The sequence below is a fragment of the Silene latifolia genome, chromosome 6 (genome assembly GCF_048544455.1).
Source record: "Silene latifolia isolate original U9 population chromosome 6, ASM4854445v1, whole genome shotgun sequence".
Classification (NCBI taxonomy): Eukaryota; Viridiplantae; Streptophyta; class Magnoliopsida; order Caryophyllales; family Caryophyllaceae; genus Silene; species Silene latifolia.
The window spans coordinates 138,390,090-138,461,924 of NC_133531.1; the positions used below are offsets into that span (position 1 = coordinate 138,390,090).

The 71,835-nt window shown below is 41.5% G+C and overlaps 5 protein-coding genes across 5 annotated transcripts; 1 reads left to right on the forward strand and 4 right to left on the reverse strand.

The window, feature by feature from the left end:
* Positions 1-16,300: 16,300 nt before the first annotated feature.
* LOC141587396 (endoglucanase 6-like) lies at positions 16,301-22,886 on the forward strand. The gene is made up of 9 exons (XM_074408880.1): positions 16,301-16,814; positions 16,941-17,153; positions 18,000-18,200; positions 20,545-20,634; positions 20,778-20,942; positions 21,064-21,348; positions 21,431-21,776; positions 21,867-21,989; positions 22,144-22,886. Exons 1-9 carry the CDS (start codon positions 16,596-16,598, stop codon positions 22,440-22,442), a joined length of 1,941 nt encoding a protein of 646 aa, XP_074264981.1. The 5' UTR covers positions 16,301-16,595; the 3' UTR covers positions 22,443-22,886.
* Positions 22,887-22,974: 88 nt separating this feature from the next.
* On the reverse strand, positions 22,975-25,062 carry LOC141588799 (protein phosphatase 2C 51-like). Its single transcript, XM_074410224.1, has 4 exons — positions 24,625-25,062; positions 24,203-24,311; positions 23,682-23,981; positions 22,975-22,994 (listed from the first exon to the last, which is right to left on the reverse strand). The coding sequence occupies exons 1-4, from the start codon at positions 25,060-25,062 to the stop codon at positions 22,975-22,977; spliced, it is 867 nt and encodes a 288-aa protein (XP_074266325.1).
* A 26,590-nt stretch (positions 25,063-51,652) lies between these two features.
* On the reverse strand, positions 51,653-53,661 carry LOC141585810 (protein phosphatase 2C 51-like). The gene is made up of 3 exons (XM_074406849.1): positions 53,059-53,661; positions 52,595-52,703; positions 51,653-52,171 (listed from the first exon to the last, which is right to left on the reverse strand). Exons 1-3 carry the CDS (start codon positions 53,611-53,613, stop codon positions 51,864-51,866), a joined length of 972 nt encoding a protein of 323 aa, XP_074262950.1. The 5' UTR covers positions 53,614-53,661; the 3' UTR covers positions 51,653-51,863.
* A 3,615-nt stretch (positions 53,662-57,276) lies between these two features.
* On the reverse strand, positions 57,277-60,567 carry LOC141588800 (uncharacterized). Its single transcript, XM_074410225.1, has 5 exons — positions 59,797-60,567; positions 58,554-58,932; positions 58,062-58,301; positions 57,630-57,908; positions 57,277-57,578 (listed from the first exon to the last, which is right to left on the reverse strand). Exons 1-5 carry the CDS (start codon positions 60,565-60,567, stop codon positions 57,277-57,279), a joined length of 1,971 nt encoding a protein of 656 aa, XP_074266326.1.
* A 44-nt stretch (positions 60,568-60,611) lies between these two features.
* LOC141588801 (uncharacterized) lies at positions 60,612-61,172 on the reverse strand. The gene has a single exon (XM_074410226.1). It carries the CDS (start codon positions 61,170-61,172, stop codon positions 60,612-60,614), a length of 561 nt encoding a protein of 186 aa, XP_074266327.1.
* Between the last annotated feature and the right edge of the window lie 10,663 nt (positions 61,173-71,835).

Consider the following 71,835-nt stretch of genomic DNA (forward strand, 5'->3'; position numbering starts at 1 on the left):
TAGTAGAAACTTCTACAAATATGTCCATTGAAGGAGCATGTAAATGACGAATACTTGCCAATAACGCTTTAAAGGCTCCCTCATTATTAAGGGGAACAATTTTGAAACACCCGACACTTGGAAATTTCATCATTACCTTCAATTGAGTACCCAAACTTTGAACACCGATTCCCTTATATATCTCTTCAACTAATTCAAGATATGTCATCTTTGTACTAGCTAGAATAAAATATTGATTCCCTCCTCTATAAGTTACACATCCATTTTGCTCCAACACTTCTCCATCCCAATAACAAATAAGAGGAAAATCACAAATTTCCATTCTATAAAAAAAATTGAACAAATTTAGTATAAATCAACTACCAATAACCTAATTTCCCTAAAATACATACCTAAACAACAATTAAAAATCATAAATCGTTCATCCTACCTAATTAGGGTTTCGAAAATTTGGAGTTTTTTTTTAAACAACCTTAAATTAACACATATAAGTTGTAGATCTAGGCACAAAACAACATAATTACCAACAATAAAGATAAAATAAGCAAAATCTACATTCAAAAGATGAAATTAAATAAGTTAAAAGAATTAAATTACCTTGCTAATTAGGTAGAATGTATAATTTGAAAAGCAAAAACCCAATATAACGCCGGAGATTCGCCGGAGATGAGTGTGAGGTGAAGAAATAAGAAGGGGAGTGAGGTTTGTTCTATCGCACTTGGTGTTTGTGAGGCGAAGATGGTGAATGATATGTTTTATTTGGTAGAAAGTGACGACGGAAATACAACATTTGTTAAAAAAAAAAAGAAATCTGACTAAACACGCCATACGTATTGGCGTGTTTCTTGGGTAAGACATGCCATACGTAATTGCGTGTTCTATTTCCTTCCAATAACTCAGCTATCTACTGGACTTGGGTTGGAATTTTGGGCTGCTAAAACACGCCATAGCTAATGGCGTGTTTTCATCTTAAGACACGCCATACGTAATGGCGTGTTTCCTTTGTTTCCTTATGTTGCTACTGACTTGGGTTTAAATTTTGGACTGCCTAAACACGCCATATGTAATGGCGTGTTCTTTCAAATAAACACGCCAATACGTATGGCGTGTTTAAACCCATACAGGCTCGTCAAAAACGAGCCTACGTGGACACCATTTCGATAATTATTTTCAAAACCGACCCAAAACGACAATTCTTTTATTTTTGAGCATTATTTCAAAAACGGACTCTATTTTTCCTCACATATTCACATAACGTAATTGACATATTCATATCATATCACATAATTTTTTTCCTTAAATTATTTTGTATTATGCGATTTTGGTATGAAATTAAACGTTCATGATTATTGTTCAATATATTTGAACAAATAAAGTCATATTCACTAAACTATAAATGTCATATTCACTAAAGTGAAAGTGAATATAATAGAACCATCAGATGAATATCACACCTTATAATACATATTCATCAAACTACACTGTCGTATTCACTAAACTGAAAGTGAATATGATAGTGTCCTATTGTGAATATCGCACTTTAAAGCACATATTCATTAAACAATATTGTCATATTCACTAAACTTAAAATAAATATAATAGTGTCATATCGTGAATGTAACACTTAAACTGAATATGACTATCGTAACTTTTCTTAAAAATGGAAGTTAATTTTTGTTTTAAAATTTTAAAAGAAAAAAAAAGTAAAAGAAAAAAAAAAAGAGGAAGTTGAGGATGAGTGGGGAGTGAGGGGGTTGGAGGGAGTATGTAATATCCTACACATGGGTGTAGGATATAAGAATTGATTGTAACACACTAAAGAATGATAACAGACGTGTAAACTTGTGTTTAAAATTTAAAATAATTACTTTCAACTTTTGTGTTTGTGAACTTGTAGCCTTGTTGGTAGAAGTGTAAAGATTACCTGGACATCCGGTGACGGCGCAGCTGCCGTGGACGTTACAAAACAGGAGTTCGCCAGTAATTGCGGAGTTCTGTCCCTTTGACTTGTTTAAGATGTTCCTTCCCTCTTCCATTTTTGTTTTGTTTAAAATTAAGATTATAAATTTTAATGCACTTTTTTTTTTTTTCATTTTTAAAATAGGTAATAGACAAATTATGATGGAAGATATACAATATTCAATTGTATTTTAAGTTGGGACCTTTTTCAAGCCAAACCTTATTAGAGCAAGTCCAATGGTGTAGCTTAGGGACTTGCTTGCAATTTTTTAAAATTGCAAGCTGGTTGCTACACCATTGGAGATGGTCATGTGGAATGGCTTGGTATAAGCAACTAGCTTAATGAAGCTAGTTGTTTGAATGAGTCCACTATCACAAATTAACCAATAGAAAATTAGCTAATTAAAATTTAGGTTTGATTTATTCTTTTTTTTTTTTATTAAAAAAACAAAGCTAGAAACTTAGAGCAACTCCAATGGCAAGCTACGAGGTCTTCTAGCTTGCTTTGACACATCGTTTTTTCAAGCAACACGACTTTTAAGCTACAACGTCCTCCAATGGTAAACTACAACAAATCTAGCTTAAAAGGGCCCACATAACAAATAAATATTATAATTTAATTTAATTTTTTTTTTCTTAAATACTAATTCATTCCAAGCATGTAGCTTGACAAAGCTACACATGCTTATAAGCATGGACGTATTTCGATACTCCAATGGTGAGCATACCGCTTGAATATTTAGAATAATTGCAAGCAAGTCCCTAAATACAACCATTGGAGTTGCTATTATAGCTTACCATTGGAATGATTTAAGGGTAATAGCTTAGAAAATGATGTGAAATTACCAAGCTAGAAAGTTATAGCTCACCATTGGACTTGCTCTTATCTTCACGTTTATCTAAATGAGACCAACATAACTAATACTTTGTCTAATTTTCTTTTTGCCTATAATAAGACCAAGTATACCACTAACAATAGTTAAATTAAGTTTCTTATTTGGAGATAATATCCTCTATAATGAAAATGAGTTGTTTGAAAACAACATTATCATTTTGACTAAAGATAACTAAAAAACTAGGATTATGTGACGCTCTATTTTTTTTTTATTATAGACTATAGACTTCAACAGGCTAATAATTATTTTTTTTATTTGAGGACGAAAATGAGGCTAGTTTCCATGCATTAAGTTGAATAATGTCAATGAATTATGATATGAATAATTTGCACATGCTTTTGTGTAATCAACAATAATTTAATATTTTTTAGGTAATATTTTTTCCACTTCAATCAATTTTGTACTTCCTTCTTTTGTATGATCATCAAACTAAACCACCATATTCATTAAACTAAAAATGAAATATAATAGTGTCATATGATAGCTATCACCTTACATTACACATATTCATCAAATTACACTATCTTATTCACTAAACTCAAAATAAATAAATAGCGTCATTTGTTGAATACCACTGTTCCGGGCGTAATTCCAGAGCAAGTATAGTTACCACCCGTGGCTTGTTGAATGATGTCTTGAGTTGGATTCTCCCTTGGTCTTAATCGTTCCTCTCGGCCTCTCCTGCAACAATGAACGAACTGAGGGCTTGGCTTTGAGCCAAGCGTACCCACTCCGACGCCCAAGTCAGTAAACTTAGATGTATAAGTTGTATGCTAATTGGCTAGGAATATATTGTAGAGAGATAAGGAAGATTATACCAGATGAATAGTGTATTTAGGTTAAGTTGTGTATTTCTGGATTGGATCCTTTCCTCAATGAAGGTTGAGGAGTATTTATAGACTTCACCTTTTGTCACGTAGTGGCCAAGTGGCTAAGCGGTGGAAAGATCGATCTACCCCTCGGCCGAGGGACCTATGGCTGGCCGGCGGGCCCGGGTGACTCACCGCCGAGGGGTCTTGGATATGAGTACGCGGGTATGTGTTCATTTGGCGGGTTGTCATGCCGGGACCCAGTTGGCAGCCGATGGGCCGCATCGGCTAGGTCGTCTAAGTCGTTGACTTTTTGTGGATATCTTTGACCTTGCTCAATGTGTTGACTTGGTCGGCGGTGCAGAATATGCCCCATCAATTTGCCCCAGCCGTAGTCTATGCCGTGGTATGGGCTTCGATGTACGCCGAGCGTATATTCTCGCGCAAGTAGTTTGTAGAAAATTTTCTCAGATCGGCTTCTTCTCACGGCGGCTTCTTTTGCCTCTGCTGGTCTTTCTTAGGCCGTACCATATCCCCCTCCACATGGATGTGTATTGGGCATCCGATGTGGAAAAAAGAAAGGGACGCTCGGTCGAGACCGGCAGGGTTTGAGAGTCGGTAGTTTTTGATTGCCCCCGCCGGTTTTGTCTAGCTTGGTTGATCATGTGGCGGCGGAGAACAGATGCTTGGGAATTTGTTGAGGGAGGTGAATAGGCAAGGAGATATGAACAGGCGTCTTTGAAGACGCTTGGTCTTTGTTGCATTGATTGACACTCAACCGTTGCAACGATTGACATCCCGTGGTTGCATGTTCGACACGTGTCCGCACGCCGATTGGTTGACGCTTCATGGGGTCGTTCGCCGATTGGCCCCGCTTCATGGGCTTTTCCCTATAAATAGGGTAGTTGCTCCGAAAAATTGGCCACCAATTTCATTCTCCAAAATTTTCTTCTCTCTAAACTTCCAAGGGTTTCTTTGTCTTCTAATTTCTAGAGTTTGTTACTCCGGCGAGCGTTTTCTTAAAGGTAAACAAACTTTCCAATTCTTAATTTTGTAAGTTCGTTGTAAACATGTCTTCAACGATGCCGGGCCTAGTAAGCCGGCGCCGGGGACGACCTCGACAAGGCCCGGGGGCCCTAGGTCTCCTTCTCCCGAAGTCGATCCTCGTATTCGGAGGAATGGGAGGATGACTCGATGTCGATGATGAGCCGGGACGATTTTGATGATGATGTTGAAAGGGCTCGTCCTAGTAAGGCGAGGGAGTACGTTATGGATCATGGTGACGCCTGTAAAGTCCGCCTTGATCGTGCTTGGACCCATAAGTTAGCCCATTTGTTCGGTGAGATATTTTTCGAGAAACATTTCTTCTTTGGTGAGGGCTACGAAATTGTTATCCCGGAGGAGGGTCGCCGTGTCTGTTGCCCTCCCCGGGCCACACCGGCGTATACATGCGGCACTTGGAGTACGTGCTCGATTTCCGCCGAACGAGCATGTTATGGCCATTATTAAGGCCATGAACGTTTCTTTGTTGCCCAACCGCACCCATTGGCTATGAGGACCATAGTCGGCTTTATCCGGCTTTGTCTCTTCAAGGGGAGGCCCCAACGGTGAACTTATTTCGCCGACTTCATTACCTCCGGCCGTCATTCTCGCGCGCCGGTGGTACAAAGTGTGCACACGGAGAAGGGTTATGTTTCTCACGTCGACAAACTTTCCTCTTGCAAGGGGCGGGGGTCGGTGGGTGTACGTTAAGGTGCCGGATGACTATCCGCCGCCCGCGACTTTCAAAGACCGAGTTAATTTGCGGTGCGAGACTAAGGCGGAGCATGACGGATGGGTCTCCGGAAGAAGCTTAAAATGGACGTCGCAAGGTCCTTCTTACGGAGGACGAAAGCGCGATGAGGCTTTTGAGTTGGACAAGAGTGGGTGCCGAAAAGATGGATCCCCCGACGAGATCATTCTTCAGGATGAGCCGCTTTGCCATGTCGGCCTCATACCGGCCCTAGCGCGGGGTGAGTGGGGTCGGTGTGAGGCCCATCACCGTTCTCATTGTGTCTTTGAACTTTGATTTATTTCTTCTACTTAATTCTTGCTTCGTTTCCTTCGCAGGCCACTTTGGACCGGACTGCTCGAGGATATCCTCCGGAGAATGGGGTGAACAAAGATAAGACCGTTGCTAACTTACGTCCCAAAGCTCTCCCCAATGACCGCAGGAAGTCGCCGATCGATCTCATAGAGCGGCGGCTGAAAAGCTTGAGTGCGGTGGAGACCCGGTGCGAAGGTCGTTAGTAACGTGCCGCGCCACACGCGAAAAACGAAGTCCTCGGCGGTGGTGGCGTCGACATCGGCTCCGCCTTCCATCCCCCTGTTCGAAGAAGACGGTGGAGATCGTTTGTATCTCCAACGGGGATGACTCCGACGAGGAGGAGGGGTCGCCCCTTGTCCGTAAAAAAGAAAGCGACGGCCTTTACCGCGACCGTTGATTCTCCGCTGGCCGACGAGGAAACGCGTCTTTCGGCCAAGAAGGCCAAGCACGGTATTGTTCTATCTCGTGGTCAGATTTAGCTGGTTCCTTAGGCGCCGCCGTGACAGCTATCCGGCATGTCTGCGTATGTCGATACTTATGCCTACTTTAAATTTTGTAGATCGGCGCGATCGTCCGCCGCTCGTTGGGCGCAAGTGGAGGGGAGTTCTGCGGGCCGGGTGATCAACACGTCACCGTGAACTCTTCATCCGAAGGTTTTCCTCCCCACCTGCAGGCCGGTGATCAAAATGTCACCACCGTCCCTTCATCCCCGAAGGTTTCCTTCTCCCGGCTCATAGATGAGGGCACGGAGCGATCAAGGAGTCGGCGAGGTGGAACAGGTCTTACCGGTGCTCGTATCGTAGAGCGGGAGAAGGCCGTGGCTCAATCCGCTTTTGAGCTTAATGCTACTAAGAAGGTGGCCGCGAAGGCAAAGCAGGATCTTCTCAATGAGCAGAGGCTTAGGGGAGATCCGAGAGGGCGCTCTTGGGCCGAAAGAAAACTTAGGCGGGGACGTTGAAAAGGAGGTCCCTTCTTTGAGAGAGCCAAGGCCGAGGGCTGCGGCGCCGAAGCTGCTAAGCTCTTTGGAGAAGTGTAAACTTGTTCGAGGCACGCCGACCTCTATCTCCAGAGAGGAATGAATCCAGGGACTGTTTAAGGCCCGATCGGAGGTGGTTCGGAGCAAAGAGGCCGTCATTAGGCAAAAGGAGAAGGACATTGAGATGCTTCAAACCGTCATGCTCCCTAACATGTGTGCTTGAATTCAGGGATTTGGCCGAAGGAGCCGCTAGGGAAGTGATTGAAGAGCTCTTCCCTCTTGATGGTTCCTTTCCGTGGGATAGATATGACGAGCTGCTTGATGACAAGCTCGAAGCCAAGGAGAAGGCCGTGGCGGAGAAGGCTAAAGAGGCGGTGAGGGAGAAGGCGGAGAAGGAGGCGGCCGAGAAGGCGACTCTTCCGAGAAGGCTAAAGAGGCCACGGAGGAAGCCAAGCGGGCAAGGGCGGTGCCGAGGCCGCCGAGGCTAAGGCCGAGGTCTTGAAGCCGAGGCCGCTAAGAGAGTCGCCGGGTTACCCGTCGAAGAAGGTGCAGCGCGCGCTGCGATGGTGAACAACAACGGACATAGGGAAATAATATCTGTAACCTTTTGTCTTTTGGCTTATGCTTGTAATTTCTTGTAATTCGTTGAACATTCTTAATAAGAGTTCGTTTCTTTTGCCTCCGGCCCGGCCGAGGTTTTTACCTCACTTCTTTTTCTTGCGCTAGTATTTGTGCGTCTCGATTGTACCTTAGCGTCTATGTCTTCGTCTGGGTTGTCTCCTTACGTTATTAATTGAGTGTCTCTTTTGTTCCCGCCTCGGCTTGGCCGAGGCAGTCTAGAGTGCGTATCTCAATTGTGTTAACGCTTCCAAGGCATTTTGAACGCTCTGCGAGTATCACCTGCGTTGGTCATTGCCATCGAGGTGTCTGCTTCCTAGCGGTGATTGCCGCTCTTGTCAGTGTGTGACAGTGTGAGCCAAACATTTGTTTCTTGTTATCGATCGCCGTGGTGTCTACCACTCGGAGTGGCGACGGCGTCAAACCTCTTGGGGTGATCGCGTGGCGTCTACTACTTGGGGTGACTGCGACGGCGCTGTTTCTTCATAGAGGCGTCGTGGCGTCTACCACTTGGAGTGATCGACGGCGTCAAACCTCTTGGGGGTGATCGCCGTGGCGTCTACTACTTGGGGTGACTGCGACGGCGCCTGTTTCTTCATAGAGACCGCTAGTGGCGTCTACCACTTGGAGTGGCTGCGACGGCGTCAAACCTCTTGGGGTGACCGCCCGACGTCTACTACTTGGGGTGACTGCGACGGCGCTGTTTCTTCATAGTGACTGCCGTGGCGTCTACCACTTGGAGTGATGCGCGACGGCGTCAAACCTCTTGGGGTGATCGCCGTGGCGTCTACTATTTGGGGTGATCGCGACGGCGCTGTTTCTTCATAGAGGCCGTGGCGTCTACCACTTGGAGTGACTGCGACGGCGTCAAACCTCTTGGGGTGATTGCCGTGGCGTCTACTACTTGGGGTGACTGCGACGGCGCTGTTTCTTCATAGACCGCGTGGCGTCTACCACTTGGAGTGGCTGCGACGGCGTCAAACCTCTTGGGGTGATCGCGTGGCGTCTACTACTTGGGGTGACTGCGACGGCGCTGCTTTCTTCGTAGAGCTCGCCGCTCTTGTCGGTATGACGGTGTGAGCCGACATCGCTATCGATAAAGACGCCGCTCTTGTCGGTATGACGAGTGTGAGTCGGCGTCGTCACTTCCTAGCGACTATGGGAAGAGCGAACATTCGATGGAAGACTCGGATGATTTTTCATTTAGGTAAAAACATGCGTCGGGGTGCCCACAGTTGTTTTGGACACCTCCGCCGCTACATAGATTATTCCCGAGATTACAAAGCCCTAATGGCCTAGTCGGCCACTACTTACATCCATGAGGTCGCCCTCCGTTGTAAGGATAGACCTTTCCCTTTTTTTCGATTTCTTTGCCGCTTTGAGGGATTGCATGTTGCATCCTCGGCGGCTATCGGACGTTGACCACCTCGTCATTCTCGTCTTTGGAGACGAGCTTATGCGCTTCCCCCGGTCCGAGACATACATCGGTGTTAGGGGCCGGATGGACATCACTGCGCCGGCCTCGCTCAGGGTGACTCGGCCTATGAGAACGTTGTAGGCGGACGAGCCGTCGATGACCACGAACTCGGCTAGGACATTCTTAGCCGCTTTCTTTTCGCGAACGTTACGGAGTCCGATTGATCCCAGTGGTACCAGGCCGGCCCCAGAGAAGCTGTATAGTGGGTTGGTGCAGGGCTCAAGTCCTTGACTTTTGCCGAGGCCGAGGAAGCACTCCCCGAACATGATGTTCGTGTATGCGCTGTGTCAATCGGGCACCTCTTGACCAGGTGGTTGGATATGTCCAAATTGACTACAAGTGGGTCATTTGTGAGGAGCGATGACTCCTTCGTAGTCCTTCCTTCCGATGGTTATATCGGGGATGTTGGAAGCGGGGATCGTTGTGTTGGGCACAAAGTTGATGGCCTGATATAGCTCGTTCGGTGTCGTTTGTGCCCATGAGCGACCCTCCGTCTCGTTGCCCCCGATGACAACATGGATCACTCCTATCCGTTCAAGACGGATTTCTTACCCTGTCTTTGTGGCGTCGGTCTTTTGGCTTTTGGCAACGTACTTGCCGAGGCTCCCCTTCCGGATCAACTCTTCAATGGCATTCTTTAGATGCCATGTGATCGTTGGTTAAATGGCGGTGTGGCCGTGGTACTCAAAGATCTTGGCTCGTGTCACCGTCACTTTTTGGCTTGGGGGTTTCTCCCACTTCGGCCCTCGCTTTTGCTCGGGCAAAGACCTCGGCGGCGATACGACGAGAGGGGTTTTATCACTATACCGCCTACGGTGGTACGTTCCCGAACTCCACCCGGCCCGCCGAGTCCCGTCTCCTGGCGGGTTTGTCGACCGTGACCTATTGTTCTCACGGCGTCTTTCATCGGACCGTGACTCGTTGTTGTCACGGCGCCTCTCATCCAGGTTGTCCTCCCGGCGCTCTTCTTTTCGAGTGCTCGGCCTCGTTGGGGCCTAACCACGTCTTGTGATAGTCTTCTACTTTGATGGCCTGGTCGGCCATTTTCCTGGCGGCGTCCAAGCCCAGGCCTCCGCACTTGATGAGCTCATTTTTCAAATCTCCCCTTAGGAGGCCCTTCATCAACGCGAAGGCCGCCAGTTCGGGATTAATCTCTCGAATCTGTTGGACCTTTCCGTCGAACCTCTTCATGTAGCTTCGTAGAGACTCGCCCCTCTCCTGTTTGATAGTTAGGAGGTCCGATGTCTCCACGGCCCTTCTCTTGTTGCAAGAGTCTTGGGCTAAAAGGCGTCCCTTAGGTCGGCGTAGTAGTACACCGAGCCGTCGGGAAGCCCCTTGTACCAACTTTGAGCCATCCCATGCAACGTTGTTGGGAAAACTCGGCACCACACTTCATCGGGCGGCTCCCATACCGACATGTGAGACTCGAAAGCCTCGGCGTGGTGGCCGGATCACCTTCCCCTTTGTATGATATGGGCGGCAACTTGAGCTTAGTTGGCACCTGGACTTCTAGGACGTAGGCGCCGAGGGGGCCGATCCGATCACATGCCGGATGACACGTGGCGATCGGCTCCTCGCATTCCTAACCCGGCTCCTCTCCTCGTAGCGGGAGGGGCTCCTTCTTCGACTTGGACTTCTTCTCCAACTCGCCGAGTCGGACTCCTCGGCTCCTTTGGGGTGTGCCTCGTTCGTGTTGCGGGGACGCTGTCCTCCCACAAGTACGGGAAGGACTTAGGTCTACCACGCCCACTTTGGGCTCCCCGCGACTTTGGCTGGTCGCTTCTCCTAGTGCTCCGTTCAAATTTCTCGAGTCACATTTTGGGCCCCGGTCTCTGGACGTTTCCGCCGCTCTTGTCGGCGTGACGGTGTGAGCGGACGATTACTAATTCGGTCCAGACCATTTTCGCTTTGCTATGTCAACCACATGCCCCATGATGGTGACTGGTTGGGGCGGCGGCGTGTCTCGGTATTATCGGCATCCCGAACTCCGGTTGGATTACCCCGCCGGTGGAGGGCTGCACGACTGCATTGTTGAAGGTATCATCTTGGTGCGGTTTCGTCGGTCACGACTGCGTCTTGTTGTTTCGACATCTTCTTAGCTTTTTGGGTGGGTTTTTGTGTGTTTTTTTTTTGTTTTGGGAATGAATGTGACTAGCTTCTAGTGTCTCTTCCCACAGACGGCGCCAATTGTTCCTAGTAATTCGAGCAAGTATAGTTACCACCGTGGCTTGTTGAATGATGTCTTAAGTTGATTCTCCTTGGTCTTAATCGTTCCTCTCGGCCTCCCGCAACAATGAACAACCGAGGGCTTGGCTTTGAGCCAAGCGTACCCACTCCGACGCCCAAGTCGCAAACTTAGATGTATAAGTTGTATGCTAATTGGCTAGGAATATATTGTAGAGAGATAAGGAAGATTATACCAGATGAATAGTGTATTTAGGTTAAGTTGTGTATTTCTGGATTGGATCCTTTCCTCAATGAAGGTTGAGGAGTATTTATAGACTTCACCTTTTGTCACGTAGTGGCCAAGTGGCCAAGTGGCTAGCAGGTGGAAAGACTGATCTACCCCTCGGCCGAGGGACCTATGGCGGCCGGGGCGGGCCCCGGTGACTCACCGCCGAGGGGTCTTGGATATGAGTACGCGGTATGTGTTCCATTTTGGCAGGTTGTCATGCCGGACCCAGGTAGGTTGACCGATGGGCCGCATCGGCTAGGTCGTCTAAGTCGTTGACTTGCTGTGGATATCTTTGACCTTGCTCAATATGTTGACTTGGTCAGCGGTGCAGAATATGCCCCATCAACCACAAATCCACAATACATAATACATATTCGTCAAATTGCACTATCGTTTCACTAAACTCAAAGTGAATATAATAGTGACATATGATGGATATCATACTAGATAACACATATTCATCAAACTAATTATCATATTCACTAAATTGAAAATGAATATAATAGTTCAATATGATGAATATCACACCCGAAATCACAAACTTAACTATGAATAATTAGAGATAAAATATAAAAATCAATTCAATTGACGCTCTTATACAACTTTTAGGGTTTAATGAAATTACAACACTTACGTGTTAGGTTTGAAGATAATCAATCCAGACAAGAAAATCACGATTATAAAACTAATACATAAATGGAAATTAAATTAAATTTTATTTATAATTTGATTGTTTGGTAAATATGGAAAATATAGGTTTGGAATAAGAAAAAGAAGTAAGATTTGTGGAAAGTGATAACTGTTTAATTTTGGGTTTTTATCTTTTAATTTTTATTTTTCTAATAATGAGAGTACGGAGTACCTTACGCCCAATTGGTAAAAAACAAAATAGTTTATGAAACTAAATCGTTGATTACCAAAATTTTAACTAATTTACTGGTGGTAATATAATAGTCAAACATCCATGTCAATGAAATTTGTTACTCCCTCTATTTTTTTATATATGACTTTCTCACATTTCGAGACACTCCCTTCTCTCTTCAATATCTCTTAAAATATAAGACTAAATATTATGATATGTATACTCATATGAAAGAGTTTTTCGTAAGGAATTTAATGGTACTATTTTTATATTTTTTGAACAAATATATTTTTGTAAATATTAAAGTCAAAGGCTTACCTCGTAAATGCAAAACGTCATATATAAAAAAGTGGAGGGAGTATTTATCAAGTTGTCTTTTAAAACGGTTAAATCCGTCTTAAAATTAAAATCAATCACTTAACTAGATGAGGCAATTTTTTTTCTTCCAGTTTTAAGACATTAAGGGTATGTTTGGTAAAACTAGCTGAAACCTGAAAAAGTAGTTGAAAATAGAAAAGATAACTGATAAGTTAACTGAAAATTAGAAGTTGATAAGATAACTGATTATATAAAATATGTTTGGCAAACTAACAAAACGGTAACTAATTTCGGTGTAATGACGTAAAAAGATATGGTAATTATTTAATAGTATAGATTTAAGCGGCAAAACGGGAAAATCAAATAAAATCAAATCAAGTACCTACAATATTGGTTAAATAAGTTACTTGCCAAACGCTTACAAAAAATAAGGTACCTGGAAATTTGGTCGAATAAGCTACTTTGACCAAATAAGATATTTAAAAGCCTAAAATGCATTGTGAATCAGAGCCTAAGTTTTTATCTCATCTATCCTATTTGACGCATTTTAAGTTTAAAAAAAGGATATGTCCATCTTAAGCAATAGTTTTTTTATCATTTATAATCCGCTCAAATAATTTACTATCGGTGAGTCGGTGACTGCCAAACATGACCAAATTCTAGGAAAAAGGATAAAAAAAATTAGAAAAGGAAAATATTTCCTTTTTCTCAAGGAAATAAGATATTTTTTTTTCGTAATTTTCGAAAAGATGATCGATTTGAAAAATTTTTTTGTCATTTTCTGAACCCCTAAACACGAGTTATGGTCTCTTGAAATTTTCTGGATAAAAAGATCGAAAATTTCTCATTGTATCCCTTAATTTTGTCAAATTTCCAATGGTACCATTGCCTTTAAGAATCTGACTATGGTATCCTTGAGGTTCCATTTTTTTTGCCTATGATCCTAATGTAACGGTCGTTAAATGGAGGCTAAGTTTTGATGATATGACAATAAATTAGTAATTAAAAATTACGAAAATTTACAATCACCCTTTATTTTTGTCAGATTTCCTACGATACTCCTACTTTTTATTTTTATTTCATATTTTTTAATATTTTTTAATTACTAATTCACTTGCACGTCATCAAAACTTAACGTCCATTTAAAGGCCGTTACATTAAGTAGTGCCATGGGCACAAAAATAGAACCTCAAGGGTATTATAGACAGATTCTTAAAAGCAGGGGTAACATGAAAAATTTGACAAAATTATGGGGCAATATGCGAAATTTCCGTAAAAAAATTTAATTATTTCGGACAAAATGTCAAATATTGGGAGTACTGCCTGTATTTTCCGTAAAATAAAAAGACAAAGAAAGGAATAAAAAAGAGAGGAAAAAAAAAAGAAAAAGGAGGGAAGGCCGTTGATTGCGGTTAGGAATAAAGCGAGACGAATTCACATTGGGGTTCTCTTCCTTTTGACCACTTCTCAATTTCCGGTGCTTATTGGCGTTTTCTGTTCCGTATTTTGGATAATATTACTATTACTGTATTAGTACCATCTACCATGCATTATTGCATTGTCACCAAACATGGTTAATAAACTATGTAATTCCCTTGCAATTTCTTACGGTTTGTCTTCCGAGCAGTGTCGGTAGTGTGACTAGGTGTACTTATAAATCTTACTTTTTGTTTGTTTTTATTGGTAATTTATTAATTACTTTGTATTTTTCTAGATAATAATATTGCTCGCGGAAAGTGGTGTATAACTGGCAATAATTGAATAGCAAAGGAGATTTAATATTGTGATTTGAATTAGATCAATGACTTAGTTGAATTGAGTCTGGTTTTGTGGAATATGTTGAGATATAAATATGTTGGAATTTAGGAATATGACATCTTATTAGTTTTTCTAATGTCTACCTATCTTAAGGCACAAATTAAGAAGATACTCTCTATATAAGAAAAGATTCTCGAAATTATCACGAGAAATTAAAATACGAACTCCTTGTTGTCATTTTTTACTAAAATAATCTTGATAATCTTTTCGTAAATTAACCAATTGTAAAGTACCCGAACAAAATAAAAAAGATGGAGAGTTTTTTGCGCATGCTTGAGAGGAAGACCCAAGAAACCAAGCAAATAAATGACTTTTGACCATCTTAAATTCTCCCTACAGATGCAGTCCGAAACTAAAAGTCTAAAACCTCAAAAAAAAAAAAAAAACACGAAGGGCATCTACATTAACTGCAATAATAAATACTGCCCCAACATACAAAGGTGAATAAATGCATAGCTTTGAATTCGCCTCAATTTATAACGTATAAACTCTTGTAAGTTTTGTGTCTCATTTTATATTTCACATGCCAAATATAAGCAATAGTCAATATTCCGCAAAATATCGTTTTTTCTAATGTATCTTCTAAGAATAAGTGTTCAAAGTCACTTAAATGAAAATTTTGATGATTAATATCTTTGGAAAATAAAAAAATTATTTTTAACATTAATTTTCAATTGATTTCTGTTTCATACGTTTCATTTTAAGTACCGTTAGCATGTGTCTGAAACTGATTGTAATTTGATTATAATTTTTTCAATGAGTTCAATTATATATCAAGGATTCATGGGTTGTCGTCTCAATTTTTCATGTTTCGGGTATATTTTGTTAGGATTAAAGTATTAAACTCAATTAACAAATATATTTAATTAATGTGGGATGCATTTAATATAGTCGAAATTTATTACTTTGTGAAACAAACTGCAAACTTATTACCTCCCCTCCCCACAAATAAGTCCACACCGACTCTTCTAAGTAAGGACCAGGGAACCATACTCACATGACTCTGCCTCTTTTCTCAACCGTTTCCAATTTTTTTTTCCCTTTTTCCATGCTTTTCCAAAACAATGTTAAAACCCAAAATCTCATAAAATAACATTTTTATTTAATTACAGTATTATTGTTATTGACAGTAATTCCTATTTAGACCTGACAAACGGGTTAATCGGGCTAGGTTCATATTGGGTTATTTTTGGGTTTAACAAAATTCATATTGGATCGGGTTGGGTTGGATCAACTGGGGTTCTGGTAATTCTCAGGTCGGGTATTATCAAGTTATTTAGGCAATAGTGGTCCGTTTCTAATAATAAACATTTAGGTTCAGGTCCTCTGTCTGAGTTATTCAGGTCAGCTCATCAGCTGAGTTAATTTTGTCCGGTCTACTTTATCGTTACCGTGTTCCATCATTGTATGGTGCGACGGAGGAAAATAATCCGTTTATAATAAACAACAACCATTTTATGTTAAAACGAACCATTATTATTACAGTTAGTCTTGCTATAGACAGATATACTGGTCTATAGTTAAAGACGGGGCAATTAGCTTGAAAGTGGTGACATTTTTTGCCCTCACCAACCACTTGTTGCTTGTCCTATTAGAACGAAATGTGGTATTATATTTAGGAGAAAAAGGATTGTACATCGAATGTATTACATCATATTTAATGATTTTTTGAGTTTTTGTGTATTTTTTTGCGAGTATTATAGAGTTTATAAATTACATTTTAGGTTTATGATGTGAAAAATCAAATTTTTTTGAGCTTATATGTAACTTTTTTGAGTTATAATGTAATTTTTTGAGATTAAAGTTTAAGTAAATAAACTCAAAAACTTCAAAATAAAACTCAAAAATTTTAGATTAAAACTCAAAAACTTTATCGTAATGTTCAAAAACTATACCATCTAATGTACTACATCAGATGTATAATCCACTTACTGTTATATTTAGCCCGTTTTTAGTTATAGACAGATATATGCCGTCTATAATGAGATTTTGTGTTATTATTACTCTATGACCATTTTTTTGCTTTATTGTTGTACAATAAATAATGTCATAAACTGTGCCTGTTTTTCTGCACAATTGGCACCTTCCTTTCCCTCTTCATATATACACCCTTGTGCATTCTTCTAACACCACACTTTCACATCTCTCTCTTTTTCAATCTTCCAATTTCTCTCTACATACATTTCCATTTCTTGGTGGATTTATCAATTTTTAGTGATAAATCACGCCTACATTTGTAACATACTACTTAATTAAACACTAAGTTTTTCCTTTGTTTTTGCTAAAGGAAAAAAACTTAAAAATTTCCCAAGTGTAAAAAAATGGACAAGTTTATGAAGCCAACTATTTCTATTAACATGGTCGCCTTGTTTTTCATGGTGGTTTTGTGGGTCCCATTGACATTTGCTGGTCATGACTATGCTCAAGCTATGAGTAAGGGTATATTGTTTTATGAAGCTCAGAGATCTGGGTATCTTCCTTCTACTCAAAGGGTCACTTGGAGATCGCATTCCGGTTTAACTGATGGTAAACTTCAAGGAGTAAGTCCCTTTTCTCATTCCACATTTTTACATTAGTCGTATTCGAAACATATGTCAACTAGCTTAACTGGTAAACTAACTTGTCGTAATAATTACTAATATTGAAAGAATTTATGGTTTTGACAGGTGGATCTAGTAGGAGGATATTATGATGCAGGGGACAATGTGAAATTTGGACTACCAATGGCATTCACAATAACAACAATGTCATGGAGTGTGATTGAGTATGGTAGACAAATTGCTAATAATGGTGAACTTGCTAATACTCTTGAGGCTATTAAATGGGGTACTGATTATCTTATTAAAGCCCATCCTGAGCCCAATGTTCTCTATGGAGAGGTAATTTTTATGTTAATTTACCATTATTCTTGTATAAAACCGTCTTACACAAAAGCCCTATAAACAGATCTAAAGTAAGTATATAAGGAGTTACGAGTTACGACCGTATCAATGAACAAGTAGTAAAAAAACCGCCTTACACAAATATCTATGTTGGACTAGTTTATGTAAAAATGCGGTTTGTCGGTAGGTTAATTTAGTTTAATTTTTGACATAATTTGAGACAATGAAACAGAGTTAGCTCTGCTTTGTACCTCCAATTTTGAGGAACCAAACAAAACTATATGGAATAATATCTTTATACAAATCATGTCTTTTTAGTCTTTTACTGCTAAAAGTTGATATAAAACTAATTATGAGATTATATTGTTAATTAAAATAAGTAAGATTTTGTGCTTAAATAAATATTCAGTGGAGTTTGAGTGTGACAATTGACAAGTATCCATGTCTGTCTTTTTCATATACTGTATAGTTTATTAATGTTTTATAACCAAAGTTTGGTATCTATTTGTGTCTTTGTCAAATACTTCTGCATAGTTATTGTTGTATTAACTAAAATCTGGTATGATTTCAACAAGTTAGATTAACGAGTTAAATTTGTTTTAGGATAAATCTGTGTAATGTGAACATAGGAAACAATTTTGTGGAATTTTGACCGTATTTAATCAGTATAATTGAAAAACCATATAGTATGTTATTTACTAAAATGGCCTAAAAATAAGTAGTTATGAATATGATTTCATCGGTTCTTTGTGTAAATAGCATGCGGTTTAACATTAAAAAGTGTAAAACGGTGTTACATGAGATTCTCTCGTGCTTAATACTTGCAATCGTTTTTGAGAATAGGTAGGAGATGGGAACACAGATCACTACTGCTGGCAAAGGCCAGAGGACATGACCACTGACAGAACTGCCTACAGGATTGACCCAAGTCGACCTGGGTCAGATCTTGCCGGTGAAACTGCCGCTGCTATGGCTGCTGCCTCCATTGTCTTCCATCGCAATAACCCTTCATATTCCAACGAGCTCCTCACCCATGCCCGTCAGGTACATTTGTTATTTGCATTTGTTACAAATTACTTTATGCAACCCAAATAATAATTGCGTAAAACTGTCTTATCATATTTGACGATTCTTTTCATATAAATATACTCATTTGTCAACAATGTTTAACCGGTAACAATACCCGGCTAGAATTGTAAGACGTCTCATTCTATAATTTGTGACGTGGTAATGTACTAAACAGAGATGATAATTAAGGTTAAAAGGGGAAAAAAATCTGGATTTATATTCTAGGGGACCTGCAGTAAAAGGGAAAAATCACTGTATTTGAGTAAAAGAGTGAGAATGAGAGGGAGTGGTCCACGGCATAAATACTGGGGTCAGTATCACCTTTTAGGTATTCATTCAATAGGGGCGCATGATAGCTTAAAGTAGGCAGTTAAAGACGGTTACCGAAGCTGTACACCTTTGTATTCAGTGTCAGTGTTTACCGCTCTTACTTCTGTTACGCCTCATTCATTGCCTAACCGTATTCGTTCAAAAGCCCAACTAATTCTCAACCAAAACTCTTCTTAATAAAAACCGTCTTTCAATGTGAGTCAATCTTAGTAGTATTCAAAATATTTGAGATGTGCTTTACTCAAAACGTATTTAAAAAATGGATAAAGAAATTATTGAGTAAATAAAATTTAAGACGGTCTTTGGCTATTAAAACGTAGTAAAATATAATAGACTCGGTAGCAAGACGGTGTTTGGCTTTTAAATGGAGTAGAAAAAAGTATACTAGTATATTCGATAGAAAGAGTAATTGTGAAGCTTTTTATTTTACTTTTTGAGCTTTGACTGCAATGTGTACTGCGCTTTGTAATTGACTATTAGGTTTTATTTCTAATTGGGTGGAGTGTTTAGGTCCATAATGGAACCATTACTGTATTAGAATATAATTTTAATGATGCACATGTCCTTTAGGGGCCAAACAACCAGATTGGTAAAAAAAGTAGGAGATCAATGACAAATTGGTAAAAAAACTCTCATATGCGACAGATTGGTAAAAAAAACTCAAAGTAGGCGACATATACACCAAAAAAAATCAAGATCAAGCTTTCTAATAAGCGCGTGCATTTCATACTCATGCTAGCCATTTATTTACTCAAATTTATTCACTTTGAAAGGATGTTAGACTCTTGTTTATCAACCTCTTTCCCTCCATTTCCTGAGCTATGTACTGAGACCAAAAAAATGACAAAACTCGACAAATGAAAATTAAACTACAACTACTGAAGGCTTGTGACTACTCTGACTAGCATATTGGTAGAATGGTAGGTGAAAGTGAATGTAAGCATCAAAATTTTCATTCTAATCAAACATTAATCATAATTCATAATCCTAATTGTATTTGACCCATTACTCATAAATCCTAATAATATTTTACCAATTAATCATACAATTAAGCATATTTTATCGAATTAAATTATCCGAGCTAAGATATTTAATCACATCATCATCAAATCTAACACAAAATTTATATTATTTACCCTTCTTGATATATTCTACAAGTATATGTATAAAATAATCAAAGTATTTAATCACATCATCAAATCAAACACAAATTTCAAAATTTACCTTTCTTGATATTTCTGCAAATATATGTATAAATAGTCAAATTTCAGTTTTCATCAAATAGTAGAAGAGAAGTAACTTAACTTACAGTACAGTAAATTATACTAATAATATCATGCAAGAAATTTGCTCAATCATTTTTTGTACTTCGTAAGAAACATGGAGAAGAGATTGAATAGGAGTTATGTTGGAGAGATGAAGGTAGAAGAAGTTATTGGGTTTCCTAGGAAAAGAATGGGTGTAGTAAAAGTAAGAGTGAGATATGCATACAATAAGTGTTTGATTCACGCGCTGTGTTTTTTGGTGGATGTGTCGTTGGCTTCAAATTTTTTTTACCAATCTGTCGCTTGCAAGAGTTTTTTTACCAATTTGTCATTCATCTCCTACTTTATTTACCAATTTGGTTGTTTGGCCGTCCTTTAGGCTATGGTGCTCATTTTTCTATGACGCAAACTCTTACATGTGAGTTACCGATTTAAATAATGTTAAAAGGAAAGGGTGAGACGTTAGAGGCTTGTAACCGTCACAATCAAGACTTGCGATTTATTCCTCCACGAGAAATAGACTCTTCACTTGAACTTTCATTTGAAAATGTAACCCTTATGACTCACATTACATCAATCGAAATATGTTCCGTAAGAGCCATAGAGTGTAGATCGAGTTTGGGATCATATAAGACTCAAATCGTTAGTTTGGTTCATTTCTCGCTTCCCAGAGATACTTTTAGCTTTAGTTTGACTGAATTGCTTTGGTTTTACTACTTTTGCAGCTATTTGAATTTGCGGACAAGTACAGGGGTAAATATGACAGCAGCATTACTATCGCACAGAAGTATTACCGCTCTGTCAGTGGCTATGCGGTATGTTCTTCTCGAGTCATGATCCTCTGCATTACTTATCAACAGCAGCAGCTTTTATTTCTGAACTTGTAAAGTTGTTAATTTGAATGGTATTTTCCTAGCCAATTGTCATTACTATAGTGTAATTTTTGTGAAATATGTAGGATGAGCTCTTATGGGCAGCTGCATGGCTCTACAAGGCAACTGATGACGAATATTACTTGAACTACCTTGGCAAAAATGGCGATTCTCTTGGAGGAACCGGTTGGGGAATGACTGAATTTGGTTGGGATGTCAAGTATGCTGGTGTTCAGGTCCTTGTTTCTAAGGTACGGAGTACTTCATTATATTGTTACCAGGAACACGGAATCTCAGGACACTGAAAATTGTTTTGTATGATTTACTTTACCCTTGCTGGGTCTGCTACTAATGTTATATATGCATATCCAGTTCTTAATGCAAGGGAAAGGAGGGGTGTACAGATCAGTATTTCAGAAGTACCAACAAAAGGCAGAGTACTTCATGTGCTCATGCCTCGGAAAAGGAAGCAGAAACGTTCAGAAGACGCCCGGTGGTCTTATCTACCGCCAGAGGTGGAACAACATGCAGTTTGTTACCAGTGCTTCTTTTCTTCTCACTGTTTATTCAGACTACCTCTCATCGTCTCATTCGAGCATGCAGTGCTCCGGCATGAATGTCCTTCCTTCCGAGCTCTTTTCCACTGCTAAATCTCAGGTACAAACAGTCGCCTCTCGTTTGCACAGTATTGCTTTTTGCATTGCCTTTTTCTCATACACTCAACTTGTAAATGTATTAGGTTGACTACATTCTAGGAGACAACCCAAGAGCAACAAGTTACATGGTTGGATATGGAAACAACTATCCACAACAAGTCCACCACCGAGCTTCTTCGATCGTGTCCTACAAGGCAAACCCCACATTTGTGGCTTGCAGGCAGGGATATGCCACTTGGTACGGAAGGAAAGCGAGTGATCCAAACGTTCTGACTGGAGCTACTGTTGGTGGTCCTGATGCCTATGACAACTTTGCTGATGAAAGAGACAATTATGAGCAAACCGAACCTGCTACCTACAACAATGCCCCTCTAATTGGTGTTTTGGCCAGGTTGACCGGTCACAGCGGTTATAGCCAGCTTCTTCCAGGTAATAATTCCCTTTTAATTTCAGAGAGACTGGTTTATAAAACTTCGTATTGTCTTTGGCAATGTATAATGGTGTTCGGATTTCTTGCAGTGGAAATACCAGATGTTAAGCCTGTATCTCCCAAGCCAACTCCGGCTCCCCAAGCTAAACCTACTCCAAAACCAAAAGCTAAATTTACTCCGGCGCCACAGGCCAAACCAACTCATGCTCCAGGTACGGAGTTGCTTCCTCTTGTATCTTCCCTTAATAGTTTTTCATCCTGGTACACGATGTGCCATTTGCAGTAACCGTTGAAGTACTGTGGTAATGTTGTTATTACTGTTGGTATTATTATATTTGTATTGATGAAATGGTTTCTTCATGGCAGCTTCATCGTCTGCTCCAGTTGCCATAAAGCAACAGAAGACCTCGTCATGGGTTTTCCGTGGAAGAACATATTACAGATACTCGGCGTCTGTGACTAACAAGTCCGCAAAACCTATCAAGCACATGCAGATCTCTATCAAAGGGCTACATGGCCCTATTTATGGCCTAACAAAATACGGAAATTCTTATATTTTCCCAGCGTGGGTGAATTCTCTACCTGCTGGAAAAAGCCTCGAGTTTGTCTACATCCATGCCTCTACTCCTGCATCTGTTTCAGTTTCCACCTACACTTTTGCGTGAAAAGCCGACTGAAGCAAGGAAACAGGTTTATTTTTCATGAACCTTGACTCATGGATGTAAGAACTGTGCAGTTAAAACTAGGTCCTGTCGAAAAAACATCTTTTTACTGTTTTTCTTAGTTACAACTCTACCTATTTTACCGGATCATAGGGCTGTAATAGAACAAAAAAATTAGGGTAAATAAGTTTGAAGATAGGAGGACGAAAGGAGCGAAGGGACGATCAAAGATGAGTGCTCATCCTCTTTCTCCTCTATTTCTCTGCTTATATATATAGAAGGTTTGCAGAAGACAGTTTAAAAGTGGCGCTTCTCAAGTGAAACTTGTTTGGGAGTCTTTCGAGTCATTTTCTTGCAGTAAAATAGGTCTGTGTTTGTAAGTGATTTTCTCTACCGACTAATTTTGTGTTGTGATGTAATTTATGAACTCTGCAACCTTACTTTGTTTCTCTGGTATTAATATACCCTCTACTATATCTGAACCATAATTTTTTCGGTTCATAGGCAAATTTACGAAGTTCAGCCTAAATCCAAATCAATCTGAATTAACAGGGTCTGCAGTTAACCGGAAAGTATCAAAATTCAGTGAATCAAAATGTTCATATGTTTTTGGTAAAAAGAATTGTCATAGATGATCTGATATCTGCTCGAGTACTCGACTCTAGAACATTGTTCAAGACAGGCCAGTAAATTACCATTAAGGGCTTGCTTGGATTGAGGGTAAAAGGGGAGAATGAATATGAGAGTAATAGTTAAGGTGCATTTTCCATGTTTGGCGTGAGAATAATTATTCACCTCCTAAATCTATTACCCTCGTGAAATGGTAATACATTACCCACCCTCCCCCCTGAATAATGATTAAGGGAGTAAAACATCTACTCAGTAATTATTACTCTTATGCCAAATCTATCATCAATGAACTCATTACCCCAAGTAATCAACTTCCCCAGTAATTATCATCCAGTTAAATTTTACCCTCGAATTATTCCAGGGGATTCCAGGCAAGCCCTAACTAATTATGATACCAACATCAACTTAGTATATATCCACGGTTATAGCCTTATACATCCGAGTACTAAAATATTTGAAAATTCTTAAAATAGTGCTAAAAAGTAAAAACCGAGGGAAAAGGGTGTATATCTTCTACTACAAACTGCCATACAACCGGTAACAAGTATCTTCAAATCGACTGTAACAGAAAGTGTGCAACACGATATGCAACTGAGGTAGCTTATTAAGTACAAGCCTCAAAACTCTGGAGCTGAACAACGATCACGCTAATGTTATCATTACTTCCTCGAGCGATAGCCAACTCGGCCAACATGGTGGCGGCCGCTGCAGAACAATTCCCATGGACTTCCTGCAACACTTTCTTACTGACCTGACCGTAGAAGCATTTCCTGACTAGGTCACACGCAGTCTCGTTTGCCAAGACGTCCCATAGCCCGTCTGTCGCTATCACCATGAATTCATCTGTTGGCCCTCGTTTGCATATTTGAACCTCGGGCTCCGATGTCATGTATGGCTTAAGATTGTAGTCCCCTGCAATTGTACAGGTCAATAACTAACTGTTTTCGACAAAAGCAAAATAAATGTGTGTGTATAGGATTTGGTATCAGTAGTTCCTAAAGATAAATGAAAACACAAGCTGATAAAATTAAAGATTCAGGATCAAACCTCATATCGACCATTAAATACTACCGAGCATAAGAAAATCAAAGATTTCAATTACGAAGTTTTAATTATTTTGATGATATATATACCTATGGATCTTGATGTTGAAAGAACTCCCAAAACACGACTGCATTCCGAATCTTCAACCACATTACCTCCTGCCGCCTCTACCCTTTCTTTTTCGTCAGGCCTCTCAGGCTACATATTATTGGAAAGATTTTTATTGAGAAATTGCATGAATAAATAATAAGATACGGAGTACAAGATTAATTGAGCCCGCCAGATTATAAGGTTTGCCACAGACTATCATTCTCAGTTCTCACATTGTTTATTCCTACTCAAAAGATTTTGTAATTCGTATCTACGTAACAATAACCATTGTTATTGCCCTAATACTCTGTCTTGATACCAAAAACAATGAACCACAACAAAACAAAAACAAAACATAGCATGAATGCACAAAATGTTAGACGTAGCAAAATTAAAAAAACGGGTGTTACCACCGTAATACCTTATGATCACGTGACAAGGGAAAAGGGGCACCGTCACGAAACAAAACCGCTCTACAATCACCGCAATTGGCCACCACAATCTTCTCCTTTCCTATAACCACCACCAATGCGGTGGACCCAACCGTCCTCGTAATGCTACGATTATTCCCATGCGCCACAACCACCCCTGCCTCCGCCTCCACTACCTCAACGTCCATCCTAGAAAAGCTAGTAGACATAACACTATCCCAATCCACATCCCTCCATCCTCCACGCGCTGCCACCTCTTCCGCAACGAGATAGTGCAACCTCTCCCTACACTTGTTGGACACCTTATGGCCACCGTGTCCGTCAAATACGGCGAAGAAATCGTAAGCTATCTCTTCATTGTCGGCCGCTTGTTTATCATCGCATGTGAGTTGCACGAGGTTTGGGAATACCGTAAAGCTGTCCTCCATTGATCTTTGACGTCCGATTAGCGAGATTAGACCGTGTCCGAAGGTTGCTGTGTTGCTCATTTTTTCATCCGCTACTAGTTAGTACTCCGAACAGGATTTGTTCTGCATATATGTCACACATTTGATATTTTTAAGCTTCGTAAGACGGTCTCGTGTCTAAGGCAGGTTCATTTCACGTATTTAAGGCGGATTCATCCCCCTTTAAATCCTTTTATTATATTATTATTATTTGTTTCCTAAATATCTTGTCATATATACATATATTAATATATACGTATGAAATTTGTGTTCAATATATATGGTACTCTATGCATAGCTACGTGAAAGATTATAAAGCGCACATATATTCTTATTAACATAGGTCGAGTCGTGTCGGGTTCATGTTCGTGTCACATGTAAAGATTATGAAGCGCACATAGTTACTTCATTCCGGTCAATAGTTTACATTTTTTTCTAAGGATTTTAGTCAATAGTTTAAGTTTTTTTTTTTGAGTATATTTTAGTCTCTATTTTACTTTTTAATAATATTAAAAGTAATCCCCTTTTCTTTGTCCTTGATCTTTTTGTGTATAAAGTATATGTAAACTTTTATTGGAGGTTGAAACTGTAAGAGCGGAGTATTTTACATAATACGATAAAAATAATAGAGTACCTTGGAAAAAGGGCGGTGGAACTCTGATGAAGAATTGAAGGTGTTGTTGATGAAATAGACGGTCGTACCTTAGACCTCGGATTTTTGGCTTATGACAAGTTTCTTTTTTTTTGTTTGATTATTACATCAGTGTGATCATCCACGATACACATATTATCATCGTAATCACGATTATTAAAATATTTTTTATTCAGATGACTAGGATTATGTTTTACCCTTTCCACCTGAAACTTGATGTTTTCTTCAGTGTACTTGTGCATAACTCCACATTTTTTTGTACGAGTATGAGAGACAAATTAAATGAATCAACTCTCTAAATTAATATTGGACCGTTTATATATATACAAGGTACTTAAATATGAAAAAAATAGGAAATAGAAGCTTACTAATAGTTCTAAATGTGACACGTGTATACAAACTTGGTTCGGTTGAATATGACTTAGTTTCTATTTCTGACACTTCAACATTCTTTGCTAATGATGATAAAAAACAAATCTATCCTATAAAAGATACGTACCATTCTTTCCACGGAAAATGCATGCGGTGCCCTTGAACTGTGATGTTTTGCCCGAAATATCCAATTTTTTTATCCGGAAAACTTTGAGAGGCTATAACTCGTGTTTACGAGCTCAAAAAGTGACGATTTTTTTTTTCAAATTGATTATCTTTTCGAGAACTACGACTTGAAAAAAAAAATTGTCGCGTTTGGAATTCGTGACAAAGAGAGATGGTCACTCAAAGTTTGTTCGGTAAATAAAACTTTGACGTACAAAAACTTCTAGCTACAGGATCCAAATACGACAATTTTTTTTTTTCAAATCGTAGTTCTCGGAAAGATAATCGATTTGAAAAAAAAAAATTATCACTTCATGAACTCGTAGACACGGGTTATAGCCTCTTTAAGTTTTCCGGAACAAAAAATTGGGTATTTCGGGCAAAAATCGAAAGTTCAAGGGCACCGCGTGCATTTTCCCATTCTTTCTAACTTGCCAATGGTGGTGATATGAGTGTGTAGTTGAATGACATGGCATTTTATTATCATCATTGCAGCATTTTTTTTGGGTACTCGTCACAGCATTTTTATGGACGAGTTTTACTTAACGGATTTTCTAACATGTGCCCTTAGGGCACATGATAATAAGCTAATTAGGGAAGGTTTGTTGCGAATATATCATGACAAAATTAGAGATAAAACTCATATTTACCATAACGGTTTTTCTAAAATGTGTCTTAAGGGCACATGTTAATAATCTTAATATCGTAAGATTAACAATATATTCTCACTAATTATGGTAACAATGAGTTTATAGTTAAATATCTCATGAGAATATGTTGTCACTCTTACCATATTAAGGTTATTAACATGTGCCCTTAGCCCTTAGGGCACATTTTAGAAAAACTCTTACCCTAATTAGTGATATAATGTTGAAAATCTTTCCATACTTAACTTATTATCATATGTCCTTAGGGCACATGTTAGAAAAACCCTTTACCTAATTATGGACTTTTTGCCATAATATTTCCACAAATAACCCTTATTCTAAAAACAAAGAAACAAATTCTCTCTTTTACTCGTTCTCTCAAAATTAATCAAATCTCAACAAATTACTTAACCAAGGATTTTAGTTTCATATTAACAAAAATTCTAACATCATTAGTTTTGTAGTAATTATTTTGTATCAAATTAAGTTGAATAAATGAATTTAGGGTTAATAAAATTTCGTTATGAAAAATAGGGTTTATAGGGTAGGCGGGGGTGGTAGAGATGGGGAGTTGATGGTGGCGGAGGGGCAAGGGTGGGGACGGTGCATGGGGGTCGGGTTTTAGGTGGTCGCGCTAGGGTTTGGCGGTTGGGATATGGGCGAATTAGGGAGGGGAATTCGAGTCTGGGTAGGTTTGGATGGATGAGGGAGGGAAGGGTCTGGGTGGGTAGCAGAGTGCGTGGTTGTCGTCGTTGGGTCTAGGTAGGTGGGGAGCGGGGACGAGTCTAGCCTGAGGTAAGTGGGGGAGGGGAGGGCGGACTTTGGGATGTAGGGGCATGGGTCGTCTTATCGGTGGTTGCGCCGGGAGGGACGGTGAGGGCTGGGGGGTGGTCTGAGCGGGGTGGTGGTTGAGAGGGGATATGTAGAAATTAAAGGGGTGAAGTGATCAATTATGTACATGACTGAGTAAATTATGTCCATAAAAAAGCACAACCCTTTATTATATTATGAGTTAATTTTATGTAAGACGGTTTTAAATTAATATAATTGTAAAACGGATCAAACACAATTCTAATAGTCGGTAAAAGTGATTACTAAATGAGTCCGCTCTATGATGAATTTGTATAAAATTGTCTTACACAAGTATTTGTATTATTTTTTTTAAAACATATGCAAACATGATGTTATCACGAAGTAGTAGTAAGAATGAAAAACAAAGATAAGAAACATAACCAGATTCGTAGTGACGTGGTAAGAAAGCCACTACCTTGAAAACTATTTCGGTACGACCGCGATGGCGATCAACAATTACCGACAATTCCCCAAGGATTTACACTACAACACTCATGTACACCCACTCAAGCTTGAGAGCTTTTGGAACGAGAACAAAACTTTACCAAAAAAAAGTATAAGAGAGGAAGGAGAAAAGATAGAAAGGAGAGTGTGTTGTGTGTTCTGAAGTGCAGCAAAAATGACAACCTGGACACAACAACTCGGAACGGGCCCAAAAAGATAGGCACAGCCCACCGCAGGCGATTGTCAAATCCCGAATACGGGCCGAGCCGGGCTCGGGTACGGCGCACGCGTGTGCAAGTTGAATTAAGCACCTCGCAGACCTCTACAAAAGGCTCCGGCCACAACCCACTAGTGATAAGGTAAGGAGTGAAGGGTAATATAAACCCATAAAATTCACATTATTCTACCAATGTGGGACAATTGGAAAAACAAGACAATGTAAAATGAGCCCATATTTCCACATGTGACACACATGTTGTTCCGGGTGTAATTCCAGAGCAGTTATTTGTTACCACCCGTGCTTTTAGAATGACGTCTTTGATTGAATCTCCCTTGCGGTCTCCTGAAACAATGAACAAATTGAGGGCTCGGCTTTGCACCGAGCGAACTCACTCCGACGCTCAAGTCAGTAAACTTAAAAGGATTAAGTTATGTTACTTGGCGAAGTATATATTGTAGAGAGATAAGGAAGATATTACCAGATTATGAGGTGTTTAGGTTATTTTTCGGATCCTTTCCTCAATGAGGGTTGAGGAGTATTTATAGACTTTCACCTTTTGTCACGTAGTGGCCAAGTGGCTAGCAGGTGGAAAGACTGATCTACCCTCGGCCGAGGGAACCATGGCAGGCCGGCGGGCCCTACTGACTCGCCGCCGAGGGGTCTTGGATATGAGTTCGCGGATATGTGCCCCGGCTGGCTAGTTGTACCAGCCGAGACCCAAGAGACAGCCGACAGTCGTCGGCTTAAGGTTATTTGTCTAAGTCGTTGACTTCTTTGTGGATATCTTTGACCTTGCTCAATATGTTGACTCGGTCAGCGGGTGCAGAATATGCCCCATCAATTTGCCCCCAGCGTAGTCTATGCCGTGGTATGGACCTTCGATGAGTGTTGAGCGTATTCTGCGCAAGTAAAAATTTTTCTGCCCCGGCTTTTGTCTACCTCGGCTTGGTTCTGCTTAGGCCGTACCATATCCCCCCTCCACATGGATGTGTAATGGACATCAGATGTGGACAAGAAAGTGGCGCTGGCCGAGACCGAGGTTGTGAGTGCCGTGTGCTTTTGATTGCCCCCAGCCGGTGCTGCCAAGCTTGGTTGAATCAGCGGGCCGCTTGGCAAGTAGATACCAAGGGGTGTGTTGAAGAAGATACGTCGATTGGCATTCTGTCAAGGAGCGTGTTGAAGAAGCTTTGTAACTGTTCGTCGATTGCATGCTTGACATGTGTCTCGTTGCTGATTGGTTGACGGTTCATGGGCTTTGCCCTGATTGGTCGGATTGAGTGGGCTTTGCCCTATAAATAGGAGAGTTAGCCCCCTGAATTTGGCCTTCCAAATTCATTTTCTCAAAAAATTTCTTCTTTCTAGCCCTCTTTGACGAAAACCTCTCTCCAGCTTTCAGAATCGTTACTCCGGCGTAGCACTTTTCTTCAAGGTAAACAAACAAATTTTTAACTTTTTCATTGTTAAGTTTTCGTTGTGAATCATGTCTTTTGCTGATGCCAGTCCTAGTAACCGTGCGCCGGGGGGTTCCCCGTCGCGTCTTGATGAGGAGGAGATACTAGACGCCATCCCGATAAGGTCTGGGGGCCCTAGGTCTCCTTCGCCCGAAGTTGATCCTAAAGCTCTGGAGGATTGGGAGGATGATGATGATGATGTTGATGATGACGGTGATGATGACGGTGATGATGTTGGAAGGACTCGTCCTAATGAGGGGAGGCAGTACATCATGGATCACGGCGACGCCTGTAAGGTCTGCCCTGACCGTGCTTGGACCCATAAGTTCGCCAGTTGTTCCGGCGAAACACTTTTCGAGAGCCATTTCTACTTCGGCAGGGGATACAAAATTGTTATCCCTGAGGAGGGTCAGGCCGTCTGTTGCCCTCCACCGGGTTGCACCGGCGTATACATCCGGCACCTGGAGTACGGGCTCCGGTTTCCGCTGAACGAATACGTTATGGCCATCATTAGAGCCATGAACGTCGCCGTGGCCCAACTGCACCCGTTGGCTATTAGGACCATAGTCGGCTTTGTCTGGCTCTGTCTCTTCAAGGGGAAGGTCCCAACGGTTAATTTATTCCGTCGGCTTCACCACCTTCGACCGTCGTTTCCTGGTCGCGTCGGATGGTACAGCGTGCAAACGGAGCCGGGTTACGTCTCCGTTGATAAGCTTTCTTCCTGCAAGGACTGGAAAGATCGGTGGGTGTACGTTGAGGTTCCGGATGACTATCCACCGCCCGGTCCTTCCAAAGACCAAGTCAATTTGCGGTGCGAGAGTAAGGCGGAGCATGACAAATGGGTCACCCGGAGTAAGCTTAATATGGGACTTGAAAAGGTCCCTCTTAATGAGGATGAGAAGTCTGGCGATGAGGCTCTTTGAGGCGGAGAAGAGTGGGGTGCCGAAGAGATGGATTCCCGACGCGAGATCATTCTTGAGGATGAGTTTCGCCATGTCGGCCTCATACCGGCCCTAGAACAGGGTGAGTGGGGTCGGTGTGAGGCCCATCTCTGCTCTCAAAGTTTCTGTTTTTGAATTTTGATTTATTTCTTTCACTTAACTCTTGCTTCGTTTCCTTTGCAGACCACTTTGGACCGGACCTGTCTGAGGATATCCTCCGGAGAATGGGGCTTGCCAAGGACAAGACCGTTGCTGATTTGCATCCTAAGGCTCTAGCCCGTGATCGCAGAACGTCGCCGAATGTATCTCATGGATCAGCAGCTGAAGGGCTTAAATGTGGCGGCGGCCCAGGCAAAGGTTGCTGGTAACATGCCGCGCCGAACGCGGAAAACAAAGTCTTCGGCGGCGACGGCGTCGACATCAGTTCCACCTCCCATCCCTTCAGTCCAGAAAGAGACGATGGAGGTCGTTGATATTACCGCCGAGGAGGTGGTCACCTTGGCAGTGGAAACCCCTCTCTTCCGTAAGAGGAAAAAGCCTGTCGCGCCGCCGCGCCGATGCTTCGCTTCTACTGCTCTATCGCTTCTCTGCTGCAAGAAGGAAATGCGTCCTCCGCAAAGAAGGCCAAGCATGGTACAGATCTATCCTGTGGCTCGGACTTAGCCGGTTCATTAGGCGTCCCCGATGACAGCTCTCGGCATGTCCATGTATGTTGACACGGATGCTTTAATTGAATTTTTGTAGATCAACCGCCGTAAATCGTCGCCAAGACGGCACGCTGTTGAACGGCGTCTCGAGAAGAAAAGCTGCGCAGCAAGTGGTCAAGATACCACCGTTGTCACCTCCTTCCCTCAGCCTACCCCCATCCAGATTAGGTCGGAGGGCCTAAGTTTGGCCAGGATCTTTGTCGAAGTGGGCCGATACGGCCGGTGCTCTTATTGTGGAGCAAGAGAAGACCATTCTTTGAAGCCGCTCCACAGCCTAGAGCGGCTCGAGCTTGAACTCGATGCTGCAAACAAGGAAGCCGAGAGGGCCAAGGCCGAGGCCGAAGAGGCGTCCGTCTTTGAGAGGAAACTTAGGGAGGACGCCGAAAGCGATCCTTGCCGAGAGAGCCAAGGCCGAGGCCGCAGGGCCGAAGCCGCTAAGCCGCGGGACGCCGAACGATCCTTCTCGAGAGAGCAAGGCCGAGGTCATTGGTGAAGCCGCTAAGCTGCGGGAGGAGCGTGACCACCTTCAGAAAGTCGCCGACTTTAATGCTAAGCAGAGGGAAGAATGGAGGTCCAGGTTTCAGGCTCAGGGGAAGGTGGTCCGGAATAAGGATGCTATTATCGCCCAGAGGGAGGAGGACATTGAGACGCTCCAACGCGAGATTCTCCCTAACATGTGCGTCCAATACCGGGACCTGGCCGAAGAGGCTGCCAGGGAAGTGATTGGGGAGCTCTTTCCTCTTGATGGCTCCTTTCCGTGGGACAAATTTGACGAGCTGTTTGATGACAAGCTCGAAGCTAAGGAGAAGGCCGCGGAGGAGAAGGCCAAGGAGGAGGCAAGGGTGAAGAAGGAGGAAGAGGTGGCCGCGGAGAAGGCGGCCCGTGCTGAAATTGCGAAGGCGGCCAAGGAGGAGGCTGAGAGACTGAAGGCAGCTGAGGCTGAAGCTTCCAAGACGGCTTCTGGGTCGCCTACCAAGGATGATGCTGCTAACGTCGCTGATGGCGAGCAACAGCAGCAACAGGCATAGGGAGACGGGCGGTTGTCACCAGGTTCCCCCGGCATCTCGGATAGCTTCAGCTGTTCGGGGGCCAATTATTAAGCCTTTCCTCCCTGCCATCTTTTGGCGCTTAAATGATATGTCTGTAACCTTTTGCTCTTCTTTTCCTTGTTTTTTGTAAAACTTTGGTAGGTTGTGTTTTGGCTTATCCCTATGGGGACGGCCGTCGTATGTATTCTCCTCTCTTGTAATCATTTTTAATAAAACTTGTTATCTTTTTGGGCCCTCGGCTTTGGCCGGGGCTTTGATCACAATCCTTCGCTTGTCTTCTTACGTTATTAATTGAGCGCTTTTTCGTTTTTACCTTCGGCCTGGCCGAGGCAGTTAGAATGCGTATCTCAACTGTGTTTAACGTTCCTAAGGCATGTTGATCGCTTTCGCGAGTATCAACTGCGCTGGTAGTGACTGCCGTGGCGTCTACCTCTTGGGGTGACTGCCGTGGCGTCTACTTCTTGGTAGTGACTGTCGTGGCGTCTACCTCTTGGGGTGACTGCCGTGGCGTCTACTTCTTGGTAGTGACCGCCGTGGCGTCTACCTCTTGGGGTGACTGCCGTGGCGTCTACTTCTTGGTAGTGACTGCCGTGGCGTCTACCTCTTGGGGTGACTGCCGTGGCGTCTACTTCTTGGTATGACTATGGGGGGAAATGAACACTTTGATGGAAAACTTGGACGGTTCTTCATTAGATATAAACATGCGTCGGGGTGCCCACAGTTGTCTTGGACACCTCCGCCGCTATACAAAGTATTTCCTGAGATTGTCAGTGTTCCAATGGCTCATCAAAGGCACACCCTCCATGTCTGTCAGCCGGTATGTACCCGGCCTCATTTCTTCAACCACTTTGTAGGGACCTTCCCAGTTAGCCGTCAGTTTACCATGAATGTTTCCTTTGTTGGTGGCGGCCGACTTCCTTAGGACTAGACCTCCTACTTTCAAATCCCTTTTGTGGACTCTCCGGTTGTAGGCTCTTCTCATTCGGTTTTGGTATACTGCCAAGTTGAGGCGTGCTGTATCTCGGCTTTCTTCGACCAGGTCTAGGGAGGCTCTTAGACCTTCCTCATTTTCAACTGGGTTAAAGGTGGCCGTTCTGAATGTCGGCACCGTTGCTTCAATCGCGTGGATCGCTTCGGACCCGTAGACTAAGTGGAATGGATCGTATCCCGTTGCTTCTTTCTCCGTGGTCCGGAGGGACCACAGACGCCGGTAGTTCATCGGCCCATCTTCCCTTTAGGTCTTCAACGTTCTTCTTCAAACCGTTGAGGATGGTTTTATTGGTCGCCTCACGTCCGTTGCTCGTGGGTGGCAGACGGAGGAGTATGCAAATTTGATACCAAGTTCTTCCAACCAGCTCATTATTGTGTCACTCCAAAACTCTCAGCCGTGGTCAAATACCATGACTTGGGGTAACCCAAAACGAGTTATGACATTTTCCCAGATTACCTTTCTTACGGCCGCCGTGGTCTTCGCTGATCATCGCTACGACTTCAACCCATTTGGTGAAGTAGTCAACGGCGACAATCAAGTACTTTCTTCCTCCGGATGCCGTTGGAAATGGCCCTAGTAGATCCATCCCCCACGGTGCAAAAGGAAGGGGACTAAGTACCTAGGCCGAGTCTCGGGAAGGTGCATGTATCACCGGAACATGCATTTGACAGTTGTTGCACTTTTTGGTTTTGGCTCTGGAATCCGCAAGCATGGTGGGCCAGAAGTAGCCGGCTCGGAGAGCTTTGTGGGCTAGTGTTCTTGCCCCCATGTGATGGCCGCAGATGCCTTCGTGAATTTTCACAAGATATTAGCTCCGCGCCGGCCGGGCCGACACATTTCGGAGTGGCCTTATCACGGACCTCTGTACAATTCCCCTTCAAATACCAAGTACCTTGTGCGATCCTCTTTATCTTCTGCGAGAGACTGCGGTCCTCCGGTAATTCATTTGTCAATTTGTATTTCATTATCGGAGTCATCCACGTCGTCTCGGTCTCTATGTTGCCCACCATGCCGACGGCCTCAGTGATGCTCTTGGCATTCTTGATGTCCACCAAAGACGGTTCGGGCCGACATTCTTGATGGTCGAACGGCAAGCTTTGAGAGAGCGTCGGCTCGGTTGTTCTCGACACTGGGAATGCATTGTATCCGAAAAGATTTCAACTTAGAAGTGTCGCCTTTTACCCTTTCCGGGTATCTTACCATCCCGTCGTCTCGAGTCTCGTACTCTCCTCTGATTTGATTAGCCACTAAAAGTGAATCTGTTTTCAAAATGATGTGCTCCGCCCCGGCAGCCCTAGCTAGCTCGACTCCGGTTATCACCGCCTCGTATTCGGATTCGTTGTTCGAGGCCGAGAAGGTAAATTTCAAGGCGTACTCAAACTCGTCCCCGTTTGGGCCGATGATAAGTATGCGGCTCCGAGTGTTCGTCGTGGAGGACCCGTCGGTGTATACCCCCATACTCCGGGTTTTGCTCTTCTTGATATGTGCACTCGGCCAGAAGTCCGCAAGTGCCTGTCCCTTTATCGAGGGCATTGGCTTGTATTGAATGCCGAAGCCGGATAGCTCTACTGCCCATTTGATGAGCCTGCCGGATTGCTCAAATTTTTCCAATGCTTTCTCCAATGGTTGGTCGGTTAAGACCGTCACGGGATGTGCGTCGAAGTAGGGTTTCAGTTTCCTTGCGGCGACGACGACAAAGAAAGGTCGCTTTTTCAATCGGCGGGTAATTTCTCTCGGCGGGCAACAACGTATGGCCGACAAAGTAGATTGGGTGTTCTTTGTTTGTCTTCTTCTCGACGATCACACGATCGACCGTGGCCGAGGTAATCGCTATGTATAGATATAGCGTCTCCCCCAGCATCGGCCTGGACAGGGTTGGGAGTGTCTGAAGATGAGCTTTCAGTTGCTTGAAAGCTGTGCTCTGTTCCTCCCCCCAGCTGAAGTCTTTATTCCCCTTCAATACTTTGAAGAATGGGGTGCTTTTGTCGGCTGACCGAGAGATAAAACGGGCTAGGGCCGCCATCCTCCCGGTCAACATCATAACCTCTTTTCGATTCTTCGGCTCCGGCAGGTCCAGGATTGCTTGGACTTTCTCTGGATTGGCATCAATTCCCCTGGCGCTGACGAGTACGCCGAGAAACTTACCTGCCCGGACACCGAAGTTGCATTTCATTGGGTTAAGTTTCATCTTGTATTTCCTTAGTGAACAAAATGTCTCGTGTAAATCGGCTAAGTGCTCGCTGTCAGACTTGCTTTTTACAATAGCATTGTCGACGTAAGCCTCAATGTTTCGCCCTTTTTGATTTTGGAACACTTTGTCTACTAGTCTTGTGTAAGTTGCGCCGGCGTTCTTCAAACCAAACGGCATCATTTTATACATGTATGTGCCGTTAGCAGTGATGAATGCGCATTTAGGCATGTCTTCCTCGGCCATGAATACCTGATGATACCCTGAGAAGGCGTCCAGCAGGCTCAGCATAGTGTAGCCTGCCGTCGCGTCGATTAAACTATCTATTCGAGGCAAGGGATAACAATCTTTGGGGCACGCTTTATTAAGATTGGTAAAATCTACACACATCCTCCACGCCCCCGATGACTTCCTCACCATTACAACATTAGCTAACCACTCAGGATAAGTATAAGGCATGATAAAGCCTGCCGCTAGTAATTTATCTACCTCGGCTTTGATGGCCTCATCCTTCTCGGCTGAGGAGTTCCTCATCCTTTGCTTGACAGGGCGAGCGGTGGGGAGTACGTTCAGCTTGTGAACAATTACCTCCCGGCTCACGCCTGGCATCTCGGCCGCTGAGTAGGCGAAGACGTCTTTGTTCCTCCTCAGCAGGTCTAGGAGAGCGGCCCTGAATTTTGGCTCCAGGTTGACACCGATAGTTACGGTGCGCCCTGGGTCAATTTCCACCTCTTCAGTCTCGGCTCCCTCGACCATGCCGACAGCTGCATCCATGGGATCGCCCTTTTGTTGTAAGGACGGGCTCTTCCCCTTCTCTGACTTCTTCGCCACTTTGAGGGATTGCATGTTGCACCCTCTGGCAGATATCTGGACGTTGACCACTTCGTCTTTTTCGTCCTTTGAGACGAGCTTATGCGCTTCCCCCCTGTCCGAGACATACATCAGTGTCAGGGCCCGGATGGACATCACTGCATCGGCCTCGCTCAGAGTGACTCGGCCTATGAGAACGTTGTAGGCGGACGAGCCGTCAATGACCACGAACTCAGCTACGACATTCTTAGCCGCATTCCCCTCGCCGAACATCACTGGCAGTCTGATCGACCCCAGGGGTACCAAGACGGCCCCGGAAAAACTGTACAACGGACTGGTGCAGGGGCTCAAGTCTTCAACCTTCAGACCGAGGTTGAGGAAGCACTCTCTGAACATGATGTTCGTGTAGGCGCCTGTGTCAATCGGCACCTCTTGACCAGGTGGTTGGCTATGTCCAAGTGGACTACAAGTGGGTCGCTGTGAGGGGCGATGACTCCCTCGTAGTCCTTCTTTCCAATAGTCATATCGGGGATGTTGGAAGCGGGGATCGCTGTTTTGGGCACAAAGTTGATGGCCTGATACAGCTCGTTCAGGTGCCGTTTGTGCCCATGAGCGGACCCACCGTTCTCGTTGCCCCCGATGACAACATGGATTACTCCTATCCGCTCAAAGACGGATTTCTTATTTGAGCCGCCGGCATCAGTCTTTTGGCCTTTGGCAACATATTTGCCGAGGCTCCCCTTCCGGATCAGCTCTTCAATGGCATTCTTCAGATGCCGGCAGTTGTCAGTTAGGTGACCGGTGTGGCCGTGGTACTCACAGTACTGGCTCGTGTCACCGTCCCCCCTCGGCCCGGGGGGCCTTTCCCACTTCTGACCCTCGTTCTTGCTCAGGGCGAAGACCTCGGCGGCAGATACGACCAAGGGGGTGTGATCATTGTACCGCTTTTGGTAGTACGGTCCTGAACTCCCCCCGGCGCCCGCCGAGTTCTGTTTCCTGGCGGACCTGTCAAACCGTGACCTATTATTGTCACGGCGTCTTTCATCCGGGTTGTCCTCCCGGCGGCCCTTACTCTCTGAGTGCCCGGTCTCGCTGGGGCCTACCCAGGTTTTGTGGTAGTCCTCCACCTTAATGGCTTGGTCGGCCATCTTCCTGGCGGAGTCTAAGTTCAGGCCTCCGCACTTGATGAGCTCGTTTTTTAAATCTCCTCTTGGAAGGCCTTTCATCAGTGCGAAGGCTGTGAGCTCGCTGTTCAGCTCACGAATCTGCTGAACCTTGGCGTCGAACCTCTTCACATAACTTCGGAGAGACTCGCCTCCCTCCTGCTTGATAGTCAGGAGGTCCGATGTCTCGACGGCCCTCTTCTTATTGCAAGAATACTGGGCCAAAAACATGTCCCTTAGGTCGCCGTAGCAGTATATCGACCCATCGGGTAGTCCCTTGTACCAGCTTTGCGCCATCCCATGCAGGGTTGTTGGGAAGACTCGACACCAAACCTCATCTGGCTGTTCCCACACCGACATGTAAGACTCGAAAGCCTCAGCATGGTCGGTTGGGTCGCTTTCTCCTTTGTATGATATGGGTGGCAACTTTAGTTTAGTCGGCACCGGGGTTTCTAGGACGTAGGCGCTGAGGGGCTGTCTGACCACGTGTCGAACGACACGCGGCGATCGGCTCCTCGCATCCCTAGTCCGGCTTCTCTCCCCGTGGCGGGAAGGGATTCTTCCCCGACTCTAGTGAGTCGGGCTTCTTCTCCGACTCTGGTGAGTCGGACTCCTTCTTCGACTCTGGTGAGTCGGACTTCTTTCACTCCTCTGGAGCATGCCTCGTCGGTGCTGCGGCGACGCCATCCTCCCGCGAGTGCGGGAAGGACTCAGGTCTACCACTAGCATTCTGGGGCTCCCCGGCGTCTTGACAGGCCGCTTCTTCCAAAGTGCTCGTTCAAGTCTCTCGAGTCACATTCAGGCCCTGGTCTCCTGGACGGGTGCCGCCGCTCTTGTCGGAGTGACAGTGTGAGCCGGCGTGCTACCTATTAGGTCCAGGAGTAGTTTCAGTTTAGCTGCGTCAACCACATGTCCCATGATGGTGACTTGGTCGGCGGGCAGCGGCGTATCTGGTATTATTGGCATCCCGTACTCCGGTTGAATTACTCGGCCGGTGGAGGGCTGCGCAACCCCAGAATTGTGGACGGTATCATCTTGGCAGAATTCGGTTTCGTCGGTCACGAATACTTCTTGTTGTTTCGACATCTTCTTAGCTTTTTGGGTGGGTTTTTGTTTTGTGTTTTTTTTTTGTTTGGGAATGAATGTGACTAGCTTCTAGTATCTTTTCCCACAGACGGCGCCAATTGTTCCGGGTGTAATTCCAGAGCAGTTATTTGTTACCACCCGTGCTTTTAGAATGACGTCTTTGATTGAATCTCCCTTGCGGTCTCCTGAAACAATGAACAAATTGAGGGCTCGGCTTTGCACCGAGCGAACTCACTCCGACGCTCAAGTCAGTAAACTTAAAAGGATTGAGTTATGTTACTTGGCGAAGTATATATTGTAGAGAGATAAGGAAGATATTACCAGATTATGAGGTGTTTAGGTTATTTTTCGGATCCTTTCCTCAATGAGGGTTGAGGAGTATTTATAGACTTTCACCTTTTGTCACGTAGTGGCCAAGTGGCCAAGTGGCTAGCAGGTGGAAAGACTGATTTACCCTCGGCCGAGGGACCCATGGCAGGCCGGCGGGCCCTACTGACTCGCCGCCGAGGGGTCTTGGATATGAGTTCGCGGATATGTGCCCCGGCTGGCTAGTTGTACCAGCCGAGACCCAAGAGACAGCCGACAGTCGTGTCAAGGCTTGATTAGTTTGTCTAAGTCGTTGACTTGCTGTGGATATCTTTGACCTTGCTCAATATGTTGACTCGGTCAGCGGGTGCAGAATATGCCCCATCACATGTAAGTGGTGATTAACTCTCTTTACTTCGGCCAATTGTGAGATTAACTCCTTTAAATTTCAAATGTCGTGATTAGGTCCCATAACTTTGACCACAAGTAAAATCCAACTCAAATTTTATTTTTACGACCAAAATCACAAGATTCACAACCAAAAAAATTCATTTTATATACATTTACAGAATTTATTAACACATGATAATAATAAAGTACTTGCATGAATTATACGTAAAATTAGACTTTTTTTTTTTATAAAATATCCTCGCATATATATGCATATCGATTATTAAAATGGTACAAACTATAAGCTAATATAATAAATGTATTCTAAAAAATCATGTTAATAAATTATTTACATAATTTATAATTGTAATAAATATTTAATTTATATGATTAACTTAGATATATACTGATTAATAATTCGATTTAGGTTGAAAATAGAAATTGAGTAGATTTCATGATAGCCGGGTAGAGGTCGTCGTACCCGATCAAACAATTAACTCAACTAGTAAGGGTAGTCGAGGTCGAACCACAAGGAGATCAAGGTTTGAGTATTAGTTTTGTCTCAAATTATAAGTTAGCTACGTGAACAATAACAAGGTAATTATAAAATTCTAACAACTAAGCTAGCAAAATGGAATGCAAATAAACAAGAGAAGTAAAGACAAGCTAAAATAGATTAAGAGTTAATCAATTAATTAAAAGGCCTAGAACTCGGTTCTCCCACAACAATTCGTAATTCCACATACTAATTCCCTAGGCTAATCGTTTAGGTAAACGGGCAAGGAGGAGATGGCTCTAATTCGCCTAAGACCCCCCTCTCGGGTTCGAAGTAGGACACTAGCACTACCCACCAACCCCCCTCTCGGGTTCGAAGGTCGGAATCCCTAACTCAACACCCAACAACCCCAAAAACATGCATATTTCCAAGGTGGTCAAGGAGTTGGTCAAGGTCATTAAGCCCCCATCGTATTCCGGGTCATCCCACTCCTCCTCTCGGAGGTCGATTTCAAACGCTAGCCTAAAGGTACCCTCCCTTGGTTCTCCCTTTCGGTCTCAACCTAGGTTAGTAATAGGGTCGAATTAGGGTATCCAAATCACAACCTAACCAACTCTCGTTGGTGGACAAGGGTCGCAAATCAACACTACCCAAAAATCAATCCATAATCCCAAATCAATCCTCCAAACTACCCTCACCAATTTCCCCAAATAATTAGCCTTTATGAGATTCAATTAGTGAAATTACTCATGTCGGGTCAAACCGAGTCCTAGTAGAAGACTACTCACTAATCATGGTGCTAAGAGCAATAGAAACAACAAAGATGGAGTCTTTAATCATGAACATGGTGTGAAAATGGATTCTACAATTAATCATGCAAATATCCAACACAAATTATGAAGAAAGACAAATTAAACTAAAGATGGGTGAGAATTAAACTAAAAGACACAACCTTTAACACAAACAACTCAAAGATTCAATCTTTGACACAAGAAAGTTAAAGACTCAATCTTTGAGAACAACAACAATGGAAAACAAAGAAAAGATGAACAAGAAAGAGAATAACATCAATTAAACAATAAGAAGTAGTATTCAAACATAAACAATTAAACAAAACTTAAAAGAAGGCAAATGTAAACAATTGAAATTAAAGAGTGAAATAAGAGTAAGGAATTATACCAATAACATGGGGACTTGAATTGATGGAATGAATAACTTGGATAAACAAGAGATTGCTTAAACTAATTAAGTAATGATTACAAATTTTATTGAAGAAATATTGAAAGGGAAATATTTAGGGTTCTACAAATTTGAGAGAGAATAAGATGAACTAGTCTAATTTCTAATCTAATTCTAAGGTGAAGTAATGTGTAATAATCCCCAAGTGTGTGTTAATGGGTAGTTCTTTTTATACTAATTTATTAATTAATAATACTACTAATTACTACTACTACTACTACTACTACTAATAATAATAATAATAATAATAATAATAATAATAATAATAATAATAAGATCATGGGTTCGATCCTCACTAGATGACAATTCAACACATATTATATATTTTCGGGACACTCTCTTCGACATCTGCTATAGATCTGGTATATCTGCGGGGAAGGAGGTCGATATCGGTTTGGTTGATGGGCATGGTGGCTCTCTTCGTCCTGCGGATTTATTGCTTTATTCTTGGGACAGGGGGCGTGATGTGTGCGTCGACCGACCGGTGTTCTTCACCTTTGACTCAGACTGGGTTGGCAGATTTTGTGCCGGGCCGGGTTGTCGCTGATGCTGCTCAGCGGAAGTGTGCTAAGTATGGGGATTTGTGCGCGGTAGCGGGTTATGGTTTCCTACCTTTCTCTTTCTCTTCACTCGGGGAGTTGAGTTCGGATGCTGTTGCCTTGCTCAAGCGGATCCAGAAATTCTCGGTATCTCAGGATGCTGGGGCTCGGGTAGCCGCTTACATTTTTACTCGTATTAGCTTCACTATTGCTAAGGGTGTGGGAGCCCAGATTGTCTCTCGGCTCCCCACCAATTTCATGTAAACCTTTTATTTTTATTATAATGAAAGCTGCGCGCATTTTATAATAAAAAAAAAAAAAAAAAATAATAATAATAATAATAATCCTAACACACCACACCAACTACACGGCTCCCCAAATAATTGAACAAAAAGTAGACAAAAAAGGACAAAACAAGGAAAAAGGACGATCAGGGGTTCTTTGCCGGTCCACCGGCCGCCGGCCGTGTCACCGGCAGCGAGGCCATTGAGAAGAGAGCAGAAATCAAGTGGGATGTGTGTTCGCACGGTCGACCGACCGGGCACAGAGAGAGAAGACAAAGTTGATGCGAGATTGTTGATTGTGGTGCGTTGTGCCGGCTAGACGGCTGCCGGTCCCTATACCGGTAGCGAGGTCTTCACAAAAAGAGAACAAATTAGGTGTGTTCCTGCCGGTTGACGAGTCGGCTGCCGGGGCACCGGCATGGAGCACAAAGCTTCATAAAAGCTCGGTTTCGATCCCGAGTTCGAATTCGACTTTGAATATCTCAGTGATGGTGCAAGGTGACGACGGGTTGAAGGTGGTTATTAATGGAGGTGAGGTGTTGCACGCAGGGAACAACAATGGTGATGGGCCAAAAATGGTGAAGGTGATAAATGATGGTTATGGTGTCCGTCGGGTCTTTGTTAATGGAGATGGTGATTAATGGTGATGGAGCTCGGATGGTAATGCTGCTCGTCCATGACGGAGTTGTTGCTTGATTGGTGATGAATGCAGGGGAATAATTATGGTGAAATGAGTGACGGATGAAAGGTGGCCGGCTGTTAATGGCGGATGAAAATGGTGGTTGATGGAATGCGGGTGAGTATGAAGTTGAAGTGGTGATGCGGTGGTGGATGATTAATGGTGGAAGCTGCAGATGGTATAATGATGGTAAAAATGGTGAATGGAAATGGCCATTGTTGATGATGATGACGAAACAAAAGTAGCAGGGGAGTTGTGTTTGACTTTTGTAAAGTCGAATGGTCAACTTTCTTTGATAATATAAGCATGCCAATCCGTCTTGCTTTCCGTCTCATTGTTCCTCTAACTCGAATCTCCTCTTTATTATTCCGCCTCACCTATAAATTATATTTAATAAAATAAAAGTAATATTAATATTATTAAATTCCGATTAATTATTAAACATGACTAAGACGGCTAATTATTATAAATTAGTAATTAAATGAGCTTATTAGACAATAAGCACACAAAATCGAGTCGGAATAAGGTATAAATGCGGGGTAAAATACGACTAAAATACTACTTATCAAATCTCCCCACACTTAAACCTTACTCGTCCTCGAGTAAGCTCATTTAAACTAAACCGAGACCCTTAATATAAAAGACTAGCTAAACTAATAATATCCGATGAGAGGCAATTAACAGGCCTTCTCCGTCCCTTCAACTCACAACGAAACACAATGAGGTATGTGCTCCTTTGCAAGGCAAGTGGGGGCTTGCGAAAAAATGGACACATCTTGACATTTAAGCACGAATCAACATATAAGATGGATCACAAAAAGTCAAACCGCTTTCCTCATCTAAGCGGCCGTTTTACTTCCAAAATCCGAACAAAGAGAGTCATTAGTGGAGGATGTCATCTCCGGGTCTTACCAAGGTGTCAAATCCCTAATTCTAGCTCAAGTAAACAAAATAGACAACATGGGGTGCCTAAGAAACAAATTCTAGGCGGGAAAGAGGAAGTACTTCGCTATACTCCCAAGAATGACACGACACACGCAAGATTCGACTCCATATCAAACCTTTGACCAAAAGGAGACCAAAGACCGACTCTCACGGGTTTCACTAGTCACTCAAATGAAAGAACGGGGTGATTTTTGTGACAAAAAGTAACCAAAATCACTCTCCTAACTTGACTTGCGAAGCATGCCCGCAATCTAATATGGTACTATATCCAATTTCCGCAAGAGAAATGTCAAATGATGCACATATAAGAGAGACAACCGGGTTGTAATGGGGCTTGGGTTCGGTGAAAAGGGGTTGGTGCAAGCACCGTTTTTAGGAAATGTGGGGCTAAAGATCGAGTAGTCGCCACATCTAACCAATTCACTAAACTCAACCAATGCAAATGAATTCTTTCACAAAATATGGCGAGATTGCCATCCCCAAAAATCATTCAATTCTTTACAAAGCAAGACTCGATTTGCAAATTACCAACCCTTTATTTGGCACAAAAATATACATTCTTTTCTTTTTGTTTTTTCATTTCATTTTTCACTTTTTCTATTTCTTTTTCTTCTTCATTTTTTTCTTTTTTTTTCTTTTCTTCTTTGATTTTCTTTCTTGCATTTTTCACGACTTGTTCATCTCTTATTAAACAAAAGTAGCCAAAGTTGCATTTCACTCATGTGGCATTAAGATCATACACCTCAAGGTGAGTCAAAATTTCAACCCAAATATACTCCACAAAAGAACCACAATGACGAACTACTCAACCAAGGTGAGTTGTTTATGGGATGTAGTTATTTTGTTGGCAATAGAAACGATAAGGCTTAGGCTCAAAATGGGTTAACAAAAGGAAACAATTGACTCAAGGGCATAACAAAGCTTATTTGGCTATTGTGAGGTTACTTTATTTGAACAAAATTATCTCAATATGCACACCGACACTTCTACGGTAAGGAATGAGCACCATACTTATGCGTTTTGACATAACATACCACGTAAGGAGAACTACTCTCATGACCTAAACGGGACCGGTTTGATGGACCGGCCATATGGAGGCTCTATCCTCACATTTTAGTAGTTATGTCGGTCCTAGGTCAAGTCTAGGGCCTAATACGGTCTCACAAGGTGGTCGCAACTTGATTGTTAAGCTAGACTTCCGGGTAGCAAAAACCCTAACATGTGTCATCATAAGGCAAGAGCTATCAAGAGGGAAATGACACGGGCAAAACAATTATCATCATTGGCAACATATGCCCTCCACATTAAGACCCTCTATCCAAAAATTTACAAACCAGATGCAACGTGTATGGATGCAAACTACACATATGAACAATCTACGTGAATGCGAGTGAACACATATATACATGTCTAATCTAGATGCATACAAGTTCTAGTCCTAACAACACACCAACAACACAATTATATCCAAAACGGTTCCCAAAAGGAACACCCACATCACATATCCCGTCCTCCTCCATGCTTATATATACAAAAAGGAAGGGAAGGATAAAAGAGAAAGGATTGGAAGAATTTTACCAAGCGTCTTCTCCGATGCTTTCATGTGTTGTCAATCAAAAAAGGTTAGGATAAATGCAATATATATAATATAAACAATGCAAATATTTTTAAAATTTTCGAATTTTTTTCAATTTTTAGGCGTTTTGTATTTTTCTCAAATTAACAAGCAAATATATACAATTATAAACAATATGCACAAAGTGGATATTTCCCTCCCCACACTTGAAATTTACATCGTCCTCGATGGAACGAAATGTAGGGAATAAATAGGAAAAATAAAAGACATGTTTTTGTATTTTTAAATAATAGAATTTCCTCCCCACACTTATTTATTTACGTAATTTCCAATGGAAATAAATGTGTAGAGGAAATTCGGAAATGAAATACATGTTTTTTTTTTATTTCAAAATTTCTTTTTCAAAGAGAAGAACATATTTTTGGATTTTTAGAAAAATTTATCAAAAGGAAAGAGAATGCATAAAAAGCTTGGGTTGCCTCCCAAGAAGCGCGGTTTTAAGGAAACCGCCAAACCTAAGCTTGGTCCCAAAACTATCCGGGATCCCAAAATCTATGGGCAATGCCACTCATCGCCTTCCCATCATCATTTAAGCTCACATCTTTAAGCTTCCTCCTTTCATCTAGAGTTTGGTCATTCTCCACCTCACTTTCAAATTCAATGGTGTAAAACATGTCCTCCCTTGTGGGAGGAGGGTGATCAAACTCCAAACCACTTGGGCAATAAACAACATTGGAGACTTCACTAGTCTCCTTGCCCTTCACTTCATCCTTCTCCTTATACTCAAATTTCTCATTCAAGCAACCCTCAAGAGCTAAATAAGGAGCCACAACAACCTTTTCGGAAATATTATCACACTCCTCAATCATAAGCTCGTAAGATGGGGTAAGAAAGTCAAGAGGAAGAAAATCAATGGAAATAAGAGAATCAACCTCAATAAAAAGGATAGACACCGAGGGTTCTTGGAAAAATCTCTCAAAGGTGGGTTCTCCGAAAGAAACAATATCCACAATATCATCATCCCACTTCACCTCAAGACTATCATCAAACATGTTTAGACTCTCTTTTTCCCAAGACTCGTTGAAAATACCACTCTCCTCAAAACACTCTTTACTCAACTCCTCCACCATCTCATGATCTACCTCAAATGACATACTCTCATACTCACATATGCCAAATTGCTCAACCTCATCCATAACAAGTGTATCACTCGGCTCACCCAACTCATAATCATCATGAAATAACATGGTCTCAAACTCACATACACCAAATTGCTCAACATCATCTTGGACCAAAGAAGAAGAGTCATTAACCACATTAAAATCATCAAGAGGTGACATATTATCATCATGAGAAATCACATAAGACTCCACAAAATTATCACCATTAAACATGTTATCATTTTCCAACAAAGACATTGAAGATTCATTCAATTCATGTTCAAAGGTGGGAGAATCAAGAGACACAATCACATTATCATTAGGAACAAATTCACAAGACTCTACAAAACCATTATCATTATCACTCAAGACATCACTCTTAAAGTTCTCAACATTTTTCAAATCACTTGAACTATGAGTAAGAGTGTCGATGTATTGGTTTGTTGTTTCAATGAATTGTTCAATCATGATCTCAAGGTTTGATTTAGGAGGGGAGGTATTCAAATCCCATTGGTATGTGTCATTAGCCAACCTTCTAAAAAGTTCCCAATTCTCCAAATAATTTGTGTCAATGAATTGTCCACTACACATATAGTTGACTATGGTCCAAGACTCTTGATTCATGCCATAATACACAACAAGGCAAAGTTCCCATGTTTCAAAACAATTACCAAATTGACCAACATATTCACCAAGCCTATCAAAATAACAATAAAATGGCTCATGCTCAAATTGTGGGAAATGAAAACTAGCCATCTTATCACAAGTAACAAGTAACAAATACGTAGTCTAACAAATCTAAGACTCAACAAATATCAATCCGTTGATCTCCCCGGCAACGGCGCCATTTTGATAGCCGGGTAGAGGTCGTCGTACCCGATCAAACAATTAACTCAACTAGTAAGGGTAGTCGAGGTCGAACCACAAGGAGATCAAGGTTTGAGTATTAGTTTTGTCTCAAATTATAAGTTAGCTACGTGAACAATAACAAGGTAATTATAAAATTCTAACAACTAAGCTAGCAAAATGGAATGCAAATAAACAAGAGAAGTAAAGACAAGCTAAAATAGATTAAGAGTTAATCAATTAATTAAAAGGCCTAGAACTCGGTTCTCCCACAACAATTCGTAATTCCACATACTAATTCCCTAGGCTAATCGTTTAGGTAAACGGGCAAGGAGGAGATGGCTCTAATTCGCCTAAGACCCCCCTCTCGGGTTCGAAGTAGGACACTAGCACTACCCACCAACCCCCCTCTCGGGTTCGAAGGTCGGAATCCCTAACTCAACACCCAACAACCCCAAAAACATGCATATTTCCAAGGTGGTCAAGGAGTTGGTCAAGGTCATTAAGCCCCCATCGTATTAGGGTCATCCCACTCCTCCTCTCGGAGGTCGATTTCAAACGCTAGCCTAAAGGTACCCTCCCTTGGTTCTCCCTTTCGGTCTCAACCTAGGTTAGTAATAGGGTCGAATTCCGGGTATCCAAATCACAACCTAACCAACTCTCGTTGGTGGACAAGGGTCGCAAATCAACACTACCCAAAAATCAATCCATAATCCCAAATCAATCCTCCAAACTACCCTCACCAATTTCCCCAAATAATTAGCCTTTATGAGATTCAATTAGTGAAATTACTCATGTCGGGTCAAACCGAGTCCTAGTAGAAGACTACTCACTAATCATGGTGCTAAGAGCAATAGAAACAACAAAGATGGAGTCTTTAATCATGAACATGGTGTGAAAATGGATTCTACAATTAATCATGCAAATATCCAACACAAATTATGAAGAAAGACAAATTAAACTAAAGATGGGTGAGAATTAAACTAAAAGACACAACCTTTAACACAAACAACTCAAAGATTCAATCTTTGACACAAGAAAGTTAAAGACTCAATCTTTGAGAACAACAACAATGGAAAACAAAGAAAAGATGAACAAGAAAGAGAATAACATCAATTAAACAATAAGAAGTAGTATTCAAACATAAACAATTAAACAAAACTTAAAAGAAGGCAAATGTAAACAATTGAAATTAAAGAGTGAAATAAGAGTAAGGAATTATACCAATAACATGGGGACTTGAATTGATGGAATGAATAACTTGGATAAACAAGAGATTGCTTAAACTAATTAAGTAATGATTACAAATTTTATTGAAGAAATATTGAAAGGGAAATATTTAGGGTTCTACAAATTTGAGAGAGAATAAGATGAACTAGTCTAATTTCTAATCTAATTCTAAGGTGAAGTAATGTGTAATAATCCCCAAGTGTGTGTTAATGGGTAGTTCTTTTTATACTAATTTATTAATTAATAATACTACTAATTACTACTACTAATAATAATAATAATAATAATAATAATAATAATAATAATAATCCTAACACACCACACCAACTACACGGCTCCCCAAATAATTGAACAAAAAGTAGACAAAAAAGGACAAAACAAGGAAAAAGGACGATCAGGGGTTCTTTGCCGGTCCACCGGCCGCCGGCCGTGTCACCGGCAGCGAGGCCATTGAGAAGAGAGCAGAAATCAAGTGGGATGTGTGTTCTGCCGGTCAGTCGACCGCCGGGGCACCGGTAGAGAAGACAAAGTTGATGCGAGATTGTTGATTGTGGTGCGTTGTGCCGGCTAGACGGCTGCCGGTCCCTATACCGGTAGCGAGGTCTTCACAAAAAGAGAACAAATTAGGTGTGTTCCTGCCGGTTGAGGAGTCGGCTGCCGGGGCACCGGCATGGAGCACAAAGCTTCATAAAAGCTCGGTTTCGATCCCGAGTTCGAATTCGACTTTGAATATCTCAGTGATGGTGCAAGGTGATGACGGGTTGAAGGTGGTTATTAATGGAGGTGAGGTGTTGCACGCAGGGAACAACAATGGTGATGGGCCAAAAATGGTGAAGGTGATAAATGATGGTTATGGTGTCTGTCGGGGTGCTGTTAATGGAGATGGTGATTAATGGTGATGGAGCTCGGATGGTAATGCTGCTCGTCCATGACGGAGTTGTTGCTTGATTGGTGATGAATGCAGGGGAATAATTATGGTGAAATGAGTGACGGATGAAAGGTGGCCGGCTGTTAATGGCGGATGAAAATGGTGGTTGATGGAATGCGGGTGAGTATGAAGTTGAAGTGGTGATGCGGTGGTGGATGATTAATGGTGGAAGCTGCAGATGGTATAATGATGGTAAAAATGGTGAATGGAAATGGCCATTGTTGATGATGATGACGAAACAAAAGTAGCAGGGGAGTTGTGTTTGACTTTTGTAAAGTCGAATGGTCAACTTTCTTTGATAATATAAGCATGCCAATCCGTCTTGCTTTCCGTCTCATTGTTCCTCTAACTCGAATCTCCTCTTTATTATTCCGCCTCACCTATAAATTATATTTAATAAAATAAAAGTAATATTAATATTATTAAATTCCGATTAATTATTAAACATGACTAAGACGGCTAATTATTATAAATTAGTAATTAAATGAGCTTATTAGACAATAAGCACACAAAATCGAGTCGGAATAAGGTATAAATGCGGGGTAAAATACGACTAAAATACTACTTATCATTTCACTTTTCTTTTTTGGTGAATAGAAGCGGGATTAATCCAAAATGAAGAACAAGTACAAAAGAAAATAAAAACTAGAAAACATAAAATGGGATAAAACGAGGCCAAGTTACACCCATATCATCTTGTTGCACCATACGGAAAAGATGCCCTGGCATATTATCACACTCGATAAGGTTCAACCTCGGGTCCTGTGCAATAACCACATTGGCCAGCTAGTCCGCGCAATCATTTGCCTCGCGATAAATATGAATAACCTCTGCATTCCAAATCGAGTTTTGAATATAAGACTTACTCATACAAATATTTACCAAGTGAGAATGCGCCGTAGGAAGCATAAAATCGGTCTTCATAAAACTTTTCACTACCTTAGAATCCGTCTGAATTATAATCCTTGGAAATTTCCGTTCTTATGGCAATAACAAACCTCTCCCCAATGCCATCAACTCAGCACGTGTGACCGTCGCAATATCCACTTTCTCCGTGAAAACAACTAATATTTGATATTTGACTAGAAGAATCACGAAAAATAACTAATAGATAAAAAAAACTTTTAAAATTACTACTAAACTACGAGCACTTTTATATGAAAATAACTGATAGATAAGAGAAACTTTTTTATTTTACCCTAAGTAAGACAACTATGCGGTCATACATTCGTACAATATATATTTGATTCCGTTTTACTGTTAAAACAGATATTTCTGTCTTAAACAAGACTTCGTGGTAAAAATAACCGATATAAAATAATACGACCCGAGATAGCTCGTTTAAACCTTTCCGAAATTCGATACGAATTACCTTGGCGTCACAAATTTTCGGATCTTAAATAACCAACGTATAATAATCCGACCCAAAACAACCCGTCTTTAACAGTTTCGAACTCCGATCCGAACGATTCGATTAGTGGCTGCCGAAGGCCTACCAAATTAGACCAAATGACCAATATCCAGAAAATGAGAAAATGCATGATCAAAAATTGATGCATCATCGGAGGATTTTAAAACTTGTCTAGGGTTTCCTAGGGCTCCGTCTTATTTTCTTCGTTAACTTGGTTTTGCTCTTCTCTTTTGTTTTGCTTGTGTTTTATTGTGCAGGTGTCAATGGATAGTGGATCAACGAGTCACCACCGGGACGGGAAAGAGCCTCAAGGGTTAGAAGAAGGATTATTCGAATGGGAGGAGGAGGTCGGTGTTAAGGAAAAGGGTGAGAAATTCTTATTGGTGGGCAAACTTTGGGCATCAAGATCGATTAACGTTAAGGCAGCGATCGAGACCATGATTAAGTTGTGGAATCCATCGAAGCCAATGATGGGCAACGTGGTTGATGCGAAGGAAAAGACATTTATCTTTCGATTTGGGTCAGAACGGGATAAGGCTAGGGTTTTAGAAGGCCAACCATAGGCATATGTTTTAAAAAAATAATACAAATATTTTTTCGGTACAGACATGTAAATCAACTTAAATCCAAATCAATCTGAATTAACAGGGTCTGCAGTTCACCAGTAAGTATCAAAATTCAAAGGGTTATGTTCATATGTTTTTGGTAAAACGAATTGTCATAGATGATCTGATATTTGCTCGAGTACTCGACTCTAGAACATTGTTCAAGACAGGCCAGTAAATTACCATTAACTAATTATGAAACCAACATCAACTTAGTATACATCCACGGTTATAGCCTTATGCATCCGAGTACTAAAATATCAGAAAATTCTTAAAATAGTGCTAAAAAGTAAAAACCGAGGGAAAAGGGTCTATATCTTCTACTACAAACTGCCATACAACCGGTAACAAGTTTCTTCAAATCGACTGTAACAGAAAGTGTGCAACACGATATGCAACTGAGGTAGCTTATTAAGTACTAGCCTCAAAACTCTGGAGCTGAACAACGATCACGCTAATGTTATCATTACTTCCTCGAGCGATAGCCAACTCGGCCAACATGGTGGCGGCCGCTGCAGAACAATTCCCATGGACTTCCTGCAACACTTTCTTACTGACCTTACCGTAGAAGCATTTCCTGACTAGGTCACACACAGTCTCGTTTGCCAAGACGTCCCATAGCCCGTCTGTCGCTATCACCATGAATTCATCTGTTGGCCCTCGTTTGCATATTTGAACCTCGGGCTCTGATGTCATGTATGGCTTAAGATTGTAGTCCCCTGCAAAGCTGTATAGGTCAATAACTGTTTTCGACCTTTGATATGCAAAAGCAGAATAAAATCTGTTCAATATCAGTAATTCTTAAAATAGAAATGAAAACACAAGCTGATAAAAGATTCGGCATCAAATCTCATATGGACCTCAAGCTGATCGATAAAAGTTTAATCATCGCACCCAGTGGCGGAACCAGAATTTGAACTTGAGGGGGCGAAAAATTTTAGGGGGAGCGAACGACTAATTTCATAAGGTACACTCGAAATTTTTTCGAAAAATTTTAACTAAAACTTTGAAAATTTCATCCGTCCCTGATGGTGACCGCCTCTGCTAGCCCCTCCCTAGCTCCACCACTGATTGCACCTGAAAACAAACAAGAAAGCTATCCACAGGATGAGGAATTGGTATGCATGTTTTTGAAGATATACCTATGGATCTTGATGTTGACAGAACGCCCAAAACACGACTGCAGTCCAAATACTCGACCACTTTACCTCCTGCAGCCTCCACTCTTTGTTTTTCGTCAGGTCTCTCAGGCTACATATAACAATTAACAACTTACTACATTAGTATTACCAAAATAATCCGTACAATTCGCCGATGAATATCAGGAAGCTCTTTTGTAAGTTATGCTATTTATTGTTGTAAAAAAAAAAAACATTCGTTTAATTATTCCTACTCAAATTTTCTAATTTTAATGAAGATATCAAGTCAGATTATATGTAGCACTTAAGAGTTAGGACACATAATAATAAATAAATGAATCATAACAAAACAAAAAGATGCATGAATGCACAAAATCTTACGAGTATATTAGACGTGTAATATTACACATCACTTGTCATGCAAGACACAACCAAAATTAAAAAAATGGTTGTTACCACCGTAATACCTTATGATCACGTGACAAGGGAAAAGGAGCACCGTCACGAAACAAAACCGCTCTACAATCACCGCAATTGGCCACCACAATCACTTCCTTTCCTATAACCACCACCAATGCGGTGGACCCGACCGTCCTCGTAATGCTACGATTATTATTCCCACAGGCCGCAACCACCCCCGCCTCGGCTACCTCAACGTCCATCCTAGAAAAGCTAGTAGACATAACACTATCCCAATCCACATCCCTCCATCCTCCACGCGCTGCCACCTCTTCCGCAACGAGATAGTGTAACCTCTCCCTACACTTGTGGGACACCTTATGGCCACCGTGTCCGTCAAATACGGCGAAGAAATCATAAGCTGTCTCTTCTTTGTCGGCCGCTTGTTTATCATCGCCTGTGAGTTGGACGAGGTTTGGGAAGACCGTAAAGCTGTCCTCCATTGATCTTTGACGTCCAATTAGCGAGATAAGACCGTGTCCGAAGGTTGCTGTGTTGCTCATTTTTTCATCCGCTACTAGTACTCCGAATAGGAGGATTTCTTCTGCATATATGTCACACATTTGATATTTTTAAGCTTCGTAAGACGAAGCTTCGTAAGACGGTCTCGTGTCTAAGGCAGGTTCATTTCACGTATTTAAGGCGGATTCATCCCCCCTTTAAATCCTTTTATTATATTATTATTATTATTTGTTATCTAAATATCTTGTCATATATACATATATTAATATATACGCAATGTTGTCAGGATCGGGATTCTACTTTGGATCGATGGGGAGGGTAGGATCGAATCGGTAGAATCGGATCGTAGAATCGGAAGATTCTACAAACTCACTAAATATAATTTTTTATTTGGTAAAAAAATATAATTGAAAATCAAAACACTTATTTATTAATATTTATTCATAAAATATTGGTAATTAATGATTTTAGTATCATTGTATAAACAACTTACGTGAAATTTGGGTTTTACGGTGTCGTTATATAAAATTATATATTAATTTTTTTATTATGGAATCGGATCGTAGGATCGTAAAATCGTAGGATCGTATTATGATTCCATCTCTAGAAATTTTCAAATTAATAGGATCGTAAGATTCTACAACTATGATAGAATCGTAGGATCCAGGATCGGTCAAGCATTTTTGGATCGTAAAATCGTAGAATCGTTGGATCGAATCGCGATTCTGACAACAATGTATATACGTATGAAATTTGTGTTCAATATATATGGTGCTCTATGCATAGCTACGTGAAAGATTATAAAGCGCACATATATTCTTATTAATACAGGTTGAGTTGTGTCGGATTCATGTTCGTGTCACATGTAAAGATTATGAAGCGCACATAGTTACTTCATTCCGGTCAATAGTTTACATTTTTTTCTAAGGATTTTAGTCAGTAGTTTACGTTTTTTTTTAAGTATATTTTACTCTCTATTTTACTTTTTAATAATATTAAAAGTAATCCCCTTTTCTTTGTCCTTGATCTTTTTGTGTATAAAGTATATTTAAACTTTTATTGAAAGTTGAAACCATAAGAGCGGAGTATTTTACATAATACGATAACAATAATACGAGTACCTTGGAAAAAGGGCGGTGCAACTCTGATGAAGAATTGAAGGTCGTGTTGATGAAATAGACGGTCGTACCTTAGACCTCGGCTTTTTGGCTTATGACAAGTTTCTTTTTTTTGTTTGATTATTACACATCAGTGTGATCATCCACGATACACATATTATCATCGTAATCACGATTAATAAAATATTTTTTATTCAGATGACTAGGATTATGTTTTACCCTTTCCACCTGAAACTTAATGTTTTCTTCAGTATACTTGTGCATAACTCCACATTTTTTTGTACGTGTATGAGAGACAAATTAAATGAATAAACTCTCTAAATTAATATTGGACCATTTACATATATACAAGGTACTTAAATATGAAAAAAATAGGAAATAGAAGCTTACTAATAGTTCTAAATGTGACACTTGTATACAAACTTGGTTCGGTTGAATATGACTTGGTTTCTATTTCTGACACTTCAACATTCTTTGCTAATGATGATCAAAAACAAATCCATCCTATAAAAGATACGTACCATTCTTTCTAACTTGCCAATGGTGGTGATATGAGTGTGTAGTTGAATGACATGGCATTTTATTATCATCATTGCAGCATTTTTTTTTGGGTACTCGTCACACCATTTTTATGCACGAGTTTTACTTAACGGATTTTCTAACATGTGCCCTTAGGACACATGATAATAAGCTAATTAGGGAAGGTTTGTTGAGAATATATCATGACAAAATTAGAGATAAAACTCATATTTACCATAACGGTTTTTCTAAAATGTGCCCTAAGGGCACATGTTAATAATCTTAATATGGTAAGATTAACAATATATTCTTACTAATTATGATAACAATGAGTTTATAGTTAAATATCTCATGAGAATATATTGTCACTCTTACCATATTAAGGTTATTAACATGTGCCCTTAGGGCACATTTTAGAAAAACTCTTACCCTAATTAGTGATATAATGTTGAAAATCTTTCCATACTTAACTTATTATCATGTGTCCTTAGGGCACATGTTAGAAAAACCCTTTACCTAATTATGGACTTTTTGCCATAATATTTCCACAAATAACCCTTATTCTAAAAACAAAGAAACAAATTCTCTCTTTTACTCCTTCTCTCAAAATTAATCAAATCTCAACAAATTGCTTAACCAAGGATTTTAGTTTCATATTAACAAAAATTCTAACATCATTAGTTTTGTATGTTGGAATAAAATCGTAACAACGGATGAACGACAGATTAAAACTGAAACAAAAACAGGGAGAGAACTTATCGAAACAGAATAGCAGTGCCGTGGTAATGAAGCCACTGACTTGAAAACAATATGGGCACGACTCCGGTGGTTATTGCCTACACGCCGTATGTTTTCCAAGGTTAACACTGCAACTTTCGTACTTGACCACTAAAGCAAGAAAGCCTTGGAACAAACAGACATCATGCGGAAAATCTCGAAAGCTGGAAGGAGAGCATATTTGAGAAGAAAGAAGGAGAAGAGATTCATTGTGTGTATTTCGTGAAGTGAACACTCTATTTATGGGGAAAATAGAGGCATTACGAACAAAATCACAAGATAATTAAGGGACGGTCAAACGTAATTAAGGGATTAATTACGCTCCCTTAATCTCTGCAATCAATAGTCATAAAATATTTTGACTGTCACAAATACACTGAACCTGGACAAAGACCAAAAACACACAGCCCAAAAAGAGAATAAAAGAGGGCCTTTGGCCCGCCCCGCAGGGGCTCTACCCAAACCCAAACCCGAGCCCGAGCTCGAGCCGGGCCGGGCCGGCGCGCGCGCGCGTGTGTGTTTGGATCAGACACACAGTCCCAACACTCTCAACAATAGCCTCCTTGGTCCAACTCTTATCCACTTGGGGAGAGAGTAGATATATAAATATCAAAATACTACTACTCCCCACCGATGTGGGATGAAGGCGAAACTCCTTTTGAGTTTTTGGCTTTACTTGAAGCCATTACTACCAACAATCCCCCACTAATGGCGAAGAGAAAGCTAAAGAGATATTCCGGGTAAGGAAGGATTGGATACTTAAACGTTCAATGTCTTTCGACTTGAATTGACGTATTAGTGAAATGAGGCAACAACTTACTTTCAACAAGTGAATATCTTTCGATTTGAATTCCTCGTCGGACTTCGGTCGTTGAATTCCCCACAACACATATCATACCTTCAAAATCTGTTTTATTCCGCGATTTCTAAGTGTAACGCTTTTAAAGCCATGCGTTTACCTTGGTTTAGGTGAGTGCTCTAGCGAGAATTTACATATTCACACATAGATGGTGGTTGGGCCATCACACCCCTAAAGGTAGCTCAAGTGCTTCTCAGTAGCACTTCTCACGAGAGCTATTAAGGACAAAAGTCCAACCTCAAATAAAAACATAATCCATCAAGTGCGTCTCAAAAGCACCACCATAATTGGCTATGGATATCAAATGCCATAGGAATGAGTTATAGAGTCCATCAAGTATCACACTCAAACTTGATTCAAAGACTTAAGCCCCATTCCCCTCGACATATCAAGGACTACTCTCCTTGTTAACCCCTTAGTAAGGGGATCAGCAAGATTGAGTTCGGACTTCACATAGTCCAAAGCAATCACCCCATTTTTCTGGAGTTGTTTTACCACACCGTGCCTGATCCGAATATGTCGTTTCTTACCATTGTAGACATTATTCTTAGCAACACTGATAGCTGCTTTACAATCACAGAGAAGGGAGACTGGTGCAACCTGTCCCCCCACATAGGCACGTCTGCTAGTAAATTCCTCAACCAATCTGCTTCTTGACCTGCCAACTCAAGAGCAATGAATTCAGATTCCATGGTGGAGCTAGCTATACAAGTCTGTTTTGCAGACTTCCACGATATAGCTCCTCCACCCAAGGTGAACACATAACCACTAGTGGAATGAATTTCATCATTACCTGCAACCCAATTTGCATCACAATATCCTTCTAACACAGCAGGAAATTTACCATAATGCAAACACAAATCAATTGTTCCTTTCAGGTATTTAAGTAAACGACGAAGTGCATTCCAATGCTCAGCACTGGGGTTATGTATATATCGACTCAGTCTACTAACAGCATAAGCAATGTCTGGTCGAGTATAGTTCATGAGGAACATTACACTTCCTATAATCTTAGCATATTCTTCTTGTGAGACACTATCACCCAAGTTCTTACACAATGATATACTAGCATCATAAGGAGTTCTAGCAGGTGTAACATCAAAACTGTTAAACTTCTTCAACACTTTTTCAACATAATGTGATTGACTAAGGGATATACCACTTGGGGTTTTCACAACTCTAACTCCAAGGATAACATCAGCTTCTCCTAAGTCTTTCATCTTAAACCGTGATGACAAAAATTGTTTGGTTTTATTTACAACAGATAAATTATTACCAAGAATTAACATGTCATCAACATATAAGCATATAATCACACAATCTGATCCAAACATTTTAGAATAGACACACGAATCAGAATTGTTAGTTATATAGCCATCGTCAGTCAAAGTGTTGTGAAATTTCTCATACCACTGTTTAGGTGCTTGCTTAAGACCATATAGTGATTTTCTCAGTTTATACACCTTACTCTCTTGACCCTTTACCACAAACCCCTCGGGTTGCAACATATAGATCTCTTCATTTAGGTCACCATTCAAAAAAGCAGATTTTACATCCATCTGATGTACTACAAGATCATGAATAGCAGCCAAAGCAACAAGAGTTCTAATGGTGGAAATTTTAGTCACGGGTGAGTAAGTATCAAAATAGTCAATATCTTTCTTTTGTGTAAACCCCCTTACCACAGTTCTGGCCTTGAACCTTTCTATTGTTCCATCAGGTCTCATTTTCTTTTTAAAGATCCATTTGCTACTAATGGGTTTACTACCTTTAAGCAAATCAGTTAACTCCCAAGTCTGATTAGAAACAATAGAATATAGTTCATTTTTAATAGCTTCTTTCCAGAAAACAACATCTATAGATCTCATAGCCTCATCATATGTTTTTGGATCATCTTCTATTAAAAAGGCAGAAACAAGCTCATCAAAAGCACAAATATCACCTGCGACTTCAGATAAGTGAAGTCTGATAGCATCAGTTCTGACAAAATCACTCCCGTAGCTCTTTTCAATTTTGGGCCTTTTGCTCCTACTTTGTTCAACTGCATGATCCACAGAAGTACTAGTACTCGCATGCATAGAACTGTCCGTAGGGTTAACAGGCACAGTAGAAACAACAGGGGCATCGGGTAGTGATACCGTTTCCTTCTTCAAAGGAAATACCGCTCAAAAACTCAAAGCATCTCTAGCCTCAGATATAGACCTGTCACTTAAAGACATGAACCTATAAGCAGAACTGTTTTGAGCATAACCAATGAAAACGCAGTCATAAGTCTTAGGTCCAATGGTTGGCCTCCTGAAGCTAGGTAAGCCTACTTTAGCCAAACACCCCCACACTTTAAGGTAACTTAAGTTAGGAGCATAACCTTTCCACATCTCATAGGGTGTCTTGTCTAGTTTCTTATGAGGTACCCTGTTAAGAATATGACAAGCTGAAAGCACCGCTTCCCCTTACATATCATCAGAAAGGCCAGAACTTAAAAGCATAGCATTCATCATTTCTTTCAAAGTTCTATTTTTACGTTCAGCTACACCATTCGATTGAGGTAAGTATGGTGGGCTCTTTTCATGTATTAAACCATTTTTCTCACAAAAATCTACTAAGTAACCCGAGCCATACTCTCCTCCTCGATCGGACCTGACTCTTTTAATCTTCCTATCAAGCTGATTTTCTACCTCAGTTTTGAACTTTATAAACATGTCCTCAGCTTCACTTTTATTTCTAAGCAAATATACTTTGGTATATCTAGAAAAATCATCAATAAAAGTGACATAATAATGTTTACCACCTCTGCTCATGGTGTTTTTGAAGTCAGCTAGGTCGGTGTGAATTAACTCAAGAAGACTCGTTTGTCTAGTTGTAACAGGTCTACTAGGTTTCTTAGCAAATTTGGCCTCGACACAACTAGGACACTTCTTAAGAGTTTCTGAAGATAACGAAGAAATAAGCGACATAGATTTGAGCCTTTTAATCGAATCAACATTCACATGACCTAATCTACCATGCCAAACATCAATAGACTCAGCAAAATAAGCAGAAGTAGAAGCATTATTATTAATGATAGGAGAATCAACATTCAAAACAAATAAACCCTCACAGAGATAACCCTTGCTCACAAAATCCCCATTGCGCGACATTACAACCTTGTCAGCCTCAAAAACAAGTTTCACACCAGCTTTGTTTAGCAAGGCACCAGACACGAGGTTTCGACGCAAAGTAGGAACATACAAAACATTATTTAAAGCAAGAGTTTTCCCTGAGGTTAGTTTGAGAAAGATCTTGCCTTTTGGGTGATAACAATGAGAAGAAGAGTTACCCATGTAGACACATTCACCATCAGCAACATCTTCAAATTCAGCAAAGAGATCCTTGTTAGCACAAAGATGCCTTGAAGCCCCTGTATCCAGAATCCAATCACTAGCATTTTCAACCAGATTAGCCTCAACCACTACAGCAGCAATAATATCATCCTTTTCAGCAACATTAGCTTCAGCAGCAACTTTCTTTTGAGGACACTGATAAGCTTTGTGACCCGTTTTCCCACAAACATAGCAAACCAGATTTGGTTTCTGGTTCTTTGAGGCAGGTTTGGTGAATTTCCCTTGACCAGCTTTCTTGGCATTCTGACCCTTGGTTTGACCCTGACCAGCTTTAGCCTTTCCCTTACCCTTGAACCTATCTTCTTTTGAAGACCCACCAGTTTCAACAAGATTGGCTTTGTGAGTAGTAAGAGACAATTGGACTGACTTATCTTTCAGACGATTAACTTCTTCAGTCCTCATGTGGCCTACTAGCTCTTGAAGGGACAAATCTTTCTTCTTATGTTTCAAATGGTTCCTATACTCATTCCAGGAAGTAGGAATTTTTCTAGCAAAACATTAGCCAAGAAAATTTCATCTAGTTTCATTCCCTCATTAGTGACATCAGCACACAAGTTCTCATAAACATGAACTTGCTCCATAATTGGTTTGTCATCTGCCATTTGAAACCCAAGCCACTGCCCGACAACATATTTTTTCTTACTGGCATCATCAGCCCCATATTTTTTCTCTAACAATTCCCATATAGTCTTAGCAGATTTATGGACCGAAAATAAATCAAAGAGGGTATTCGACATATGAGTAAGGAGATGGAACTTAGCAGTTTTGTTATCCTTATCATGTTTCTTAATAGTCTCCTCATTCGACTTAACAGCAACAGACGAAGGTGGGGTAGATTCTACACTAGCGGTATGAATAAAGAGGAGGGTCGAGAAAAATAAAACATAGTCGATTTCTAATTGTTCAAAATACATAAGCGATTTTCGAGACCATCTTTTGTAGTTCATACCGTCTAAGGGTTCCAATTTCGACAATTCAGACAGAATTTTGTTTGAGACTGCAGCCATTGATACGACAAATAATATTGTTTTCAAATTGTTGGAATAAAATCGTAACAACGGATGAACGACAGATTAAAACTGAAACAAAAACAGGGAGAGAACTTATCGAAACAGAATAGCGATGCCGTGGTAATGAAGCCACCGACTTGAAAACAATATCGGCACGACTCGGTGGTTATCGCCTACACGCCGTATGTTTCCCAAGGTTAACACTGCAGCTTTCGTACTTGACCACTAAAGCAAGAAAGCCTTGGAACAAACAGAGACATCGTACCGGAAAATCTCGAAGCAACGAGAAGGAGAGCATATTTGAGAAGAAAGAAGGAGAAGAGATTATGTTGTGTGTATTCTGTGAAGTGAACAACTCTATTTATAGGGGAAAATAGAGCTGTTACACAGACAAAATCACAGTAATTAAGGGACGGTCAAACGTAATTAAGGGATTAATTACGCTCCCTTAATCTCTGCAATCAACAGTCATAAAATATTTTGACTGTCACAAATACACTGAACCTCGACAAAGACCAAAAACACATAGCCCAAAAAGAGAATAAAAGAGGGCCTTTGGCCCGCCCCGCAGGGGCTCTACCCAAACCCAAACCCGAGCCCGAGCTCGAGCCGGGCCGGGCCGGCGCGCGCGCGCGTGTTTGTTTGGATCAGACTCACAGGCCCAACACTCTCAACAAAAGCCTCCTTGGTCCAACTCTTATCCACTTGGGGAGAGAGTAGATATATAAATATCAAAATACTACTACTCCCCACCGATGTGGGATGAAGGCAAAACTCCTTTTGAGTTTTTGGCTTTACTTGAAGCCATTACTACCAACATTGTAGTAATTATTTTGTATCAAATTAAGTTGAATAAATGAATTTAGGGTTAATAAAATTTCGTTATGAAAAATAGGGTTTATAGGGTAGGCGGGGGTGGTAGAGATGGGGAGTTGATGGTGGCGGAGGGGCAAGGGTGGGGACGGTGCATGGGGGTCGGGTTTTAGGTGGTCGCGCTAGGGTTTAGCGGTTGGGATATGGGCGGATTAGGGAGGGGAATTCGAGTCTGGGTAGGTTTGGATGGACGAGGGAGGGAAGGGTCTGGGTGGGTAGCAGAGTGCGTGGTTGTCGTCGTTGGGTCTAGGTAGGTGGGGAGCGGGGACGAGTCTAGCCTGAGGTAAGTGGGGGAGGGGAGGGCGGACTTTGGCATGTAGGGGCATGGGTCGTCTTATCGGTGGTTGCGCCGGGAGGGACGGTGAGGGCTGGGGGGGTGGTCTGAGCGGGGTGGTGGTTGAGAGGGGATATGTAGAAATTAAAGGGGTGAAGTGATCAATTATGTACATGACTGAGTAAATTATGTCCATAAAAAAGCACAACCCTTTATTATATTATGAGTTAATTTTATGTAAGACGGTTTTAAATTAATATAATTGTAAAACGGATCAAACACAATTCTAATAGTCGGTAAAAGTGATTACTAAATGAGTCCGCTCTATGATGAATTTGTATAAAACTGTCTTACACAAGTATTTATATTATTTTTTTAAAACATATGTGTTTTGACAGGCTTTTTACTGATCTAGATTGTCCTGCCAGGGATTTATATGTAGGGTGATCTAGCTCAAACAACTCGCCTGATTGGTATAGTTAAGTGCAAAATGAACTAATAAACAATGACACAAAGATTTTTATACGAGGAAAAACCCTGGGAATAAGGGAAAAAACCACGGGCACCAAGCCAGGAGTGATTGTTACTATGATTTTAGATAGCCTGACAGAGTATTGTTATATCAGGCGTGACAGGCGGATATATTGTTTAAAAATACCAAAATATAAGTAAGAGTGAGAGTATATCTCATGATCCTTCTAATCTTCTCTTCTTCTCATATTTATAGCTGATCTCTCCCTCCTTCTTATGCCGTTTAGGGTTGCCTGGTAAATAGGGAATGTGCCCTATTTACCCGGAGGTGGTTGTTTCTTTATTAGCCGTTGCTTTGACTGTTCCCTATATCATAGCTTTCTGGAATTGGTCTTCCTTTTTTGTAGGGAACATATATCAGTTGCCTGTTTGTCGCATGTAGTGGCCTGGTGCTTTTCCTTTTCAGGCTGCTGGTTATCTTTCGCCTGTCTTTCATCAACTCCTGCTTGGTGCCTATCCGTGTTGAATTAATGCCTGGTTTCAGATGTCTTTTGCCTGGAAGTTGTCCTTGACTGTCGCCTGGCCTATGTCAGGTCAGGCAGGATGATTTAGGGCCCAACAATATGCAAACATGATGTTATCACGAAGTAGTAGAAAGAATGAAAAACAAAGATCAGAAACATAACCAGATTCGTAGTGACGTGGTAAGAAAGCCACTACCTTGAAAACTATTTCGGTACGACCGTGATGGCGATCAACAATTACCGATAATTCCCCAAGGATTTACACTACAACACTCAGGTACACCCACTCAAGCTTGAGAGCTTTTGGAACGAGAACAAAACTTAAAAAAAAGTATAAGAGAGGAAGGAGAAAAGATAGAAAGGAGAGTGTGTTGTGTGTTCTGAAGTGCAGCAAAAATGACAACCTGGACACAACAACTCGGAACGGGCCCAAAAAGATAGGCACAGCTCAGCGCAGGCGATTGTCAAATTCCGAATACGGGCCGAGCCGGGCTCGGGTATGGCGCACGCGTGTGCAAGTTGAATTAAGCACCTCGCAGACCTCTACAAAAGGCTCCGACCACAACCCACTAGTGATAAGGTGAGGAGTGAAGGGTAATATAAACCCATAAAATTCACATTATTCAAAATTCACCCACTAGTGATAAGGTGAGGAATGAATACGGGCCGAGCCGGGCTCGGGTACGGCGCACGCGTGTGCAAGTTGAATTAAGCACCTCGCATACCTCTACAAAAGGCTCCGGCCACAACCCACTAGTGATAAGGTGAGGAGTGAAGGGTAATATAAACCCATAAAATTCACATTATTCTAACAATGTGGGACAATTGGAAAAACAAGACAATGTAAAATGAGCCCATATTTCCACATGTGACACACATGTAAGTGGTGATTAACTCTCTTTACTTCGGCCAATTGTGAGATTAACCCCTTTAAATTTCAAATGTCGTGATTAGGTCCCATAACTTTGACCACAAGTAAAATCCAACTCAAATTTTATTTTTTACGACCAAAATCACAAGATTCACAACCAAAAAAATTCATTTTATATACATTTACAGAATTTATTAACACATGATAATAATAAAGTACTTGCATGAATTATACGTAAAATTAGACTTTTTTTTTTATAAAATATCCTCGCATATATATGCATATCGATTATTAAAATGGTACAAACTATAAGCTAATATAATAAATGTATTCTAAAAAAAATCATGTTAATAAATTATTTACATAATTTATAATTGTAATAAATATTTAGTTTATATGATTAACTTAGATATATACTGATTAATAATTCGATTTAGGTTGAAAATAGAAATTGAGTAGATTTCATTTTTCTTTTTTGGTGAATAGAAGCGGGATTAATCCAAAATTAAGAACAAGTACAAAAGAAAATAAAAACTAGAAAACATAAAATGGGATAAAACGAGGCCAAGTTACACCCATATCATCTTGTTGCACCATACGGAAAAGATGCCCTGGCATATTATCACACTCGATAAGGTTCAACCTCGGGTCCTGTGCAATGACCACACTGGCCAGCTAATCCGCGCAATCATTTGCCTCGCGATAAATATGAATAACCTCTGCATTCCAAATCGAGTTTTGAATATAAGACTTACTCATACAAATATTTACCAAGTGAGAATGCGCCGTAGGAAGCATAAAATCGGTCTTCATAAAACTTTTCACTACCTTAGAATCCGTCTGAATTATAATCCTTGGAAATTTCCGTTCTTATGGCAATAACAAACCTCTCCCCAATGCCATCAACTCAGCACGTATGACCGTCGCAATACCCACTTTCTCCGTGAAAACAACTAATATTTGATATTTGACTAGAAGAATCACGAAAAATAACTAATAGATAAAAAAAACTTTTAAAATTACTACTAAACTACGAGAACTTTTATATGAAAATAACTGATAGATAAGAGAAACTTTTTTATTTTACCCTAAGTAAGACAACTATGCGGTCATACATTCGTACAATATATATTTGGTTCCGTTTTACTGTTAAAACAGATATTTCTGTCTTAAACAAGACTTCGTGGTAAAAATAACCGATATAAAATAATACGACCCGAGATAGCTCGTTTAGACCTTTCTGAAATTCGATACGAATTACCTTGGCGTCACAAATTTTCGGATCTTAAATAACCAACGTATAATAATCCGACCCAAAACAACCCGTTTTTAACAGTTTCGAACTCCGATCCGAACGATTCGATTAGTGGCTGCCGGAGGCCTACCAAATTAGACCAAATGACCAATATCCAGAAAATGAGAAAATGCAGATCAAAAATTGATGCATCATCGGAGGATTTTAAAACTTGTCTAGGGTTTCCTAGGGCTCCGTCTTTTTTTCTTTGTTAACTTGGTTTTGCTCTTCTCTTTTGTTTTGCTTGTGTTTTATTGTGCAGTTGTCAATGGATAGTGGATCAACGAGTCACCACCGGGACGGGAAAGAGCCTCAAGGGTTAGAAGAAGGATTATTCGAATGGGAGGAGGAGGTCCGTGTTAAGGAAAAGGGTGAGAAATTCTTATTGGTGGGCAAACTTTGGGCATCAAGATCGATTAACGTTAAGGCAGCGATCGAGACCATGATTAAGTTGTGGAATCCATCGAAGCCAATGATGGGCAACGTGGTTGATGCGAAGGAAAAGACATTTATCTTTCGATTTGGGTCAGAACGGGATAAGGCTAGGGTTTTAGAAGGCCAACCATGGGCATATGTTTTAAAAAAATAATACAAATATTTTTTCGGTACTAAATCAACTGAAATCCAAATCAATCTGAATTAACAGGGTCTGCAGTTCACCAGTAAGTATCAAAATTCAAAGAATTGTCATAGATGATCTGATATCTGCTCGAGTACTCGACTCTAGAACATTGTTCAAGACAGGCCAGTAAATTACCATTAACTAATTATGAAACCAACATCAACTTAGTATACATCCACGGTTATAGCCTTATACATCCTGTTGTATATTTTGTGAGGTTTATTTGAAAACACAATATGAGGAAGGGAGAAAGTTTCTTATTCACTTAATCAAATTCTGAATAAATTACAATCCTTAAATAGGAAAACTAAAAGAGGTATCCACCTCTCAATGCATAAATGAGAAATGCCTACAAACCAGGAGCATTACTCTAAAACAAACAAACTGAAATCCTAAAAACCTGAAAGCAACAACTAAGTCATGATCCACAAACTAAGGCCATGACTTGACTGGGTCCTAAACTTAAGCAAACATTTGAATTATGCATTCTAACACCTGTGGACAGCGGGCCGCCCACGGGGGCGCTTGGGAGTGAAGGGGCTCGAAAACAAGCGTTTGCATTTTGTAAGGAGTCGCCACCAATTTTTATGGGAAATTGGAACCGTTCGAATACCTCGTGTCATGTCAAGACACAAAGTAGTGACATGAACACTAAGCAATCGTTACCCTTAGCATTCTATGTCTAGAATGACTCTCGCGGATGCCAATGAACACGGGTGCTCACGGAGATCTGGAGTAAGGGGTGAGGGTACGTATTAGGAAGCTCTTTTGATCGAACACCTAATCCCGCCCGCCTCGATAGCGGCCTCTACTAATGATTAGGGAGTTTATTCGTACTTGATATATCGTCGGCTATATGCATGCAATGCAACATCCATTAGATTAATCCTAACATGTGAAATTAGCTAAGTCGGTGAACAATTAATTAGGCAAACAATTGGGTCGAAGTAGGATTTAAGGTTCAATTACATGTGGAACATACAAAACAATGAAATAAATGAAATAAATTACAATAATGGAAATTACATTAATTACATTGGATTAGGCGGTTTATGTCGAAAATACCTTTAAAACGGATAATTTGATAAAAAGGAACAAAAGAATAAAATAACAAGTTAACGAACAGGAATTAGCGATATTACGAATATTAGTTAATTGATACGTAAACTAATTAATCTAGGTCAAGGCAGAAAAGGAGTTCAGGGACAGAAGTCGTCTGGAACAAAGAAGAGACAACTCGCGCCCTTTGAAGAGGCGCAGCGATTCTTTGCGTCTGTTCCAAGGACGAACTCTGGCTGTGAAGCCAAAACTGCAATTGTTAACGTTAATTGGTGAATTTAAGGGATTGATTATGATAATTGACCCGGATGAAAGTGATTTACGGATTATTTACATGTGATTGAGGTCATAAAAACAACAAAACATGGATGAAGACGGAATTAAAGACAGATTAATTATGTGAAGGGTCGATGTTAATGAACGAATCAATCAAGTGAATAATTAACTAAACATGATGAAATATCAATGAATACGGATGCAAATATATCAATGACGAATCTCAGAAACTCAATATGGACAGATTGAACTTCTAAAACCCGAAACTTGAATCAATGACGAAAACCCGCAAATATGAATTATAAGGGATTTAAGTCGGACTAGATGACGATTTAAACATGTTAATGATGAATTATACAATATACATATGATTTATAAATTACCGTGATGAAGAATTAAAGAACAAAACGAAAGGAACAATTTTTGGTACGAATTACAGAGGACGGAGGAAGAAGAAAAGAAGCAGGAACTGTGGCAACCTCACGAAGAGGCGCAGCAGGTGCTGCGCTCCTTCGAAGAGGCGCAGCAGTTGCTGCGTCTTTTCTCGACGTCTGTCTACTGGAAATCCGCAAAAACAGGTTTTAAAGACGGTTTTAGAAATCGGTTTTAATGAGATACTTTCGACATAAACCTTACAATTGTTATACAATAATAAAATACAATAAATAAAAGGAGATTAATACACCCTCAGACTTACATGTTGACGGAACGAGAAGAACTAAGAAGATCGATTAGTGAATGCTCGACGCGAATGCAAGGAAAGAGTGCCCTCGAAAGAGGAAAACGATTTAAACAGATTGATTAATTAGATTGATTGAGTGTAGTGGTCAAATTGGTCGGTCATGCAACGGAGAGGCTGGTACCCGGAAAGATCCGAGCTTACGTGGTCGAAGGTTCAAGCACGTAGGCGCCAATTAGTAAGAACAAAGTCTAGAATGCAAAGGGAGAAGAGAAGGGCGGACACTCGCGTGAGAAATATGAGGAACGAAAGCTCCTATTTATACTAATCACGTGAAGAAATAGGGTTTCGGAGACTCTTTGGAAGTGAATCTCGGAAAGATATAAAAAAGATACGTAAATCATGCAAAGAAGGGCCTGGGAAGAGGCGCAGCAGCCACTGCGTCTCTTGGAAGAGGCGCGGCCAGTCGCGTCTGTTCCCAGGAGGTTTCCTCCTGCTTAAGAAAGATTTCCGCGTTTTAGTTATGGTAGGACGGATTTAATTTGATTATCTTTTGAATATTACGGGATATTATTTGCCAAAAGATAAAATTTGATGAATATGGAATAGAAATATCCGGAACATTCCGAACATTTCGACCGGGATTTAACAAAGCCCTATCGAGAAAATGGAGACGGTTTTTGACCCGGACTCCGAATGTACTCTAATTACTGCCAAAACGACCGTATCGGCACGTAGATGACAACTAAGAGGTTGACATTTTTATTTGAGCAATCACTTGACGATAATCTTACGAACTGTCACTAATCGTTCCGCGAATCAAACATGCGGCCCAATCATCACCGGGTGGTTTGCGAGGGGTGCAGAAACGAGGTGTCTCTGAGCCCCACTTTGACCGAGGCTTGGACAAGGCGAAAGTCAAAGTATAGCCATCAGGTCAATCGAAGATTACAACCTGACGACTATGGCGACGCGAGGCGGCTCAAGGGGTCTGAGCCAAGGACCTGTCGTTGGGAACATTTTAGAGTCTGTCGACTATCGGGGAGGGTCGTTTAAAGTCCATTAGACTACGTAAGGAGGCTCGCCAGCCATAAGAAGGAACCATACCTGAGACTTCTTCTTCGAGATGCTTTCGGAGGTGCATAGGAGCTAAGGTTAAGACCTAAAGGTTATATATGAATGTGCTAGGGTGTGGGACCCTAAAGGAAAGCATTGACAGGAAGGAGGCCAAATATGAGTTCTGACCTAAAGGTAACTAAGGTTCGGGTATAGGAACTTCTGGAGAACGACACCCTGCCGAACTCCGCGGGGAAACAAGAAACATTGGAAGCAGCAGGACGTTGGTAGAAACTGCTGGGGGAATCCGCTTGCGTTGGTCTCAAACGAATTCTGGCGAAATTTGGAAGTTGAATCTGCTTGCGTCGGTCTCAAGCGAACTCTTGTTGGGGAATATATTGACGACTAGGAACATCTTGATCGTCGGGGAAAGTCTTGAGTGAGCAGTACTGCAAAATACTACTGCGCCGGAAATGGTTGAGCAATACTGCGAAATACTGCTGTGCGGGATAAAATGAACTTGGACAATACTGCGAAATACTGTCGCACTGGATAAAATGCGGACCAGAACGAAGGGAAATCGTCGAAACGGACCAAAGTGATAAAATGTCATCGAGGAAGAGGCGCACCAAAGATGGGCCCACGAGTAACGAACTCATAACGGATTTTTGAAAATCCATCAGGAGGGAAACAAAGGAAGAGGCGCAGCAAGAGCTGCGTCTCTTGGAAGAGGCGGCCCCCGCCGCGTCTGTTTCAATTCAAAGAATTCGCGTAAAAACGCGAAATCAGAAAGGTTTTCATTTCATTATTTCGAAACATAAATCCTTCAATTTCTCTCTCAAATCTTCACCATTTCTATCAAGGTTGGATTCAAAAGCTTGCTTGGAATATGACTAATCGAGGTATGTGCTTTAATCTTGCATTAATCTTCCATTTTTGTCGAATTTTGAGCCGCGAACATTAGGGTTTTCGACCCTTTTGATCGAAAATTTGGGGCTTTTCCCCCAAATGGATTTGTCATGCCAAATTGATACTAGAAATGAGTAGTAGGCAATGTTAGGAACATAACCATGTATTTACTTCGAATTTTCATCAAGTTTTGAGCCCTTGAGCGAATTTTGAGACGGTTTCACAGCTAGATCGAAAATTGCTTCGAAAATGGCCTTAGGATTGCCCATTTGTGATGAAATTTGATAGTAGGGACCCTTGGATGATGGGTAAACTTCCTGTCATCTCGGAAATTTGGTTGGTGACAACTTTTGCAGGACACTTTTTAGGGCATAATCGCCGTTATAGCGAAATGCTGCCGAATTTTCGACTCGAATTCGGAACTAGGCTTTGACTTTGACTTGACTTGACCCTATTCGTCACATGAGTGATTGGGTTTGGCGGGAACATGGCCAAGGATGGCCGGAAAGGGGCGATTCTCGGGCCTCAAGGCTCGAAAACTACTTAACAAGGGCTTGTCGTCATGTGACGCGGCCTGGATTTGCTTTAATCGTTGCAGGTGACGATGCTTCTTCTTCTGGGAGAGATCCCATGGACGTAGACGCCGCTGCTGTTGAGGAGGCTTTAGAGCAGGCCTTCACCGCCGCGGTGATGGCTGCTGCAGAGGAGGTCCCCGAGGAGGAGGCTGCTGACGAGGAGGAGATTCCGAGACGGGCCCACCTCGGACGAGGGGGTCGCCAGCTGAGAGGTGCTCCTGCGTGGGCCGAGACCTGGGAGAGCAGGCACCTTGTGTGGGCTGCAGAGGGTCACTTGTCCTACGGAGACGGTGAAAGCTTGGTAAATAGGAATTCCCTAACTCATTACCTATCCTTTTCCGTTTTTGTTCAAATCTCTTTCAAATTTATTCCAAAACTAAAGATAGCTTTGTTTCAAATCATGATAGGAGGCCGGGAACATCCGGTCGTTCTCGGGGTATACGAAGGCGATGGAGCACTACGAGCGGCTTCGGAGGAGAGAGGGCCATGATCGAGCGCGGAGCGTTTGGTCCTCCGGGTTCGGTTTGGAGGGATATCGTGAAGAGGAAGTTGCGGGCCAACCTTAGCCTGGTTCGCGCTTTCTTGGATCGATTCTGGGATACGACTTCCACATTTCACCTGCCTTTTGGTGAGGTGGGAGTCACCTTGGAGGACTACGGCATGATTTCTGGCCTGCCGTGCGGGACTGAGGAGATGGTGTGGCCGGAGGCTGGCATGAGGGCGGATTCGGCCGAGGCGAGGAGGTTGATCGGCTGGAACTTGTCGCCGAAGGCCTGTTGCGTGCCGGGTTTGGTACCCGCACCTATGTTCGAGATTACTTTGCGGGGAAGACCCAGCATCGGTGGTGATCGATGGGAGGGAGACGGCTCCTCCTCAGACAACGGTGAAAGCGGAGCAGGGCTCGTCTCGTGGCTTTGGTGGTTCTTGTCTTCGATTTACCTCGGAGACAAGGGTGAGAGGCTGTCGACGAAGCTTCTCCCCTTTCTTTTCGACCGAGTTCCTTAGGGCGTTGGGGACTGGGGTCATCGCTTGGTTTTGCGGTCCTCATCCGCTTTATGAGGGCCATGGTTCGCCAGAGCCGATGGAGAAGGGGACTTCTCTGCGCCTGTCGGACCGGACAACTCGTTGGAGGTATGAACCTTCCTTTAGATCAACGTAAATTCCTTTCTTTTATCAA

Bases quoted from the DNA above. Each gene is read 5' to 3' on its own strand.
- LOC141587396 (XM_074408880.1), top strand. From the start codon at position 16,596: ATGGACAAGTTTATGAAGCCAACTATTTCTATTAACATGGTCGCCTTG. The intron at 21,349-21,430 runs GTACAAACAGTC...TAAATGTATTAG, and splicing joins TTTCCACTGCTAAATCTCAG to GTTGACTACATTCTAGGAGA. The intron at 21,990-22,143 runs GTACGGAGTTGC...TCTTCATGGCAG, and splicing joins CAAACCAACTCATGCTCCAG to CTTCATCGTCTGCTCCAGTT.
- LOC141588799 (XM_074410224.1), bottom strand. From the start codon at position 25,062: ATGGAGGACAGCTTTACGGTATTCCCAAACCTCGTGCAACTCACATGC. The intron at 24,312-24,624 runs GTATTACGGTGG...AATAATATGTAG, and splicing joins CCTTGTCACGTGATCATAAG to CCTGAGAGGCCTGACGAAAA. The intron at 23,982-24,202 runs GTATATATATCA...GTACAATTGCAG, and splicing joins TTCAACATCAAGATCCATAG to GGGACTACAATCTTAAGCCA.
- LOC141585810 (XM_074406849.1), bottom strand. From the start codon at position 53,613: ATGTGTGACATATATGCAGAAGAAATCCTCCTATTCGGAGTACTAGTA. The intron at 52,704-53,058 runs GTATTACGGTGG...TGTTATATGTAG, and splicing joins CCTTGTCACGTGATCATAAG to CCTGAGAGACCTGACGAAAA. The intron at 52,172-52,594 runs GTATATCTTCAA...ACAGCTTTGCAG, and splicing joins GTCAACATCAAGATCCATAG to GGGACTACAATCTTAAGCCA.
- LOC141588800 (XM_074410225.1), bottom strand. From the start codon at position 60,567: ATGAGGACTGAAGAAGTTAATCGTCTGAAAGATAAGTCAGTCCAATTG. The intron at 58,933-59,796 runs GTTTGGCATGGT...TTTCCTTTGAAG, and splicing joins ATTTTGCTGAGTCTATTGAT to AAGGAAACGGTATCACTACC. The intron at 58,302-58,553 runs GTAGTAAACCCA...ACCTAAATGAAG, and splicing joins GTTAACTGATTTGCTTAAAG to AGATCTATATGTTGCAACCC.
- LOC141588801 (XM_074410226.1), bottom strand. From the start codon at position 61,172: ATGGCTGCAGTCTCAAACAAAATTCTGTCTGAATTGTCGAAATTGGAA.